The sequence below is a fragment of the Stylophora pistillata genome, chromosome 12 (assembly GCF_964205215.1).
Source record: "Stylophora pistillata chromosome 12, jaStyPist1.2, whole genome shotgun sequence".
Lineage (NCBI taxonomy): Eukaryota > Metazoa > Cnidaria > Anthozoa > Scleractinia > Pocilloporidae > Stylophora > Stylophora pistillata.
In genome coordinates this window covers 3868151-3929098 of record NC_142530.1, presented here as the reverse complement: position 1 = coordinate 3929098, position 60948 = coordinate 3868151, and the positions used below count along the sequence as shown (strand labels likewise).

Sequence of the window (60948 nt, the reverse complement as noted above, 5' to 3'; positions counted from 1 at the left end):
AAGTTTGCTTATCTAGTGCCATCGCATGATCTTGTTTTAAATCCTTCCGAATTTGTTTAGTAACAAGTGAAAACGTCAGCTATTTTATCGAAGCAATTCAGGGAGTTGCAAAGAACAAGTGTCTACAAAGGCACATTAGGTAGCCGATTGAGAAGTGTCAGGCTCCAAAGAGAGTGCACAGTTTTTTCGCAAGGTAAACCTTCCACCTTCTTGAGATCACTGATAAAGAGGACTTTCAAGGTCTTTATTTCTTGGGGGATCCAGGGCGCATACATATTAATCAGTGGGGGAAAGAGAGCAACGAGTCTGGATAATGTACTTCTCTAGACATTAAATAAATAGACAGAAACAGTTAATCTTCAGGATCGTAGCTAGGATTTTTTCTAAAGGCGGTGGATCACATCGTGTCAATCAGGGGGTAAACACCTGATTTTCATGTCGACCTCCACGCCTTGTTTTACTTGATGTGAAAAAAGGGTCACCAAGGGGGTCACGGTCACCCGAGGACTTCCCCTAGCTACGCTATTGACCTTTTTATAATGAAAAAAGTAAGGTTGCCCAAACTGCATTTTTTTCAACCCCGCTGAAAGAAAAATGGAATCTGATACACTGATTGGACACTGAAAAAAGAAAAAAAAGAGGAAGTGACTGAACTTTATTTTGAGTTACAAGCATATGAAGCTAAAAGTAAGGGTCATTTCAAGAGGGCATATCGTTTCTACAGAAACATGCTGCGTCTCGGACTTGGTCTTGGATTAATCAGGCATGATCGTTGGCTTTTCTGATATTATGGACGAAAACATTCCAGCAATAAACTGGAAAATTTAGCGGAAGGAACTGTTTTCAGCCTCCCTAAAAAGAATGTAAAATATGCTTCAAAATATCTTTCAATGTTTCACACTTTCTAATGGTCGCTTTTTGACCGACAAATTTAAGGGAATAAATGGTGATCATGAAGATGCAAGTTCAGTCGTTTTTCTGCCAATTATCGAACTTATCGATTTGTCAATTATTAAATACGAATACAATGTCAACTGCAAATTCATTTATTATTATTTTTACTTCATACTATTGTGGCTTGAAAACTTGCAACATTTCACACTAATGTCAATACCCAGTACAATTGTACATGTATCTTACTGCACAAGCACTTTAGTACGACTGTGATACCTGATCTTCCTTTGCGTTTGCACAAGCTTCTACAAAAATTAATCTTAGTCTTAAATAATAACAACAAGTTCGAGTAAATAAATGAGGCATTATCTGACCTGTGCACATAGTGTATGCGTGCAGTGGGGTAAATACGATTTATGGCTTAACACAATTGTTCCACGAAGCCACCTAATAAATAACATGCTGACATAGCATAGAATGAATAATGCGTACTATGTAATAGTCCTGATCATGAGACCATTTCGTTTCTCCAGCTACAAGTCTAAGACCGAATAAGAGCACATCAGGTAAATAAATGAGGCAGATAGACATGCATTATCTGACCTGCGCAATGGGGTAAATACGATTAAAGGCTCTATCTTCGTATACAAAGAAGCCACCTACTAAATGATGAGCAGATATAGCATCGAACTAATGGTGAGTAATAAATAATAGTTATTTAAACTTTCTCTTACCTCCAGCTAAAGTTTTAGATAAAAACAACAAATCCGAGTAAATAATGAGGCAGATACACATGCATTATCTGACCTGTGCACTTAGTATATATGTGCAATGGGGTATATACGATAGCTTAACATTGTCTTGCAACGAAGGCACCAACTGACAGCATCGAACAAGTGATGACTGAATAGATGTGTAACAATCATTTAGCTTTTCTATAATCTCCAGATATAAGAAATTTTTAGACAAATTGAACTTGTTCTTAATAAATCACTTAATATCTTACTTTACTATCTGCTCAGATGGTTTTTTAGCGCGGTAGAAATGGAGTGAACACTTCTATACACCTCGGGTCGTACTACATCTGACATAAATTGAACCGAAATGTCACCTATGTTTTCAATAATACAACAGTTAATTTCACCCATGTTTCTTAATGTCTCTATACTTTTAGTCATAATTGAAGGAAAGCTGCTTAAAGGTAATGGCTTGCTTTAAGTGGTCATCTGGAGAAGGACTCGAGAAAGCAGTGCTGCCGCTCATAAAACTGTTTCTTGCATCATATCCAGAAACTCATCAAGGTCGTGGTCATCATCAAACGTGGCTAGTGGTGCCCTTGGAGATTCTCGCCCTGTGACCTCTAGGAAATTGTCGTCCGGGTTGTCTTTTTCATTTGAATAACAACAACAAAAAAGGAAACGTTGGTCACTTTGAGCATTATAGAAAGCTCTGTTTTAAGAATAATGAAAAAAATAGCTTTTTTGCACAAGTTGTCCACACTACAAAAAAAAGATGTTTCAAAGTCCTTTCTAGACGTGACAGAGAATAAGTTAAATTACCTTTGTCAATGATAAGCTTCTCGTGTTCTGCTGGTTTATCAAGGTCGTGGTCCTCATCAAATGTTGCGAGTGGTGCCCTTGGAGATTCTCGGCCGGTGGGTTTTGGGAAATCGCCGTCACGTTCGCCCTTTTTTACTAAAAAAAAATAAAACAACAAAAGGAAACTTTGGTCACCGTGCAATATAGAAAGATAAAACTTTGTTCGACGAATAATGAAGAGAGATTGTTATATTTTTATGAAGACTTGATAAAGATTGGGTCAACTTACCTTTATCAGTGATAAGCTGCTCATGCTCTGCAGGGTCATCATCCGTGTCTTCTTCAGTTTTCTGTTCAGATTCTTCTAGGTGTTCTTCGGATTCTTTATCAACCTTAACCTGCTGCTCTCCAGCTTTTCCATGATCCTCTTTTGGTTCTTTTTCCTGTTCAGGTTCAATTTTCTGCTTTTTGCATTCTTTGGGGTCTACCTTTGGTTTTCTTTGATCAGTTTCCACGTGCTGCTGTTGACTGCCTTTATTATCTTCTTTTTGTCCTCCTTGTTCAGATTTACCTTCCATCTGTTCAGGCTGTTTGTGATCTTCTTTTGCTTCTCCTTGTCCTTCAGTTTCACCTTCCCGCTGGTCGGCGGGTTCTTTGTGATTACCACTTGGTTCTGCATGTTGCTCAAGTCCACTCCGCTCTTCTTCTGAACCTCTATCGCTGTCATCGCTCTCTGCCTCTTCCTGGTTTTGGACTATGACAGTGATAATTAAAATAATCATAATAACAATAATAATAATAATGATAATAATAATTATAATGATAATGATAATCATAATAATAATAATGATAATAATAATAATGATAATAATAATAAACTGATACAACTCGATTGGGTGGTGTTAGAAAATATGCAGATGTCCTGATTCCCTTAACTTTACTCCCATGATATAAGTTACATTCAGAGGATTTTATCACGGTATTCCATTTGTTTATTGATGTTTATCGTAAACCCAAAGAGAGAGCAAGAATAGTTTATCAATGCCGGCTAATTACACAGAACGTTCATACGACAAGTCATGGTGACGTTTCGTTTTGACCACATTGCAATCTGTCTCCACCTTATTCTATTTCTGCATATCATCGTGTCATTCATAATGCGTACCTTCTTCAATAACCCTCATTTCCATGCCCTGTTCTTGACCTTATAGAAGGAAGAAATGACACTCGTTGACTCAAACTAATAAAGAGAAAGATTTACCTTACATTCCTTAGTTTGCCAACCCCCCCCCCTCCCGGACAGATTACTTTTGCATTGCAGAGTTGCCTTCTATTGTCTCTTTGGGTAGTCCTAATAGATCAGCGGTAATCCTTTATATTTTCGGGTGGACATAGGAAAGCGAGAGTTAAAGTGTCCTGTTCGAACTACAACCCAAAATAATGACCCAGACAAGGCTTCAACCACACCCTCTCATTAAAGCTGTCGAATGCAATGGCCACAAAACTATGGTGTCCTCGACGGATATTTGAAAGCGGTTAATATAGCTCGTCGGACCTGAGGTAATGAAATTGTATCAAAAATGTTTCGCCTGGCGTTTATGTTCGATAAAACTACCTTCATTGTTTGCAGTACGTCCACACTTTGCCAACAGAAAATTCCAGAACTGTTCGAATTTCGGTTTCAGGATACCTCGAACCTACAAATAGTAGATATTCTAGTTAAGTGCTACTCTTTAAAAAAAAAATGAGCTAACTTAAAAGGTCAAAGCTGGTTAGCGCAATAGGCCATTCAAACTACTCCTCGGTATGACACAAAGACAAATGTTTGTTTTCTTGTCACCTCAGTTAATCCGGTAACAGCCGCTGGACTTTTAAGGACAAACAACGAGCCAATTTATTACCACCCAAAAACGTTATACTTACCTGTGGCGTAGAGAACGTGTACAAAATGGGATTAATGGCTGAGTTTATCGGGAGAACAAACACTGCTATCCAGACAGTCAGGTCACCAGGTGTGGAGAAGGACTTTTCCAGGAGAGACCTCATTCCAATCACCACGATAGGAAGCCAGCAGAGACAGTCGGTCAGTATGATAATGAAAACCCTTTTGGCGAGCGCGGCTTCCCTTTTTCTATGGGCTGCATTGGACCTGGCTTTTTTCTCCCTTTTGGTTCCTTGCTGAGCCATGCGCCAGCTTGAAGCGCAGGATTTATACAATATCATTGCATATGCAACAATGACAAAGAAAACCAGGAAAAAATTCAGGCTCACAAACATGGCAACCGAGTATTCCCACCCCGCCGGTTTATCTGATGAAAGCTGCAGCGGCAAACACACAACTGATCTGCCATAGAAATGATGCCCTCTCTGGGGACTACCAAAATAATCGAGGCCTACCGTGGGAAGAAATGCAATTATGCAACTGATGATCCAGATAACGGTGCACAATATGTGGGTCACCTTACATGAGAGTGACCTGCCACGATAAGGGAACACAATATTTTTAACCCGGTCAGCAGACAGCATGGCAATCAGCATCACTGACACCTCACTCGATAACACTGCAACGGCACCTGTTATCTGGCATGACAAACTTGATCGCCACTCAAAGTCATTCAAGAAATATTGCCCTGACCAAATGGCATCCATCACACCTACAATGATGAGATAGACACCCATCAGTCCATCAGACCCCGCCAAATGCATCAACATAATAGATTGAATCTTGTTTTTCTTCCTCTTCTCCTTGAATACCAGCCGCCAGACGATAACAAACACAGCTCCAACCAACGACAGAATTCCGATCACCCAAATACACTTCCTTGGAGCTGGATTACGAAACATACTTTCACAGCTTGCGAAGCTGTCAACGTAGACAAAATCGCAATCCGCGTCTTCTTTGGTCAGATGACAGCACATCAGATTGGTGTCTACAGTCCTAAGATTTGTACATAACATCAAAAACACTCATTTTATTGAAATTTCGAAATGGGAACATAGTTAATTAACTGCAATTGTTCCTTAGTATCTCCAGGCTGTCATTAGGAGTGGCACAATTATACAAGGTATCAAAAAGGAAGAGACGAAGGTTAAAGCACCGTAAAGTTGGGTAAAATCAGATAACGTTTAGCATCACTCGAAACTTTGGCAAGACGTGGCGAAACATTCTAGCTTACTTACACTGTTATCAGTTTCTCCATGTTCGCGAAGAAACCCTTAGGTAATACTCGCATTTCGTTGTAATGTAAGTACCTGAAAAATTAGGGGAGTGCAATTAAGTTAAAAATATTTATAAATTATATATATGTTTTCACTGCCTTAGATCATTTCTTCGTTTTCGCAACAACACAGTGATGAACTCAGTCTTGTGCGATTTCATTGTCGTAAAACTTAATAGGCATCTGCTGATTAGATATAACAGATACCAGGCTCTTAGAATAGTCAAAGGGACTTGTATTGTTAAAAATTGAATGTTTTCCGACACTGAGTTAATAAAACTGAAATTGAAGGAACTGCATGCTGATCCGAGCAATGATATAATGCTTTGTATACTAACATGAATCGAATACTTGGCGCGACATCTTCAAATAGAATTTTAGACACGCTAGGGATGTTGTTGAGATGAAAGCTCCTGTGAACAAGAAAATGATGAAAAAATAAACTAACACCCTAGTGTTAACAAGAACATTGCTGGGAGAGAGAGCGATGAAACACGGATGCTTCGATCATATATCTTTGATGGCAAAATACTAGTAGACTTCCTTAAAGGATTAAGGCGTAGTTCAAAACATGTCTAGGATGTATAGTCAGTATCGAGTACTGAGTATTGCCTGACAATGGCAACGTACAGTTATGAAATAAAGGAATTTTAAGGAAAAAAGGAATTTTAAATAGAATTCGTCTGAGATTGTAAACATAGTTCACTGCCTATCACATGAACTGGGATCTTTGTGCAGAATTTGTCTTGTAGCCTTACTTTAGCCATCACCCCACCCAGGTATCTTGTGCATGGATTTATAACTTTACACACGGGCCCAGAGGCCACCTGGGCATGTTTATGGAGTAGTTCAGTATAAACAAACAGTATATTATGACATCAGTACCATTTTATTTTCCCGGCGAAGTTCATACGTAATATGAGGCGTTTTTTTTTTTCAAAAAAGGACTGCGGAAGCCATTTACACCCCTTTACCAAGTTATTTCTGATAAAGATGCGTTTGAAATCGTTTAGACACCGAAAGTAAATCTCATCTAAGATTACCGGAGTTGTTCTATCACGCGGTGTGTTACTCCCATTCGCATCGGGCGTGCTGGGGAATTTTGGTTTTAGCAGTAGTGGCACGTGCCCTCACAATATTAGAGATATTCTCGTTTCACCAGAATATTTCTCTCAAGTAAAATAATGGTTAAACTACTTAAGAAGGCCTTGTCTTTGAGGATTTTCATCTGTAGTTGCACAAGACGTAGATGCTGGTATCTAGAGCAACAAAATAAAAACGTCAATTACTTACATAGACTTCAAGTTTTTGGCGCCTTCAAAAACTCTTGGTGGCAGATCCTGGATTTTGTTGTCATAAGCAGCTCTGAAACAACAAGACATTGATCATCATTAACGCATTGGAATAAAAAAAATCATTGTACTTAAACTTAAAATAGGTTTATTACCTATTTCATTCGTTCTCTGTTTGGATTTCCCTCAAAGATATTCGAGATTGAAAAAAAGAAGAAATGTATTGAAAAAAATTGAGGCTACGATTCATTATATCAAAAATGTTTATCGATAGCTGAAACAAGGTACGAAGATGAGTAGTATGAAACTAGAGGTAAGAATATCAATGTATGTACTCACAGGTCTGTTAGATTAGACAATCCCTGGAACTGATCATGTGCCAGAGTTGAGAGGCTGTTGTTACTCATGTATCTACGCAATTGACAGAATGAACTAGCTTTACTTTAAAGGATCTTAAGTACGGTTACTTTCATTAGGCGAATTTTCAGTATCATTTGACTACCTCTCCATCAAAATGGTTCGTCTGATGTGCCTTCCCCCTGAAATGCGTGTCTTGAAATAGACTTTAGCAACTAAAAAATGGGACATAAGTTTATCTGTCGACGTCAGGGCCTGAATAAGAGAGGCGATATACAGTCCAAATTAAAGGCTGCGATCCAAATCAGAATTGACTACATCTTGAGGCAAATGATAATGCTTCATTGCCAGCTGTGAGACTACTGATCCAGTCGCTGGTACTGATTGACTAAATTGGTTATCACAAACGCTACTTACAATGTTGTCAGTTGAGAAAGATTGTTGAAACTTGGCAATTGCCGAAGCTTGTTATTGGACAAAAAGCTGTAGAAAGAATTCAGGAGCAAAATTCAAATTTACAGATGACATAATGAGAGATTACAGGAGGAGGAACTTTGTTTTGTTTGAATTTGTGTTGAGACTTTTTAGAAATCAAATGGCTACCACTTACAGCTTTTTTAGCTGAGTAACATTGTTAAAAACATCTGACGGCAGACGTTGGATATCGTTATTTGACAGATCCCTAGAAATAAAATTGTAATGCAGTATGTATCAAGCGAACAGTTTTAAATCAAGAGACCTGCCCGCCCTCCCTTGCCCCCATGCATCAGGAAAGTGCTGAAATGTGCATGGTCAATGTTTCACGGATCGGTGTACAGTTTATCTATTTTGAACGATCGTGCAATTCGTCCATAAGCTCTCTCAACAATGGAGAATTATCACCAATTGGTGGTAATTAAAGATAGATGCCTCTTAACGCTGTAATGAGCACATTAATAAGACCAGGGTATCTAAAACTAACTCAAGTTGAAGCTGAAAATAATTGAGTTAGAGAGAAATAAAGGAATCTTATCTAAAAGTTTTCCTTGTGGAACTCACGGTAACTGGTGTCATGAAAATCAACAATACTGAAATTGTATTCCTACTTACAGTTCCTTCAGCTTAGTATTGTTGCTGAGAACACCCCGTGGCAGTTTTTGCAGCTGATTGAAGGACAAGTCCCTGTCGAATATAAATAAAGGTAACTAGTTTTAATTGGTTACCAGCTTGATTGGCTAATCAGCAGAGACCTGCAGTTGTACTTAAGAATACGATTACAATTCTCTGCTGACCGTTTCAAGTAGATATTTTATGTCAATCATAAAGAAAAGCTATCTTAAGAATATTCCTCAACTTCTCATTCTAAGGCAACTTCTCTGCTATTACTGTTTTTTCAAACTAGCACTCTTAATCCCCACGGTATCAACGAACGCTTTTATTCAACACTTTTTCTTTTTCTTTTTCTCTTTGCCATGTTCCCACCGATAGTGTAGCTCCACTCGCTGCCTATAAACGTATGTACACAACCTACAATACCTCAATTCGCTCTGACGAGGGGCTAACACTCGAAACGTCGGCTTAGTAACTCTTTACTTTGGTCACATTACATACTCAACTTTGTTCATAAAACCAAATTATTAATTTTTATGTAATCCTGCACCGATGCAGAACCACAGTTTCTTTAGAAACTTGCCCCCTTTAGCCATTTTATCTGCTATTGGATTGGAAATGATTCTAATAATGAATACAAAAAGGGGCCTGAAAGATAATTTACAAAATGTAACTCACAGTTTTTCTAAGTGAGACAAATCCTTAAAAATGTTTCGTGGCAGCTGTTTTAACTGATTGCCACCCAACCGCCTTTCATATGAAAAAAGAAATATTACCATTTTCCAAGTAAGCATCATGTTATTTTTAAACAAAAATAAAATTACGTGACAACCACAGGGTTACTCAACTTCAGCTAGCAATATACTTCTGTCAAATGGGACCCACCAGTCTCAATACTTTCGCATATATGAACACATGGCCACCACAAGGCAAAATACTTATCGTTGCATAATGTATTGTGGCTGTTTCAACTAACTCTTTGGTCTTCGACACTGATAATATATCAATTCAATTTCAAAAGATTTAAGCTCGGTTTTCACTCACAAGTATCTTAGTCCATCCTGCCCAACTAACAGCTCCTCAGGCAACTCTTTAAAGTTGTTATTTCCCAGCCACCTATAATCCATTTCCGAAAACTTAAATGTCAGCATTTCATAACCAATTTGAGGGTTTGAAAACCCTTTGAAAACCCTTTACAAAGTTTTGTAAAGGGTTTTCCCAAGTTTTCCATTCCAGTAGGGATGGCAAAGAACTCCCTTTTTCTCGTCGACAATATGAACATCTTCCCTTTATTCTTGATTTTAGAACTTAATTCTAGGGATTCTATTTATGCTGAGTCCAATATGGATTTCTGCCCCATAATCCCTTGGTGAAAAATCACCTTTCTAGATATTCTAAACGATAGCCATGGTAACTATGGTAACTGTAACGATAAAACCAACTGACCCTCAGACTAGTTATTCTTTAAGGTATATTCTAATTAGTAAGTCGCCATCGATCTTTGAGTTTTTTCTTTTACTTCCAAGAGACAGTAAGCCTCCGATTATCTTGTTCGTTATTTGAACTGTTTTCTTGAAAAACAAGGAAATAATAAACTTTTTAATCATGTTAAATTAATAAAAGAAGCTCGGAAGGACTCTCTGAAGATTTAAATAAACAAACAAAGTCAACAACAATAACTACAATACAAAAAAAAAGTGTCAATTCATGAAATGCGAATCAAGCCATCTTGAAAAGAAACAAGAAACCTCCTCCATTCTTATGAGACGATTATTTCCAATTTCAGATTTCGATATTATTTCTCTTATGTCGATAGAAAGCAGCTGGTTACGAAATCATAGACTGGGGAAAAAATACTTTTTGAAAGCACCATCTGTGTTTGAAATAACTACTCTAAGGAAAGCTTGTCAAAATAACAATAACTAAATTGTTAAAGAAAGAAAGAAAGAAAGAAAGAAAGAAAATAACAAGAATAACAGAAGCGCCGGTAAGTATAGTAAGCTCCAGAGCAAATAACATACAGATCATATAGTTGTTGAGACTTAAATACATCACGGGGCAGCGACTCCAGTTTGTTGAAATCCAGGGTTCTGTGGAGAGACATGCTAATTTTTTTTTTCGGCGAAATATCTTCTTTCGTGGCACATGTAACTTTCGACCTATTGTTCCACTCAGAAGAATAGTAAATATGGATTGAGGTTGTGCAGTATTTCAGTTCTGAAGTTGACATTGCAGTAAAAGTGATCATGATGTTGCAGCCTAGCCGTCTACATAACGGCGGAAATAGTTGTGACGTAATATCAGGTCTTTTCGGCCACTAAAAAGATTTAATATTTCGCCAGCCGTATCTCCCTTATCAGGCCACCTAATATGGTACAGCTGACATGATTGGTTACAGGTTCGGAAATGGAAAAATGTGGAAGATGTGGAGAGACCTAGCTAGGCCGAAACAGCTATTTATGGCTGTTTATTTGTATAAAAAAAAGATCTGGGCGTACTACAATTGTCGCCCCCAAGTTCGCATTCTGTGGCTTCAACAGTCCAACTCACATATCATCTCATCATTTTGCCATCACAGGCGAGGTCATACACTACAATTGTACCTTAGACTTCATTGGTTTTAATGACCGCGTGGGTGTTGTAACATCTCATTAATTGAATAGTGTTTGTTGGATGGAAGGAGGTCCATGTTTATAACGGAATAGTTTTCAGAAAACGACGGTAGATACCCTAGATAATCAGATACTACGGTGCTCTTAGGATATAAACATCGTGTACTGACAATTTACACAAACATTGCTATCCTAGGTCTATCCTATCTTATAACTCCACTATGTATGATATAAAACCCCTTCACTTACAAATTCCTTAGTTGACTGAAGTACTTATGTTTTTCTTTAGGTAAAAACTCAGATGTCAAGTACTTTAGGTTGTTGTTGTTCAGGAATCTGCATCGTAAAATGGAGAAATCTTGGATTTGTATTTGATATTGTATTTTCGTACGGGGAGGGGGAAACTTTTAACTTGCCATCGATATTAGCAGGGAAATATTGTTTCTCAATAACCCACGCAATTCAAAGCCAGAACATGCTCCTTTTTTCCCTAAAACGTGGACTTTACTCATTGGCACTCTGTTACTCTGATCATTTGTTCATTTTTAATATCCCTTTTATTGTTCCTTGCTCCTCAAATATTCCGGGTGCTTCAATTATCTTGATGAACGTTCACTGACGCGTGAAAAAATTGTAAAATGTATAAGACTTGGCTTTTGATAGCCTCTGACAACACAGGATTCCCAAAATATGCTTGTGAGGTTCATTTCGGATTGGAGTATCATTTTCTATTTTTGCTTTTGTGATAATATTGAGCCCTAATAAGGACAGAATATGTACGTTTTGGAGGATGTGACTTCGCTTAAACTAAGAGTTACCTGCTCGAACCAAATGTACGAGGAGTGATATTTTGAAATGAGAGGAATACTGTTGGTCGATAGGATTAAGTCCCCTCAAATGAACATAATATATTATTTAAAGTGATCATGGATGATCAGGGGAGCAGGGTTGGCGTAATAGTGAGAGCGCTCGCCTTCCATCAATGTGTCCCGGGTTCGATTCCAGGACCCGGCGTCATAAGTGGATTGAGTTTGTTGGTTCTCTACTCTGCTCCGAGACGTTTTTCTCCGGGTACTCCGGTTTTCCCCCCTCCTCAAAAACCATCATCATTTGAATCTATTTAATTTAGAGTTTATTTGCATTGATACACGACCCCACAAGCTGTTCAGCTTTAAACATTATCGTGCCTAAATAAAAGTGTTATTATGATTATTATTATCAGAATATATCGATCCTCTCTTTTAATATGAGGTTCAAATATATCAATTGAAGAGGTTTTACTCACAATTCTTTTAGGAACCTCATTGTACTAAACCCATCAGGAGGCAGCCGTTCCAAATGGTTATAGGACAAGTCGCTATCGAAAAAAGACAAAACAAACAAAAAAAAGAAAGAAAATAATAAGAAAATGGCTAGTCGTCGTTTTTAAAAAACTTTGCCTTGTCAAAATTGTACTTTTGATCGTTTGTGTCGTTGACTGTTTTTCAAGGAAAAACCCGTAAGGCTTGTCAGTTCGAGTGACAGTCAGTGTGTGTAAATTTTGAATCAGCCGCCCCATGCAGTTTGGAATATGAAAGAAAAATCCGTAGAATAAATACAACAAATTACTGGCGATCCTTGCAATCTGATTGGTTGGTGCAAATTTATTCCTGAATCGCACCATGTCCTATCTAAACCGCATCTTTTACCAAGCCAGTGAAAAGGCTTTAGTAAAATACTCGAATCAGATTTCAAGGCTTGTTTAAAGAAACCAATCAATTGCAGGAGAATAAAAAACAACTTTTACAACTTTTACAGACCAGCTCAGTACTGAATCAATTAGATATTTGTGCAGACTAAAAAATCCTGTTTTTTAGTGAACGAATTTTGCGATCTAAACTTGGATGTAATAAAGTGGCAATTGATCTTTGTGTCGTGCGACTTTGCGGATCTGAAATCATACATATGATTTCAAATCAAACTCGTGCTTTACACTCGTTTAATTTTTTAAATCACGCGCACGATCTCAGCCCAAATTGCATTCCACTCAAGTTCGATTATCATTATTTACTACAAATAGAGCAGCGCCTGCGGGCAAGATAAAGCGAATCCTGTGTTCTAGTTGGCTACCCGAGCGGGCAAGATGGGCCCAACTTGTTCGCTCGGGACTGCCCACTTTGATACTGCGCAAGAAAAAAACAGTGCACGGAGCGAACTTACAAAGTTCGTAACTTTTGGACAATGTCGGCGACGAAGTCGCAAAAAGCGGTAGGAGACAATCAAAACAGAGATGAAATTTCACGATCTTCTTAGGTTTATTGCGCTACAAACACTGTTAGCTTGCTTTCCTGATCACACAAAATTGCATTTCCACTAAGTCTTGTAAGAACGTACGGATCGAGAGAGCAGATCAGATGATCACTATGCGACTTAACAGTCAAATCGCTAGAGTATATAACAATGGATTTTGATAGTAACGGAAATGCTTTGACATTGTAGCGATCTGATATAGTAAAACCTTCGAAGCCATGGTTACGATTTTTTTTTCCAAAAAGACGTTATACAGCATAATAATCGAAAAACTCCTATGACAATAAAAAAGCTCAAAAAACGAAATCTCTACAGGCAAAAAAATTTCTTGAAAACTGGGAAGTGCGTGCGTTTTGTTTATTATTATAACAATTTCACTTCGTTCGATGCATTATGAATGTTGCTGTTCGGTTTACGAACAAATGCCGCTTTAGCTTCGCTATGATATTTTCACTTAGGAGAGTTTACCAAAATATTTCGTGAGATATGGCTCATCTAAGCTGTAGATTGTTTGGAGCAACAATTCAGTTTTGATTGATAGCTTCGGACCCGACATAGTTAAACGTTATACAGAAGTCCGAAAATTTGCCCCAGATGTGGATTTATTCAATGCTTATTCAGTGTCGAGTTTGGTGACTTTTAATAGAGGAACATTTTTTAATCTGTTTCAGCGTGCGTTTGCAGCCATTTTACGTCAACACATGAATTTTTGTAAGTTTCAATATAACTTTTCGTGATACAAGTTAAGTCGGGCGACACAAAATAATGTGAACAATGTTTTACATTACTTTTCCCCGAGAGTTGCTTTGATTTCGCAAGCTTTTCGCACGAGTAGGTTTTCCGAACGGACCCCGAAAATGTGAGGTTGTTTGTCACAAACGAGCGTGATTATGATCGAATTCAAAATTGAATATTTCGAATTGTGCTCATTAACAATGGGAAAACATCATCAATAAATGAAGCACTGCAACAGACAACATTTCTTGAGCGGCGTTATTGGGTCACTTTACCTACATTGGTGAGAAACTCTTCTTAAAAGCATGCACAGCCCTTTCACGCTGTCGCTCACACTCCTTTGTCGATAGTGGAGAGTGAGAAGTAACTGCACTGCTTCTGTGAGTCAAGGGGGATCGGCTTTTTTAACTCGGAATTCTGCTTTACATTCGGCTAAATTTATCTCATCGAGATTAAAAGGATCCTATTTCTGGTAAATCAATTCTGGACTTTTAGATTGATAGGCGTTATAAAGAAGGACAAACTTTTTATCCGAAACGACTTTGTTTAGATAAGAGATAGATAAGATAATTTATTTAATATCAAAAAATGCACAGAGGGTGGTCTTCCAATCCCCTGAGCCAGAGGCTCATGATAAAAGTGTTTGACAATATAAAAGAAAGCTAAAATTGTAATAGCACCGATTAAATTTGAAATAATAGTTAAAAGTCTCCAGAAGGATGATGCATTAGATGCATTTTTTACAGCAGATGATAACTGGTTCCAAATACGTGAGATAATATACGCGTATGAAACATGAAGGAATCTGCTATTATATGAAGTTTTTACTACGTTTAGACCACTACTTCTAAGATTATATGGTGTAACGCGGGGTTTAAATAAATCGGCTATATAGTCTGGACCATTCTCCCTAAAACATTTAAAAAATATTATCAGATTGTTCAATACGTCTACGTTCCAAAGTATTCATGTTTACCATCTTAAGGGTTGATTCATAATCAGTACTCCCAAATTTGTTATAGTTTACATAGATAAGTTAGTGAATTTCCCGAATCCTCTTAAATGAATTCATTTTTATAAACCCTTTTTCAATCACAAATTACAAGTGAAAGAGACAACGTTGCCGTTGTGAAAAGCTAAAGGTTTTTCTTTTCTGGCGGAACAAACGTAGACTCCACACCAGTCTTAATTTGTCATAGGCGTCGCCTAATAAAAATAATAATAATGGTGATAGTACTACTAATAATATTAATACTAATAATCATAATCATAATGAGTGTTTCTATAGCGCCATACTGTAGTGCTCATGGCGCTTTTCAACATTTGCGGGGGACTTTGGCCAGACTGCATTAAGCAATTTGCAAATTTTGAAGGAAATTTTTGCAGATGCCCCCAATATCTGAATCAAGGCCAGAACACAACATTGTTGAGTTCGTTAAAGTCCCCTGCCAACCAGTACAGAGAAGATGCACGAGACAGGGTCTCACAACCACCTTCAACAAATTGCCGTACGATAGTTTTATACGGATGTTGAAACATTCCCCTGTTGATTGACAGTCTTGTAATCATTTGTTATCGGACACTCGCTTTTCTGCACTGAATTAAGGCTGTTCCAATTGGGATTGTTACGTGGATCTTAAAGAATTTAGTCTGTTTGAGGCTCCTTCTTTATTGGCATCGTGTTTAGTACTTACAGTCTTTTCAGGAATCCTGTTTTGCTGAAAGTTCCCAGGGGTAAGTCTTTTAACTGGTTATTGGACAAGTCCCTATGACGAGCAAATCATCACCAAACGATATCAGCTACAGCTATTAAGAGCTGTTTGATAATGTTTGGAAACATAAATTCATTCTTCTCTACTATGGAGGATGCTTTTCGGTTTCGTTAAAAAAAAATATCTTCCTTTGGAACCAACGATATTAATATTGCTAGATCCGAACGTTGGTTTCGCAGGATATCCTATAGCTCTTGTTCTTACGAAATCGTATTGAATAACTGTTACCAGGTCGGACAGGACAAGACTTCGAACATTTGTGTCACAAGAAATATACAATGCTTAACCATAAGACATCCCCACCAAGGTACTGAGAAGGAGAGGGGTGGGTGAAGCCTGACCCTTGTCTCTCAGAATTTTGGAAATGATCTACCATCAATAGAAATTCTGTTTTGTAAAGTACAGGTTACTTTTAAAAGTATAATTTTTAATTGTTCCATACGCTAGGTGGGCCGGTGACAACATCTAATAAGATAATTTATGAAATGGTGAAATGAATGCGATATAATGAAACGTGCTTGTTCGATAATATATCAATTGTTATATCTAAACAGTTTTTTTATTTTAATATGTACATATAATATCAAATATTAAGGAACACAAATTTTCTTCTTGAAAACCTCCCGTAACAGAGCAAGCGTAAGTGTTTGGTAGATGTTCTATTAGTCACACTGTTTCAGTCTAGCTCCAATTTTGCTTGGAAATTTGCTTCGTACTTACAGTTTGTCCAGAGATTCCAACCCTATGAAAGCTTCTAAGGTTAAGTCCTTTAACTGATTATTGGATAAGTCCCTATGACGGAAAGATCATCACAACGGAACGTTAGCTTTGAGCTGTTAGTTATTATTGGAACCAGAAAATATTTTCAGCTATAACAAAGGACGGCCATGGTTCTCGTTTTAAAAGCAGGATTGGTCCGAGGAAATCTGAAAGAAGGTTAATTTCGTAGATGTCTCATAGGACTCTGAGTAGATTGATTGTAAAGATCTCACATTTGTTGAATCTCAAACAATTTGCGATATTTCAATGGGTAGGATATGCAATATTAAAGAATAAAAATATTATTCTTTAAAGTTTGGCGTGATCAATGAACGATAAACATCTCATCCCAAATTAATTAGCAGTACTCTTTCAATCTTTTCCCCCTTTTTCGAAATACATGTGTAATACGTTTTTACTGCATTGCTAAGCCTGTTTTATTCGCGAGTGTTAAGTGGATGTTGTGGTAGTCAGGCTGTTTCATTCTGGCTTCAATTTTTCTGGAAATTTGGTTCCTACTTTGGCGCGGAGAATATAGCTCCGTTGGTTAGGGTGCCGGATTGTATTGTGCGGGAGGTCGAGGGTTTGGGCCCCGGCCGGACCAATACTCATGGTCTTAAAATAAATGAGGAGAATTTGCAACCTTTCTATAACAAGAAATGGATAGCTTATCTAGTCTTCACGGATATGAACGAATAAACCGTAGGAGACGTTGATTTCCCACGCACGAGACTACTCTTTTTTGTGGATGTCCTTCCCTGGGGTGAGATGGGTGGGTGTTGGCCCTGAAAAGCCCTTATGGGGAGTGGTCAAGTAACCTATGTCACCTATGTAACCTACTTACAATTCGAATGTAAGTCCTATCCCACTGAAAACTCCTGAGGGTAGGTTCTTTAAATAATTATTGGATAAGTACCTACGACAAACAGAACATCGCAACAAAATGTTAGCTTTGAGTTCTTAGATAATGAATGGAACCTTAAAATACTTCAGCTATAACAAAAGATGCCTTTGGTTCTCGTTTTAAAAGCTGGATCAGTTAGAGGTAAACGAATATTCCTCAATCAGATCCAAAAGGAGATTAATTTTACAGTGAAATGTTCAGCAAACAACCGCGGACGATAATCCTACTCTTGTATGTTGGGTCAGCAGTGATCTAATTGGCCCAAAATAACGAATATAAATATAGAGGCAAGACCGATACAACGTAGATAAGTTTTAAAACAGAGCACTATATTTCGGCTGGCCAAACCAGCCTGGTTTGGCCAGTCGAAATATAGTGCTCAGTTTTAAAACTTATCTACGTTGTATCGGTCTTGCCTCTATATTTGTATTAATTTTACAGATGTCCCGTAGGACTCTCTGAGCAGCTTAGTTGTAAAGACACCGTATTTAAGAGCTACCACAAAACTGGAAACTTCTAGACCTCTCTCCATTTATTCCACTCAGAAAGACCGAAAAATTCAGACCTGAGTGACCTTAAGAAATTTTACTTACGTTCACATAACAGTAGACTGTTCGTGTTCAGAGTGCGTCACTAGCAGCTTTAACGTTTCGTTTTATAATTTTCAGTTTTTGCCGCGAGTTTAGCTTATGCAGTAAACCGTTCGTAATGCAACTAAAAAATTCATTTACGTAAACTCTCTCTTTGAAGTATAACCGACTTTAAAATCACTAGTTCATTCCGCCACAAAGTGATGTTAACCCAGTGATCTATAAACACTGCACACCAGTTTAATTCAATTTTTAAAACCTTTTCGTATCCAAAGTGCGCACTTTTTTGTCATCCACTTGCATGTGATAACAATAATATCCACCCAATTGGAGGAAAGGTATCTTGTCGGCGGTGAAATATTAAAGGAAAACTATTTACCTACTCAGAGTATGACGTCGATGCACAAGGTCAGAGAAAATGCTAAACTGGGAAGCCGACAAAGTCGCACATGACATTAGCAGATGGTAGAGAACACAGACGTAAATCAAATTAAAGAGAGAGACCTCACCAAATTATTTTGATTTACATAACGGTAAAGATGATTTTCAAGGCTTCAAAAAAAACTGGCATGTGTAAATCTGGTCTAAGTGGTCTGACTGAAACTTAAACTAGACACGAGCGCTGTTAATCACGATCTTTGTGGCGTGTTCTTCTAATGGAATCCCTTCAATAACTTTCGGTAAACTAGAGATCCACTTCCTGGCTTGCATGCCGGCGACTCCCCATGGTGCCTTCAATTGACGGTATAGCTCCACTCCTTCATCATCGCTTTCAAGATGGTCAATAGAATCGTCCATATAGGTACACAAGGCGAAAAAACTTATTTAAGTTGTTTTAAACGTGGATTAATCCCGTCTTAAATCTAAGTTTACTAAATTTAAGTTGACGTTTAAGCGACTTATACACCGGTTTAAGTCTGCCTTAAATCGAGCTTATACTATCTTAAGGCTAAACTCTAATGTAGGTTTAAGCTGACACTAAATGTCTGTAAACAAAAGTATTCGTTTACGTTACTTTTAATGGAACTTAAACTCGTATAAAACACGCTTCTAAGTACTGTTTAGCTGTAGTAAACCGAAAAAGCTTATTTAAGTTGTCTTAAACGTGGATTAATCCCGTCTTAAATTTAAGTTTACTAAGTTTAAGTTAAGGTTTAAGAAACTTCTACACCGGTTTTAAGTCTGCCTTAAACCGAGCTTATACTATCTTAAGGCTAAACTTTAATATAGGTTTAAGCTGACATGAAATGCCTGTAAACAAAATAACTTATTTACGTTACATTTAATGGGACTTAAACTCGCCTAATATATGCTTCATAGTGCTGTTAAGTTAAGTGAATTTAGGGTTAAGGTCAATCTGTTTAATAGTACATTGTAAGTGCAGTACGTTTATATGGCATATGGTATTTCGTGGACTGGACTGGACTGGACTAGTAAAACGTGGACTAGTAAAGTGCGGACTAGTAAAACGCGGACTAGTAAAACGCGGACTAGTAAAACGAGAACTAGTAAAACGCGGACTAGAAAAACGCGGACTAGTAAAACGCGGACTAGTAAAACGCGGACTAGTAAAACGCGGACTAGTAAAACGCGGACTAGTAAAACGCGGACTTAACAACAAAAACAACAAAAAAAAAACAATTTCATACGAAGGCGATCACAAGACTTAATGGCGAGCCAATTTAGTGAGTAACAATCCCTGTTTGACCTTTAAGCTACACATGGGTTTGACATGCACCAGATACAAACAAATTTATAAGTTTAGGCTAAGAAAGAATTTTATTCAGCACCAGTTCAAAATCCTAAAATACACTTTCGTCGTAAATTTCATGGCAGAAACGAACGAATTCGATGAAAAAAAGTCGCATTAAATCTACTTGTGTCTAGGTAGAAAGAGTCTCATTGACTTCAGCTTTTCGGTGGAAGAATAACTGATTTACACACGCCATTACAGAAAACAAACAAGCAGACTGACAACCCCAAAACACATATTCGTATTCACTTACAATTTGACTTTCAAAGACATTTTAAAACGGAACAGAGGTAAATCTTCGAAGATTAATCGTCGTTGGAAATAAAAAATACTTTCCGTAAGATCTCTGTTTTTCTCTTTACGAGAAAATCGTTGCATCATCATTTAAGGTGGCTCGTACCGGTTTTCATCTTTTTGATGGTTTGTAACTTTGAAAGAATACAACAGAAAGACTGACCAAGGCCAGTTGAACACTTTTACAGGTTGAATTACATAATCATTGGTAATCCAAAAATAAGTGTCATTTCCTCACTAGTAGTTTCCATGGCAACGCTTTCATATGCTTATTCAGACGCATTTTTTGGCTTGTGGCTTAAATAATTTGAAAACTAACCCGGTGACCCCCTGATTTTTTCCAGTGATTGCTTTTGGCACTTGAAAAGAAAAAATGCACAAAGATTTTTAAAAAATTCTACGGAGCGGAATTTCAGGAGATCTACAAAAAAGACAATTTTCACATATCACAAATTTCCTACAGTAGAATTTTCTAGTTTTTTTCTGATGATTCCGTTCGACGTTATTATCATATTGGAACAACAAAAAGAAGGGGTCACCGGACTTGTTTTCATGCAATAGCTTTCGTGAGTTTAGCAGTTTCCACGCGCGTTTTAAATATCTGGATTCTATAAGATCGACATTTGCTCATGATCTGTTTTAGCTACCGCTGACAATTGCGTGTGCTCGCGCGAGCACCTACGATCTGATGTTTACAGACGTTTACTGCTAAGAAAATCATTAAACAGCCGTCAAAGACAGCCTCCCGAGCTCATCTTAAAAATCCTGCACATGACTTCTGGCTATACCATATTATTTTCCTTTAAGTTTCAAAGTCTTCTTCCACTTCAGGTAGATTACCCTTCACTTGAGTTCTTCTTTTTTCGCCGTCGCAAGATTTCATATCGGTTGAATATTTCTTTTAAATGTGAAGTGAAGCAACCTTTACTTCTCCGAAAATCGTCTTCGTTATCTTAGTTTCTATCTCCTGCATTCATAGTGCCCACTCAACACATCAAATACATGCTCTTAGGTAAACTTCTCACAAAAGTAGAAAAAATTCCACCCGCCGCCATCTTTGTTTTGAATTTTTATCTTTTGATCTCGCGCTTCTTTCGCAAGTTTCTCTCGCGCGCGTCATGCAAGAGTGACCTATTCCCCGCGCGAGGAAACTGGTACGAGCCACCTTAACTCGTGTGTGTTTGTCACGCCAGTACTGCTGTTTAGCGTACGCTTCTTTACTCTTCAATTGACAGCTGTCACATCGTGACAGTTACTTATCAAAAAAATGTTTCAAAATTTGCTCGGAAGCCTTTAATTACCTTTACAAATAAAAATGTTTCGGCGAAAGCTTTCTCTTTAATTTGAAGAACCCGAATGATTTAGGGCTACAATTCCGAGTTTAATTACGGGAAAATCCTCCTTGAACTTAAAAATTTGATAGCGAGTGAGTTATAAAGAAAACAAACTTTATTCAAATCAAAGAGAAGGTTTTCGCCGAAACATTTTTATTTGTAAAGGCAATTAAAAAGCTTCCAAACAAATTTTCAAAAATTTTTTTGAAAAGTAACTGTCACGATGTGACACCTGTCAATTGAAGAGTAAAAAAGCATACGCTTTTGAAGAAAGCCGGCGACTCCCCATACTGCCTTCAATTGACGGTACAGCTCCACTCCTTCATCATTGCTTTAAATACGATCAATAGACCCGTCCATATAGGTGAACTTAAAGACAGTCTCAGCAGCAAGGGGAAAATAGTCTTGGTTTATTCCAGCGTTTTTCTGCGCAATAAACTCCATTGGGGCGGAATTGTTTCCAAAAAACTACACGCTTAAACTCGAAAACGTCTGGCTCTCGGTTAGGGTCAAGATCTCTCCACAGCTGAAGGGCGTGGTGTCGGTCCTGTTCCTCAATCTCTATCTGGAGATACATTTCTTTGATGTCCCAGGCGATGCCAGCCGGGTTTCGACGAAAACGGACAAGGACGTTGAAATGATCTTGTAGTAATTTCGGCCCGGGATGGATCATGTCATTAAGGAAGTACCATTACATTTAGCGGCACAATCAAATACGATTCGCACCTTTGGTGTCGATTTATCTATTCTCACGACCAGAAAATGCGGCAAATACGTTATGTTAGCTGGCATCTGTTCGTTTAATCCCAGCGGATTAAAAATCATTACTACTTTACGCAGGACGTTTCCCTTTGTTGTCTGACATTCCGGGGAAACTGGAGAAGCGGCAAAGGGCAAAGGTAAACACGTCCTCAGTACTGTTCCACGGAATTTCCAGTGTCTTCGTTATCGGGTCTTGACCGCTGTTAATCACTATCTCTGTGGCGTGCTCTTGTGATGGAATAGCTCCAATAACTTTTGGTAAATTAGAGATCCACTTCGTGGCCTGCATACTGGCGACTCCCCATAGTGCCTTCAATTGATGGTATAGCTCCACTCCATCATCATCGCTACAAAGACTGTCAATAGAATCTTCCGTATAGGTTAACTTCACTAGTTTTTTTTTTTCTTTCGCTTTCCTGTGCAACAACCTACGACCCCATAGGAGCAGAGTTCTTTCCAAAAACTACACGCGTAAACTCGAATACGTCTGGCTTTCGGTTAGCTTCAAGATCTCTCCTCAACAGACGGAAGTGGGATCGTCCCTGCTCTTTAATCTATATCTGGAGCTACATTTCTTTGATTTCACAGGCGATGCCAGCAGGGTTTCGACAAAAACGAACAAAGACGTTGAAAATATCTTGTAGTAAGCTCGGCCCGGGATGAATCATGTCATTTAAGGAAGTACCATTACATTTACCGGCACAGTCAAACACCACTCGCACTTTGTTGTCCATTTTTCTTTTGTCGCCACCGAAAAATGCGGCAAACATCAGACGTAAGCTGGCAGCTATTCGTTTAAAGGAGCTTTTCGTAAATATCCTTTATCAACATTGGCCTGGATGGTTGCTTGATATTCTTCGGCGACGTGGCTTTTCTTCTTCAAATTTCTTTTGGTGCTTCGTATGCAAGAAAGTACCATAGGTTTAGTGTCAGGGATGTCGGGTTTATTTCTTTCCAAGGAACGGCTAAAAGATATCTTCCATTTTTGTATTTGAGGGAATCTTTCCCTTTGCTTTCTCCTTTGGTGAGTACCAGTCTCTCATCGCGGTCTGTGCCAGACTTCTCAATTTCCCAGAACATCTTGAAGTTGTTGTCGACATCACAACAGGATTCTTTTCTCTCGCTCCAATTAGGCTCTTGGTAAACAAGGAACGAATAACTTAACGTGAGATCATGTTCTCGCGGTTTCGCTTTCATCAGCTGCACCAATACTACTCCAGTCAAATGGTCCGAGATGGGCGATAGGTCCACCATGTTTCTATCGGAATTCAACGTGCGAATAATGGAGTTGAGCGTTATCAATGCCAATCCAAAGATCAACAAGTCCATCCATCATTTGCCGGCTTGGGAAAACTGCATTGGGTCAGGTGAGGCCGTTTATTCTGAGGTTTGTTCTAGTTCACAGCTCTGTAACTGCTTGCAACTTTCTGAGTATATGTTTCTACCCTCATTTCCTTTGAAAACGTGCCATCTACTCTTTAAATTTGAATTTTTAATGGCATGGACTGAAACGTTTTGAGGATGTCGTTGAGAACATAAACTTGACATTTTTCGAAAGGCTCTGCCAGTCCCAGTACCCCAGTAACATCTTCAGTTAGGAAAGTTTTGGTCAACGCGTCCTCTAGGATTGCGTTTAGTATTATTTTTCTACCATTGGCCTTCATCCACGCAGGGACAGCTCGTAACGAATAAGGTTAACTCGGCGTTCCCTCATTACTGCTGGTCGGGGTGACAGCGGGCGCCCCCTCCTGTGGAACATCTTGCGTCTCTCATCGTCAACATAAGGAACGTTGTCTTCAGTCCAGTTTCTGACAAAACTTCACCTCCACGAAGAAGACTTGAGGGCCATTTGGGCAATCTTTCCCCCATGATCAGAGGGTAAGCAACGGAAACACAGCTTTCTTTCTTTTGCGATCTTCCAGCGCTCATCCACTCCTCCGTCGCCAAACTCCTTGCAATATCACACCCCGTGATCAAAATTGTGACAGAAATTGTGATATAATTAAAAATAAATCACGAACCTACCGACACCATAACATGGTGCCTACAGCCTATCTAGAAGGAAGGCAGTATTCAAAAAAAAGGAAAGGCATTGAATGTTAAAAACACTTTTTTAGGGTGTCTCTCTCGAAAATGTGAATTGTTATCATCGATGTTTGGTTTTAAATACTTATAGCATTTTGACGAAGTATTCAAGAAGCGGCTAAATCTTAAGTGTTCATCTCTTCTTTAAGGTTTTGATCAACGGCCGCCAATTCTCTAGCTTCTATTTTCTTTTACGACATTAAAAAACCTGAATGAATTGCTAAACAAAACAGGCTCGTCATTTGTAATAAACACCCCGGCCGGTCAAGTTTTGCTAATCGATTCATCTTTTTCCGACAAGTCAACTATGAAAGAGAACTTTTCAAAGTTTGTCATATTTATTGCTATATTAACGCTGCATTTATGGGAAAGCGGTTTCTTAGACCTACAACTTTGTAAGTGGATCCTCATTTCACACTATTCATACACCAGTTTTAATTGGTTCTCTCTAGATTTTCAAATTATTGAAAGTTTTCACAAATTAAAGATATTTGCCTGATATTTGCGTAAAGCTTTTGATGTAATTAACCACGAGATATTACTCTAAAAGCTAAAAAATGCTGGTGTAACTGAAATTACACATAAGTGGTTTGAAAGTTATCTAGGACACCGTAAACAGTATCTTGTCTGTAAGGGCTCGAGCTCAGATATTCTGAACTTATGTTATGGAGTGCCGCAGGGTTCTGTATTGGGACCATCCCTTTTCTCAATTCATTATGACGGTGTGAAATCAGCTGTAGAATTTTCTAATTGTACGCTTTACGCTGACGACACAGAAATTCACTCGAATGACCCAAGCGCTATTCACGCCGCAAGTTGTGTTAATAAAAACCTGCAGAATGTTAGTAATTGGCTGACACAGAACCCGACGGTACCACATGCTGGCAAATCTGTGGCAATGAAGATTGGTTCACGTCCAGCTTTACGACGATCCGATGACATCGACATCCGCTTTGACGATCACCATCTTAAGGAAGTTAGCACAGTTAAGTACTTGGGTATCCACATGGATATTGCACACACATGGATGCAACATCAGGATTATATCTGTAAAAAGATATATCCAAAGCTTAACAGACGAACGGGAGTGGGGCAATAATTTGTTTTGTCTTCACTTACATTCATTACATTCGTGATCCCACTCGTGAATCTCTTCGCGTGCGACGATGATCCAGTCTCGCTGGCAAAGAATGAAGTTTACTCCAGGAACATGATTTCCTCTCTCATTATAATGCTTAATTATAAGTTTCGTCAGCCAGTGTCCACTTGCCAGAATGAGTCGAAATCTGGTATCATATGATAGAAAACCTGCGAACTTTAATCGACCATCACTGTGAATAACTCCACAGTCGTCGATGCATGGGTTGAGCTTTGTCAACTGGCTTTTCTTTGATATCGACTTCCCTTAGCTCAAAGCTGTGTATTCGTTACAGAGAGCTTCGCGTTGGGCAAAATCCACTATTTCTCCCTCAGAATCCTTTATTTCTTCGGGCAACAGTTCCATACTTTCATTCCTGTTGTCTCTGTAACCCATGTTTTGTAATACTCTTCTCACTTTCACGTGCACTCGAACCAAACGCGTCCAACTGCAAAACCGTTTCGGATCTAGTCTCCACTCTTCTAGTGTGTTGTTGTGTTTCGGTGCGGTTCCTTTCTGGAGATTACACGCTAGGGTTGCATAGGCATTTATATCTTCTTTCTTCTTCGATTTCTCATCTCTGGCATTTCACTGGGTTTATCAAGGACTTTCATCTTTGACCATTACTGAAATCATCTGTCAGCCAGCTAGAGCCATTCCACCACAAGGAACATTCGGCTAACTCTGAGGGCGTGGCCCTCTTCTGCATAAATCGGCTGGATTCTCTTCAGTAGAGACATCCTACCACTGCGACGGTTCAGTGAAAATCTGTATTTCACCAATTCGGTTGGCTTCGAACGGTCGGTCGGAAGTCTTTGCCGCGTCCTCGAATCCACCATAAAACATCTCTACTGTCAGAGTAAAATGTCTTAATCGGTTCTTCTAAGGCCGTCAGCAACGACTCTGTTAAGCGCAGGCCCAAAGTCGCATCATGAGTTCCAGTCTGGGTACTGTCACCGGGTTCAGTGGTGCCACTTCACTCTTTGCAGCAATCAGACGAAAGATTACATAATCGTTATCATGTCGGATATAGACTGCTGCACCATAGGCCTCTCGAGAGGCATCGACAAAAGTCACAATGTGTTTTGACTTGACAGGCTCTAGACATCCCAGACACCGGGGAATCTTCACCTCGTGAAGACTTTTCAATTGCTCGAACCAAACCCCGATTTAGTTTGCTATTTCATATTGAACTTCGTCGTCTCAGTCCTAGCCTCGCAACCACAGTTCCTGAAGTAGAATTTTCGCCACAATAACGTAAGGGCGTACGAATCTCAGCGAATCAAAAATCGTTGCTACTTTACCCTGGACGTTTCGCTTTGTTGTCTGAAATTACGGGCAAACTGGAGAAGCGGCAACGATAAACAAGTCTTCAGTACTGTTCCATGAAATTCCCAATGTGTTCGTTATCAGGTCTTGACCGCTGTTAATCACGATCTTTTTGGCGTGTTCTTCTGATGGAATACCTTCAATAACTTTCGGTAAATTAGAGACCCACTTCCTGGCTTGCATGGCGGCGACTCCCCATAGTGCCTTCAATTGACGGTAAAGCTCCACTCCTTCATCATCGCTTTCAAGACGGTCAATAAAATCGTCTATATGGTGAACTTAAAGACGGTCTCGACTGCAAGTGGATAACAGTCTTGGTTTCTTCGATCATTTTCCTGCTCAACAAACTCCATAGGGGCGGAATTATTTCCAAAACCACACGCTTAAACTCGAATACGTCTGGCCCTCGATTAGGGTCAGGATCTCTCCATAACAGTCGGAAGTGGGATCGGTCCGGCTCCTCAATCTCTATCTGGAGGTACATCTCTTTGAGTTCACAGGCGATGCTAACAGGGTTTCGAAAAAAACGGACAAGGACGTTGATAAGATCTTGTAGTAATTTCGGCCCGGGATGACTCGTGTCACTTAAGAAAGTACCATCACATTTAGCGGCACAATCAAATACGATTCGCACTTTTGTTGTCGATTTATCCATTATCACGACCGGATAATACGGCCAATATCATACGTTAGCTGGCAGCTGTTCGTTTGAGGGAACCTTTCGTAAATATCCTTTATCAACATAGGCCTGGAAGGTTGCTTGATATTCTTCGGCGACGCAGCTGTTCTTCTTCAAATTTCTTTTGGTGCTTTGTAAGCGAGACATTGCATAGGTTTGGCGTCAGGGAGATCGGGTTTGTTTTCTTTCCAAGGAACGGCTACACGATATCTTCCATTTTGTACTTGAGGGAATCTTTCACTTTGCTTAAAGCTAGTCTTTCTTCTTCGGTGTGTACGAGTTTGTCATCGCCGTCTGTGCTGGACTTCTCAATTGTGCGGAACTTCTTTAAGCTGTTGTCGATATCGCAACAGGATTCTTTTCTCTCACTCCAATTAGGCTCTCTAGTGTATAAGAAACTAATAACAGGATCCACCCAAGTGGACAGAGGCGGTCGATGAGTCCACCATGTTTCCCTTGAAGATCAGCATGTAAATAATGGAGTTCAGCGTTATCATTGCCAATCAAAAGATCGACAAGTGCATCATTTGTCGGCTTGGGAAAACTGCATTAATATTGGGTCAGGTGAGGCCTTTTGTCCTGATGTTTGTAGTAGTTCACAGCTCTGTAACTGCTTGCGACTTTCTGAGGACATGTTTTACCCTGATTTCCTTCAAAAACCTGCCATCCTCATTTTCAGTTTCAAAGGTGTCCTTGAGAACATGAACTTCAAATTTTTCGAAAGGCTCTCACAGTCCCAATACCCCAGCATCCCCTTCAGTTATAAAAGTTTCGTTCGATGCGTCGTCTAGAATGACGTTTATTTTATTTTTCTACCATGGCCTTAATCCACACAGGGACAGTTCGTAACGAATAAGGTTCAGTCTGCATTCCTTCATTACAGCTGGTCAGGGTCAAAGCGGGCGCCCCCTCCCATGGAACACCTGTGCCTCTCTCATCTGGCGCGTTCGTTTAACCAGCGACTAAGATTCTCTAGCTGACGATCAGGTAAATTTTTTTATCAGCAGGCTGTGAATAGTTCCATCTAGCAACTCACCGCCTCTTCCTTCGGCTTGTAACTCTACCACTAATTCTAACAAGGTCAGCAAACTTCTCAAGCGCGTGGATGTCGTTGCTTCTTATCAACGGCACCTGCTCTTGTTGATCCATATAAGATCTTAGAAGCCGGTGCGTACCTCCATATTTCATCTTTAATATTTCTTTTTCCTCTTCGTATTCGCACGCGGTGACTGCAAGACCACAAATGGCTTCCAAAGCATGCCCTGTAAGGCATTGTCGTAGCCTTACCATTTTCAATTGCACCGGCTCCGTTGACTCGTCTACGAGACTTGTAAAAAGGGCCCAAACATCTTCAAACTTCCTTTTGTCACCATTAAACGTCGGAACTGTTAACGGCTTCAAATATCAGTTTCGGTCGTCCTGGCTGCCGTGACTTTCTTTCAGCTGATCTTCTCGGCCGATTACTCGTAGTTCTGTTCTGCTGTGTTCTCGCTTAACGGCCGGTTCATATTTACGGTTTTGAACGCGCGGACTTCGTTCGCATTTTGTGCCTCTTCAATCGTTCTTTGTACGTCTCTTTCGAAAGTTTCGGACTCTTCAAACGGTTTTTTTTTTCCCAGCTTCTTCTTCGACCTCGACTTAGAACGCGGTCAGTTCCTCTTAAATTTCTTGTGCGTCCTCTTTGGCTGCCCACAGCTGTTGAATCACACTTTATATCTTCGTTATTTCGGAATGTTTTTACGCATAGTCTTTCCAACTCATGTCTGAGTTTTGTCACTTTTGTCTTTGCGGCACGTTTCCTTCTTTTAATCTGTATCAACAGAAGGTCCTTTTGCTTCTGTTTGTCGACTCCAATCGCTCCAGTTTTGTCGTTTTTCTTGGTAACTTCGGTAACATCGCTCTCCTCGGCTTAAGAAGCCATAGCGCTCAACTCCAAAACTTAACTCATGTAACGAAACCTCAATAAAACAACAGCTCATAATTTTCTCCCATCGTGTCGCAAAAATGTTAGGAGGGGAAACGAAAATAAAGAAATCAATCAAACACGTATATTCGTGGAAGGCAATAGGCTAAAAAATGTAAAGGCATTGACTGTTACTAAAACTTTCTTAGGGTGCTTTTTTTTTAGCAAATGTTATTTGTTACATCGGTGTTTGGTTTTAAATACTTTTAGCAATTTGACGAAGTATTCAAGAAGCGGCTAAATCTTAAATGTTCATCTCTTCTTCAAGGTTTTGATCAACGGCCGTTAATTGTCTAGCTTCTATTATCTTTTTCGGTATAAAAAATCCTGAATGTATAGTAAAAGAAAACAGGCTCATTATTTGTAATAAACACCACGGCCGGTCAAGTTTTGCTAATAAATACATCTTTTTCTGACAAGTTAGCTGTGAAAGAGAACTTTTCAGAGTCTGTTATATCTATTGCTGTATTGACGCTGCATTTATGGGGAGCAGTGTTTTTGGCCGATAACTTTGTCAGTGGATCCCATTTCACACTATTCATATATCGGTTTTTAACTGGTTTTCTCTAGATTCTCAAATTATGGAAAATTTTCACAGATGAAACATATTTGCCTGATAATATACCTCACAATTGTTAAATCTAAACAGTTTGCAAAATTTCAATATGTGATAGGCAAAGTGAAGGAACACAAAACTCTTCACGAAAAAAAGCAAACACCTCTTACAAGTGAACAATAAACAACTTTTCCCAAACTTAGAAGCAGTACTTTTTCAAATGTTTCCCCATTTTGAGAAATACGTGTAAGAAAACTTTGTTAAAATACACTGCCATTGTAGGTGTGTTCCAAGCGCGAGTGTTAGGTAGATGATTTGCTAGTCAGGCTGCCTCATTCTGGCTTTAATTTTGCTCCAGCGATCTCAACCAACTGAAAGCTACTGAAGGTAAAGTCCACTAGATGATTATTGGACAATCGCCTATGACGAACAGATTATCACAACAAAATGGCAGCTTTGAGCTGTTAGATAATGTTTCGAATAATTAAATATTTTCAGCTATAATAGAATATGCCTTTAGTTCTCGTTTTAAAAGCTTGACTGGCTTGAGGCAAACGATATTTCTTTGATCGAATCCAAAAACCGGTTACTAGTATAGATGTCTCATAGAAATCTCTGTGCAGATTGATCGTAAAACCATCGTATTGAAAAGCTGTCACCAAACCAGACATCACAAGACTTCCAGCAATTTTCTTGACGCACGAGACCGAAAGAGACAACCACAGTCTTTCCTGTATAGAAATTCCCCTCCATCCTTAAAGAAATCTGGTAGGAGGGATTGTTAATGGTGTTAATGCAATAAACGTACCGTTTCAAATGCGACTCAAAAAGTCATACATATAAACTGTCATGTCCTTAAAGTATGACCTCCCTTAAACTGGTTAGTTCATTCCTGCTTAAAGTGTTGTTGACCCAGTCATCTATTAATAGTGCAGACTAGTCAAATTCAATTTTAAAAACTTTTCGTATCCAAATTGCTCAATTTTGTGTCATCCGCTTGCATGTGTTTACAATAAGATCCACACCATTTGCGGGAAGGTATCTTCCCAGCCGTAAAATATCAAAGGAAAAACTATTTACTCAGAATATGAAACACTCTAAAAAAGTTCAATATTTCACCATAAAATGAAGTTAACCCAGTTATGATTCTACAATTTGCCCCATTAAAGTGCTCGAGATTTTGTTATCCGGTTTCTTATATATAAAGTTAACACATAAGCTAAGAAGCCGACAGAGTCTAAAATAAGTTATTGATTTCTTAAATGATCATCTTTTCTTCAATTTATTTAACAGATGTCTCGTGGAACTCTCCGTGCAGCTTCAACGTAAAGAAATAATATTGGAAAGCTATCAAAAAATCCGAGCATCACATGACTTCTATCAATTTTCCCGACGCACGAGACCAAAAAAGCCAATCACAGTCTTTTCCTTAGGCCGCCTGTCAACCCACTTAATGACACACTTGTTATCACACACTTAATTTCCAAATCAATTATTTTTCCTTCGACCAAAGTGGTTTGAAAGGGAGAGAAAAGATTGGATGAAGAAGTTATCTATCGTCTTGAGGTCGTTACCGACATCTTTGCTTAAAAACAATGCCCAGATTTTCTAAATATTTATTTTTACCTCACGATTGTTTTTTCTTTTTCATAAACTTTAGCCCTCGACAAAAGTAGAAATTGGAACGATTTGATAGTTTTTTCAAGAAAAGGCTGAATCTTAAATGTTCATCTCTTCTCCACCGTTTTGATCGAGGACTGTGAATTTTCCGACTTTCATTTTTTTTTTCAGCATAAAAAATCCTTAATATATTTTAAAACAAAGCAGGCTTATTATTTGTAATAAACACCGCGGCTGGTCAAGATTTGCTAATCAATACATTACTACTGTATTGACGCTGCATTGATGGGGAGCCAGTGTTTTAGAACGAAACTTGGTAAGTGGATCCTCATTTCACACTATTCTTATATAAGTTTTTATTGATCCTCTCTAGACTATCAAGTTGTAATAATTTTATTTAAAAAAAAAAAATTTGCCTGATAATATATTTCGAAAATTGTTAAACCTAAACAGTTTGCAATATTTCCATTTGTAAAATGCAATGTTAAGGAAGACAAATGTTCTTGTGGAACCTTACGAAAAAGCAAACGCGTCCTAAAGGTGAACATTAAGTAACAACAAACAATTTATCCCAAACTTATAAGCAGTATTCTTTCAAATTTTCCCCATTGTGAGATATATGTGTGAGAAGATTTAGCTGAGATACACTGCATTGCTGGGTCTGTTTCAAGCGTGAGTGTTAGGCGGATGTTTTGATAGTCAGACTGTCTCCGTCTGGCTCTAATTTGTTGGCATAATTGGTTCTGAGGTTAAGTTCTTTAATTGATTATTGGACAAGTACTTACGACGAACATATCATCAAACCAAATGTTAGCTTTGAGCTGTAAGATAATCTTTCGAATAATAAGATATTACCAGCTATGATAAAAATACCTTGGCTTCTCGTTTTTATAGCATGATTGGCTTAACGCAAAAGATATTCCTCGATCAGATCCGAAAAGAGGTTAAGTTCATGAATGTCTTATAGAATTCTCTGTGCAGCTTGAACGCAAAGATATCATATTGAAGAGCTATCACTAAACTTGACATCACAAGACCTCTATCAATTTTCCTGACGCACGAGACCGAAATAGCAAACCACAGTTATTCCCGGATACAAATCTTTCTCCATCCCCAGAGAGATATCGTAGGAGGAGCTGCTAATGGTGTTAGTGCAGTAAACCGTTCGTAACGCGACTCAAGAAGTCATAAATGTAAACTGTCATGTCCGTATGAGCTAGATTAAAAATCATTCGTTCATTGCACCATAGAGTGATCCAATGATCTATAAACTCTGTACACCAGTCTAATTGAGTTTTTAAATGCTTTCCGTACCCAAAATACTCAATTTTGTTACTTAAAACGGGTCAATATTTTACAGTATAATGAAGTTAACCCAATTACGATTATACAGTTTACAGTTTCCTCAAGGATTTTCGTTATCCGGTTTCCTTTATGTAAAGTGCATCAAGAAGACTATTCTGGTAACCTCTCTGTTAATGAAGATGATATTCTGGTCTCTTATGATGTTACAGCTCTCTTCACCAATGTGCCGTTGGATGAGACTATTAACATCTTGGTCAACAAAGCCTTCGCGGATGACTGGTTTAATAAAACCCATGGGCTTAACCTCCTAAAAGATCCGCTTGTTAAGTTGTATGAGCAGACGGATGGAGTAGCTATGGGCTCCCCCCTGGGCCCCCTAATGGCGAACGTCTTCATGCGCCACCTCGAGGAGAAACTCGCACGCGATGGCTTGATGCCTCATTGGTACAGAAGATACGTTGATGATACTCTTGCAAGAATGTCAAATACTGATGCTGCCACTAAGTTTCTTACTACCCTGAATGGCCTACATCCCAGTTTACTGTTCACGATGGAACCTCCTGTTGATGACAGCATTCCTTTCATCGGCATTGATATCATCAAGAATGGAACAAAACTTGAAACTCAAGTCTATAGAAACCCAACTAATATTGGCTTGCTTTTACATTTCCAAAGTCATACTGACAAACGCTATAAAGACTCTTTCTTAAAGACAATGTTACATCGCGCTTATGCGCTATCCTCCACAATAGAGGCTTTTAATGAAGAATGCGCCAAATTGCGCTCCATTTTTAGCCGTCTTGGTTACCCTTCTAGTCTTATAGATTCTGTTATTTCTAATTTTTTTCTCGTAAACCTTCTGTAGGCACAGCGGAGAGAAATGCTGACCAGAGCAACATAGTCAGAATTAACCTACCATTCAAAGATCAGGTTTCAGCTAATTCTGTTCGGAGACAGCTGTGTGATCACAGTAATATGATTGGCCTCGTTTTGTAGCCAGGTTTTGTAAGCAAGAAATTAGAACAAGACCTAAAACCTAAAGAACCCAAGCCGTCAATTGTTAATCAGCGATGCGTTGTTTATCATTTTGTATGTCATCTGTGCGATGCAGATTATGTCGGCTATACTGCCCGACACCTTTTTCAAAGTGTCGCTGAACACAAAAAGTCGGCAATTGGCAAGCATATTCATGAAGCGCATGGTAGGAGGGATCGTTTGAATGATAGTCATTTTAAGATTCTGAGAAAGTTTCTAAGTAAATTTGATTGTTTAGTGTTTGAAATGCTTTATATTAAGAAATTCAAACCTAATCTGAACGTGCAAACGGACTCCATACATGCTAAACTTTTTGTTTAACCCGCAAATTATTTTCTCTTATTGTTCGTTTTTAGTATTTATAGAACTTATTTTTATACATTCTTGACTTGATAATGACGTTATGTTAACCTCGAAAAGTCGTCGATTTTAGCTTTCTATAGCTTTTTATCGTTTTTAAATTTTACAATGTTATCAAGCAACGTTTTGTCGCAAGTTTTTATTGTCAAATGTTATTCCAAGTCACTTCTTCTATGTATACATCAAGAAGGTCAGGGAAAATACTAACTTAGAAGCCGACAAAGTCTCTTACGAGTTCCTGTTTTCTCCTGCACATATTTCACTCTTTTCAATTTCTCATGATAAATGTAACAAGTAGATAACGAAATATGAGAATCAAGGCTTCTTTCAAAACCGACGTACATAACGTTATTCAGCATAGGTCGGTCCATATTAGGAAAAACTGTGCACGAGGTCTTGAGTACCGCCCGAGGGTATAGGCCTTTGTTCTAAACTTAATTGATTTAGGGCTGTAATAACGGCAAGATCCTCCATAAATTTAACAGTACTTAACGAGTAGATGGTAGAGAAAACAGAGGTAATTCAAATTAAACAGAGAGGATTCACAGAAACAATTTATTTGCGTAATGATAAGAATGATTTAAAAGGCTTCCAAACAAACTGGTGCGTATATCCAGCCTTGTTTCTTTAAAAAAACTTAAGTGACAAAAGAAATTTAAACTAGACACAAGTTAATTTAATGCAGCTTTTTCTCATTGAATTTCTTCACTTTCTACTGTGTCATTTCCGGTAGAAATGTCCAAATTATACGGATGTAAAACGTAAAAACTTACCTAAAGGGCATTTGTAGTAGAACTTAATACTTCGCTTACCGTTTTACAATGAACAAATTCTTTTGGAGAATTCATATTCTCGTGAAACGAAAGTCCCATTGATCAACTCAATTGTAAACAAATACTTCATGTCTTAACTTTCTGAGCTACCTTTTGGGATGGATTCAAATTTATTACGAAAAAGTTTTTAGGCCTCGTGTCAACCCTCTTAATGACACACTTGCTATCACAAAATCCATTTCCAAACCAATGTCTTTTTCTTGCAACCAAAGTGGTTTGAAAGGAAGAGAAAAGATAGGATAAAGAAGTTTACTATCAGCTTGAGGTCTTTGCTTAAAAATACTGCCCAGATTTTCTACATAAGCTAAGGTCAAAGAAAATACTAAACTTAAAAGCCGATAAAGTCTCATGAGTTACTGATGTCTGCTACAGATATTTCACTCTTTCTTTGGAAGCGAAACGGAAACCAAACAAACACGTTTATTTGTAACACGGTAAACGGTTAACTCACGGTAAACACGGTAAATACCAACAACTGCCAAACAAATTGCCACTCGAAAAACTCAAAACTTTCAACTCCTTTAAAAGAAACTTGCACACGTCAAAAAATAATTAATAGCTTGAACCTTTCGCCATCGTTGACGCGGATGCGAAGTAGTTGTTTCAACGGCCTCGGAAGCGAAGTGTCCCCCCATTTCGCCGAGCAAGAAATGGTTAAGTGTCAATGGAACATCGTCTCGTGGACTTGAACTCTGATTAGTCAACTGACAGGTATTAAGAAGGGACTCCAGCGAACACGGCGATCAGCTCTTCATCGTTTATGTCTCGTTTTCCCACAACGGCGCAACTGTCTTTCTTAGCAGCTTTCCCCATTACTTCATGGGCTCCTCCAAAATGTGGGGCAGCTGGTAGATTGAATCTCCACGTTACTCCAAGTTCGACTGTCACAATGTACTTTTGACTTGACAGACTCTGGAGTTCGTAGACACCGGGGGAATCTTCACCTTCTGCAGACTTTTCAATGGCTCAAACCAAACCACGATTTGGTTTGCCATTCATCTTGAACTTCGTCATCCCAGTTGTAGCCTCACATCCACAGCCCCTGAAGTAGAATTCTCGCCACAATAACGTATGGGCAAACGAATCCCAGCGGTTCAAGAACCGTTGCTACTTTACGCAGGACGTTTCCCTTTGTTGTCTGAAATTCCAAGGAAACTGGAGAAGCGGCAAAGGTAAACACGTCTTCGGTACTGTTCCACGGAATTCCCAGTGTCTTCGTTATCGGGTCTTGACCGCTGTTAATCACTATCTTTGTGGTGTGTTCTTCTGATGAAATCGCTCCAATAACTTTCGATGAATTAGAGATCTCCTTCCTGGTTTGCATGCTGGCGACTGCCCATAGCTCCTTCAATTGATGGTATAGCTCCACTCCTTCATCATCGCTATCAAGACTGCCAATAGAATCTTCCATATGAGTTTATTTAACTGGTTTGGCTTCCTTGAACGTTATCTTGCGCAACAAACTGCGACCCCATAGCAGCAGAGTTCTTTCCAAAAACTACACGCTTAAACTCGAACACGTCTGGCTCTCGGTTAGCGTCAAGATCTCTCCGCAACAGACGGAAGTAGGATCGGTCGGGCTCCTTAAGCTCTATCTGGAGACAATTTGGATATATCAACAAAGTTGAAATGGTAAATTGGCCACCGTAACGATTACAAATGCTGACGCTTCGAGCGTTAGCCCTTCGCCGGAGATACATTCCTTTGATGTCGCAAGCGATGCCAGCAGGGTTTCGACGAAAACGGACGAGGACGTTAAAAAGATCTTGTAGCTATTTCGGCCCGGGATGAATTATGTCATTCAAGGAAGTGCCATTACATTCAGCGGCACAGCCAAATACGACTCGCACTTTTGTTGTCCATACGTTAGCTGGCAGCTGCTCGTTTGAGAGAACCTTTCCTAAATATCCTTTAGCAACATAGGCCTGGATGGTTACTTGATATTCTTCGGCGACGTGGCTTTTCTTCTTCAAATTTCTTTTGGTGCTTCGTATGGAAAACAGTACCATAGGTTTAGTGTCAGGTAGATCGGGTTTGTTTTCTTTCCAAGGAACGGCCACAAGATATCTTTCATTTTTGTACTTGAGGGAATCTTTCCTTTTGCTTTCTTCTTCAGTGAATACGAATCTGTCATCGCGGTCTGTGTCAGACTTCTCAATTTCTCAGAACATCTTTAGGCTGTTGTCGACATCACAACAGGATTCTTTTCTCTCGCTCCAATTAGGCTCTTGGTGAACAAGGAGCGAATAACATTAACGTGAGATCATGTTCTCGCGGTTTTGTTTTTATCAGCTGCGCCAATACTACTCAACCCAAGTGGTCCGAGGCGGGCGATAGGTCAACTATGTTTCCCTCGGATATCAACATGTGAATAATGGAGTTCAGCGTTATCAATGCCAATCAAAAGATCGACAAGTCCATCCATCATTGGCCGGCTTGGGAAAACTGCATTGGGTCAAGTGAGGGTGTTCATTCTGATGTTTGTTCTAGTTCACAGCTCTGTAACTGCTTGCGACTTTCTGAGTATATGTTTTTACCCTGATTTCCTTTGAAAACCCGCCATCAACCTTTAAATTTGAAATTTTAATGGTATGGACTGAAACGTTTCGAGGATGTCGTTGAGAACATAAACTTGAAATTTTTGGAAAGGCTCTACCAATCTCAGTGCCCCAGTAACCTTATTCATTTAGGAAAGTTTCGTTCAACGCGTCGTCTAGGATGGCGTTTATTTTTATTTTTCTAGCATTGGCCTTCATCCACAGTGGGACAACTCGTCACGAATAAGGTTCAGTAGGCGTTCCTTCATTATAGCTGGTCGGGGTCACAGCGGGCGCCCCCTCCCGGGCCTTTTGGGCAATCTTTCCCCCGTGATCAGAGGCTAGGCAACGGAAACACAGCTTTCTTCTTTCTCGATCTTCCAGCGGTCATCCACTCCTCCGTCGCCAAACTCCTTGCAATACTACACCCCGTGATCGAAACTGTGACAGAAAGATCACTGAGTCTTCACACTACGCGACTCTTTTCCTATTGCAACAGTATGTAAATTTCGCATCCTGCTGCGATCCTTGTATCTCGGTACTCTCGGTAGTCTGACGTACTGGACAGGTTTCGAGTTATTCCTGTTCACCGCTGCTTCTATTCCGAATCTGACTTCGACTTTCAACTTCTCTTTGAAACCTATGAATGATCTTTGTCTGGGGCATTCCTTTAACCAGCGACTGCAATTCTCTAGCTGACGATCAGACAACTTTTTTTTACCAGCAGACTGTGAAGAGTTCCATCTCGTAACACACCTTGTCTTCATTCGGCCTGCAACTTTACCACTGATTCTAACAAGGTCAGCAAACTTCTCAAGCGCGTAGATATCGTTTCTTCTAATGAACAGTGCCTGTTCTAGTTGATCCAATTAGGCTCGCAGAAGCCGGCGCGTACCTTCATACTTTGTCTTTAATATTTTTTCTGCCTCCTGGTATTCGTGGGCGGTGACTCCAAGACCACGGATGGACCTGTAAGGCTTTGTCGTAGCCTTGCCATTTTCAAATGTACTGGCTCCGTTGACTCGTCTACGAGACTTGTAAAAAGAGCCCAAACATCTTCAAACTTTCGTTTGTCACCATTAAACTTCGGAACTGCTAACGGCTTCAAATATCTGTTTCTGTCGTGGCTGCCGTGACTTTCGTTCAGCTGATCTTCTCTGGCCGATTGCTGGTAGCGATCTGCTGTGTTCTTGCTTAAGGGCTTGTTCATATTTACGGCTTTAAACGCGCGGACTTTGATCGCATTTTGTCCCGCTTCAGTCGTTCTTCGTACGTCTCTCTCGATCGCTTCGGACTCTTCAAACGGTTCTCTTTTCCCAGCTTGTTCTTCGACTTCGACTTCGACATAGAAGGCAATGATTTCCTCTAAAATTTCTTGTGCGTCCTCTAGGGCTGCCCATAGCGGTTCAATCACACTTTTTATGTCCGTTATTTCATGTCTGAGATTTGTGACTTTTGTCTTTGCAGTACGTTTCCTTCTCTTAATCTGTATCAACAGAATGTCCTTTTGCTTCTGTTTGTGGACTCCACTCGGTCCAGTTCTGTCGTTTTTCTCGGTTGTTTCGGTAACATCGCTGTCCTCGGATTTGGAAGTCATAGCGCTCAAACTCAACTCGCAAACGAAACCTCAAAGATAACAGCTTATACCTTTCTCGCATCGTGGTCGCCGAAAACATTAGGAAACGAAACGGAAATCAAACAAAAGCGTCTATTCGTAACACGGTAAATTCACGGTACACTTGGTAAATACCAAAGACCGCCAAACAAATTGCTGCTCGTATAACTCAAAACTTTCCACTCCTCTAAAGAAACTTGCACACGTCCAAAAAAAAGTCCACGTGATTTGTTGACGACATTTCAACTTACATAATCTCGAAACATGCGCGCGCACTAATACAGGCACTTCAACGTATCCTCAGAGAAATTACCTCGTCGCCCCTATCCCATGACTAAGAACTAGTGATGGTACAAAGCTTTAGAAGGATTCTACTTACAGGTGCCGTAGTTCTCTGTTGCTCTTGAACATTCCTGAAGATAAGTTCTGCAAATTGTTCTTGGACAGATCCCTGAAGAGTAAATCAAAATATGAGAAGGAAGGAAGGCAGTAGCACAAAATAATGGAAAGGCACTGACTGTTACTGAAACTTTTTAGGCTGTTTTTCTAGCAAATGTGATTTGGTGTCATCGATGTTTGGTTTTGAATACTTGTAACAATTTGACGAAGTATTCAATAATCGGCTAAATCTTAAATGTTCATCTCTTCTTCAAGGTTTGTTCAACGCCCGTAAAATTTCTAGCTTCCAAAATCCCGAGTACATTGTGAAACGAAGGAAGCTCATTGTTTGTAGTAAACACCACGGCCGGTCAAGTTTTGCTAATCAATACATCTTTTTCTGGTAAGTCTGCGCTGAAAGAGAACTTTTCAAAGTTTGTCATATTTATTGATGTATTGACGCTACATTTATGGGGACACAGTGCCTTAAACCTACAACTTTGTAAGTGGATCCTCATTTCACACTATTCATATAGCAGTTTTGATTGGTTCTCTTTATCCTCTCAAATTATGGAAAATTTTCACTAATGAAACATATTTGCCTAATAATATATCTCACAATTGTTAAATCCAAACAGTTTGCAAAATTTTAACATGTAACATGTGGCAATATGAAGGAATACAAATGCCCTTCCTAAAAACTTCACGAAAAAATAAAAGAAATAAAGGAAGAAAGAAAGAAAAGATGGATTTAAAGAAGTTATCTATCGGCTTGAGGACCGACCTCTTTTCCTAAAAATTTATCTCACAATTGGTTTTTTTTTTCATGAAACCTTATCTATCCCTTTAAGAAAAAAAACGGCATACAATTTTGTACGCTGGATAGCGCTTTCATTGAACAAAAGTAAATCAATTTTCCATCTAATGCGAAGAGTGCAAAACTCCTAGCTCGTCTGTAAATTCACCGTTCAAAGCTTGGAAACTGAGACTCGCGAACCTTTAGTGCTTATTTAGAGCGCTACTTGACAACAACGAGACAAAGATAATTCACTCGTATAGAATGTAATGACAGAGTCCCGGACTCAAGGCTTTCCTTAACCTGTTTTTGAAATAAGAGCCTTTCTTGGTTTCAGAAGCAAAATTGTACAACAACATGGTAAAAAAGAGATTTCAAACGTACCAAGAAATGTCGCTTACTTGAAAATACATGAATGATAAAGTGCGTTTTACTTTCAAATCGATAACAAGTCGAAATGCAGAGGTTAACGTTAAGTTGATTCGCGCTATCTACTGCGAGGATCGTGCATCATACGTATCTAATACCGCAGTTCAAAATATGTGAACTTCATATATTCATTGTATATCATTTATCACTTTCACGGGTTTATTACGAATCAACTTAACGGCCTGCTCCCAGTTGGCTTGTTAGCTCAATTGGTAGAGCGCTGCACTAGTATCGCAGAGGTCTGTGGTTCAAGTCCCGTACAGCCCTGATTTTTTTCAGGTCTGATTTTCGCTATTGCATAAATAGCGCTATCTACTGCGAGGATCGTGCATCATACGTATCTAATACCGCAGTTCAAAATATATGAACTTCATATATTCATTGTATCTCATTACTTAAAATGTTTGGTTTTAAATACTTGTAACAATTTGAGGAGTTTTTTCAAGAACCAGCTGAATCTTAAATGTTCATCTCTTCTCCAAGGATTTCATCGAGGGCTGTCAATTTTCAACCTTTTACTTTTTTTTCAGCATAGAAAATCTTGAATTTATTCTTAAACAAAGCAGTCACATTATTTGTAATACACATCACGGCCGGTCAAGATTTGCTAATTAATATATCTTTATCCAATAAACAGTCAGCCATAAAAGAAAGCCTTTCAACGTTCATAATATTTCTTGCTGTATTGACGCTGCATTTATGGGGAAGCATATTTTTAGACTGATAACTTTCTAAGTGGTTCCTCGTTTTACACTATTCATATATCAGTTTTAGATGATCCTCTCTGGATTATCAAGTTATAATCAAATTTTTTGATGAAACATATTTCTTTGATAATATATCTCACATTTGTTAAATCTAAACAGTTTGTAACATTTCAATTTATAATATGCAATGTTAAGGAACACAAATGTTGTTCTTGCAAAGCCTCACGAAAAAGCAAACACGTCCTACAGGTGAACATTAAACAACAATAAACAATTTATCCCAGACTTATAAGCAGTACTCTTTTAAAATTTTCCCCATTATGAGATACATGTAAGAGAAGATTTAGTTGAAATACACTGCATTGCTGGCTCTGTTTCAAGCGTGAGTGTCAGGCGGATGTTTTGACAGTCAGACTGTCTCAGTCTGGCATTAAATTGTTGGCACAATTGGTTCTTACTTACAGTTTGTACAACCGTCCCAACCCACTGAACACACCTGGGGTCAAGTCCTTTAATTCATTATTGGACAAGTACTTATGACAAATATATCATCAAACAAAATGTTAGCTTTGAGCTGTAAGATAATGTACGTTTCGAATAATAACATATCACCAGCTATGGCAAAAAATGCCCTTGGTTCTCGTTTTTAAAGTTTGATTGGCTTGATACAAAAGATATTCCTCGATCAGATTCAAATGTCTTATAAAATTCTCTGTGCAGCTTGAACGTAAAGACATCATATTGAAGAGCTATCACTTAACTGGAGATCACAAGACCTCTATCAATTTTCCCGACGCACGAGACCGAAAAAGCGAACGACAGTTTTTCCCCAAAGAGATCTAGTAGAAGGAGCTACTAATGGCGTTAGTACAGTAAATCGTTCGTAATGCGACTCAAAAAGTCATACATGTAAATTGTCACGTCCTTAAAGTATGAGCTACATTAAAAATCATTAGTTCATTCCACCGTAGAGTGATCCAATGATATATAAACTCTGTGCACCAGTCAAATTTTAAATGCTTTCCGTACCCAAAATGCTCAATTTTGTGACATCCACTAGCATATGTTGACATTAAGTTGAAGGTATCTTTCCGCTGGAGAAATATCAAAAGAAATCTATTTACTAAGAGTATAACCCACTTTAAAAAGTTTAATATTTCACAGGATAATGAAGTTAGCCCAGTGACAATTATACAGTCTACAGTTTGCTTCAGGCTTTTTGTTATCCGGTTTCCTGTATATAAAGTTCATCAAGATAGTCAGAGAAAATACTTAACTTAGAATTCTCGCACGAGTTACTGATTCCCTCTTGCATATGTTTCATTTCTTTCAATTTCTCATGATAAATGTAACAAGTAGATAACGAAATGTGAATCAAGGCTTCTTTCCAAACCGACGTACATAACGTTATTCGGCATAGGTCAGTCCTTATTGGGACAAACTGTGCACGAAGTCTTGAGTAACACCCGAGGGAAAAGGCCTTTTTTCTAAAACTTAATGAAATGCTTGTCAAAAGAACCCGATTCATTTAGGCTGTAATAACGACAAGATCCTCTATAAGTTGAACAATAATTAATGAGTAGATCGTAGAGAAAAACAGAGGTAATTCAAATCAAACAGAGAGGCTTCACAGAAACATTCTATTTGCGTAAAGATAAGAATGATTTAAAAGGCTTCCAAACAAACTGGTATGGCGTGCGTATATCTGGTCTTTTTTCTTCGAAAAAAATTAGGTGAAAAGAGAAATTTAAACAGCTTTTACACATTCAATTTCTTCACTTTCTACTGTGCAATTTACGGTAGAAATGTTTAAATTGAACGGAAGTAAAACGTAGAAACTTACTTAAGGAACATTTGTAGTACAACTCAATACTTCGCCTACCTTTTACAATAAACAAATTCTTTTGGAGAATTCAGATTTTCCTGGAGCGAAAGTCCCATCAATCAACTCAATTGTAAACAAGTACCTCCTGTCTTAACTTTCTGGGTTACCTTTTGGGATGGATTCAAATTTATTACGAAAAAGCTTTTAGGCTGAGCGTCAACCCTTTTAATGACACACTTGTTATCAAAAAGTCCATTTCAAAACCATTTTTTTTTCTTGTAACAAAGTGGTTTGAAATGGAGAGAAAAGACAGGATAAAGAAGTTATTTATCAACTTGAGGTCGCTACCGACGTCCTTGCTTAAAAGTACCGCCCAGACTTTCTACATAAGCTAAGGTAAAAAAAGCCAACAAAGTCTCATGAGTTACTGATTTCTACTGTAGATATTTCACTCTTTGTTAGGAAGCGATACGGAAATCGAATAAACACGTTTATTCGTAACACGGTAAACGCTAAACTCACGGTAAACACGCTACATCGGGCAGAATTATATGACACATCCGGGATATTTACTTGTGCGAGGGCGCTAAATTTCAAAGACCGAGACGACAAATGGCATGACACAATAAAGAAAAATGGCCGCAAAAGACAAAGGTCCTGCTGCGTTTAGTGTTTTCACAGCTATATAAAATATCAAAACCACCTTCCGGTTAGCCCAATGGATAGAGCGCTGGACTGTTGTGCGGGAGGTCGAGGGTTCGAGCCCCGGCCGGACCAACACTCAAGGTCTTAAAATAATTGAGAAGAATATGCTGCCTTTCTATAACATCAAGAAATGGTTTAGATGTTCTAGTCTTCTCGGATAGGGACGAATAAATGGTGGTCCCGTCTCCTACAGGGTTGGGGTAGGAGACGTTAATTTCCTACACACGAGATTACTGTGTGATGGATGTCCTCCCCGGGGTGGAATGGGTGGGTAAAAAAGGGGTTAGGTGTCAATTGGAACGAAAGTTCTGTTCCTTTCTCCTGCCATTCCCGTGGCGAATTACTTAAACTTAAACTTGAACTTAAACTATATGATTTTCAAAGAAAAGATTTTCGTAATAAAATAACAACCATTCTTGGCTCGGTACTACCTCTGTAACCTTTATCAATTATCTCTTCAACTTGCTTTGGGTAAATTTCAGTATGGGAAATAGCTGTATGATAACTTCGAGGCCGAGTTTCTTCTAAACGAAGATATCAGCGCGTTGGGTTGCATATGGATATGTTTTCTTAAAAAGTATCAAGGACTCATGTAACATATGAAGGGAATCCGATGCCTGGAAATAGTATCGAATCTAACATTTCTGGAACATATATTTCCTCTCTTCAAATCTTCCCCGTCCTAAGGGCCTTGGGGAGTTGAACGGATTCATTTTCAACTTCGCGCGTGTATATTAATAACTCTAAGCTCTGCCTTTATGAACAATACCAATGACCGCCAAACAAATTTCCGCTCAAAAAACTCAAAACTTTCAACTCCACTAAAAGAAACTCGCACACGTAAAACAAAAGTCCCCATGACTTGTTGCCGCCATTTTAAATTACATAATCTCAAAGCGCACGCGCGCCAGCCGCGCCCGCAGAAGTTCGGTAACGTCTTCTTAATATTTTCTCCTCGCCGCACTGAGAGGTAGTTCTAGTTTGTTTCTAATTTAATAATTATCAATTTATTCCAAGCGAAATCAGTTTCCTAATCGGTTTCATGACAGCCTTGACACCACACGCAACTTTAGCTACACGGGTGTGGCCATCTCGTCCAGGATACACTTCAACAATCCCTCCTAATGGCCAACGTCCTCTTGGAGTATCGGGCTGAGTCACAAGATCCACATCCTCAACTTTTAGGTCTCGGCAATCTGAACTCCACTTTGGTCGACAGTTGAGGGCTGGAAAAAATTCATTAAGCCAGCTCCTCCGCACTCGTCAAATAATTAATGTCTTGAACCTTTCGCCATCGTTGACACGGATACATAGCAGTGGTTTCAACCGCCTCAGGAGCGAAGTGTCCCCCCATTTAGCCAAGCAAGAAAAGGTTGTGTCAATAGAACATCAACCTGAACTCTGATAAGTCAACGGACTGGAATTAAGGAGGGACTCCACCCTAGCGACCACGGTGATCATCTCCTAGTCATTCACGTCTCCTTCTCCCTCAACGACGTAAGTAGCTTTCTTAGCAGTTTTCACCATTACTTTATGGGCTCCTCAAAAGTGTGGAGCAGCTGTTGGATTGAATCTCCATTTCACTCCAAGCTCTACTGTCTTCCTATGAAGATGTTTTCCGTTTAACTAACTGCCAATTTTTTTAAACTTACCCACTGCGCCTACGAAATTTGTATCTCTATCGCTTGTCACTTGCCTAAAAACTCCACGACGACTGGTTAAACGAGCGAAGGTGTTTAAGAACGTGTCGGCGTCTAGTCCCCCAGGCCATCTCTAAATGCACTGCTCGTCTTTCCAAGCAAGTAAAAAGGCACAGCCACCTTTTCTGTCGTGGTTGTCTGCGTCCTTGAACAGTATAGAAAGAACCTGCAAAGTCTACGGCTGTTTGGGCAAAGGTTCTGAAGCTGAAACGGAGCCTCTTTTGCAGGAGTGGGGACATAATCTGACAAGCTGACTTGTTTCGTCTTCTCTTACATTCATTACATTCATGATCCCACACGCGAATCTCCTCGCGTGGCAAAGAGTGAAGTGTACTCCAGCTACATGATTCCCTCTCTCATGACAATGCTTCACAATAAGTTTCGTCACCTAGTGTCAAAGAGGCAGAATAATTGGAAATCTGGTATCATATGGAAGAAAACCTGCGAACTTTAATTGACCAGCACTGCGGATAACTCCATCGTCATGATGCACGGATTACGCTTTATTAACTGGCTTTTCTCTGATTTCGACTTCCCTGAGCTAAGAGCTGTGTACTCGTCACGGAAAGCTTCGCCGTGTTCCAGACGTACATTTCTCTTTCAGCATCCTTTATTTCTTCGGGCAACAGTTCCATACTTTCATTCCTGGGGTCCCTGTAACGCATGTTTTGTGGCACTCTTCTCACTCCCACGTGTACTTGAACCAAATGCGTCTAACTGGAAAACCGTTTCGGATCTAGTCTTCACTCTTCTAGTGTGTTGTTGTGTTTCGGTGCGGTTCCTTTCTGGAAGTTACACGTCATTAGGGTTCCATAGGCATTCATGTCTTCTTTAGTCTTCGAGTTTCTCATCTCTTGCATTTCACTAGGTCTCTCCTGGACTTTCATCTTTGACTACCTGTCGGAAGTCTTTGCCGCGTCCTCGAATCCCCCATAGAACATCTCTACCGTCAGAGTAAAACGTCACGCTCTGCATAGGTACATCTAAGGCCGTCAGTAACGACTGTGTTAAGCGCGGGCCAAAAATCGCATCATGAGTTCCAGTTTGGGTATTGTAGCCGGGTTCAATGGCGCCACTTTACTTTTTGCTGCAATCAGGCGACTTGTTACATTATCGTTATCGTATCGGATATAGACTGCTGCACCGTAGGCTTCTTGAGAGGCATCGATAATAGTTGCCATGTGCTTTGACTTGACAGACTCTGCAGGGGCGTAGCCAGGATTTTTCAAAGGGGGATCACAGAGGCTACTCACCACTTACACCGCTGCTCTCCCGCGTATATCGGCGGGCTAAGTCGTATTCTCGCGGCATGAAGGTCTATATTAACTAAATACAAGAGCCGTTGACGAAAATACTTTACAAAAAAACAATTTTAAAAAAAGTGTGCTTTTCAACAATGGCTTTTACGGCCAAGATATTGTCATGGCGTTTTCTCCACCTGAATATTGTAGGTTTTTTGCTCTAAAGAAGGCCTATCAAGGAGGGGTCACGGGTACCCCAGGACCCCTCCTGGCTACGCCCTTGCTCTGGACATAGCAGACACCGGGAAATCTTCACCTCGTGCGGAATTTCCAATTGCTCAAACCAAGCCCCGATATGGTTTGCTCTTTCATCTTGAACTTCATCGTCCCAGTCGTAGCCTAGCATCCACAACTCCTGAAGTAGAATTTTCGTCACTATAACGTACGAGCATACGAATCCCAGCGGGTCAAAAATCGTTGCTACTTTACGCAGGACGTTTCGCTTTGTTGTCTGAAATTCTAGGGAACCTGGAGAAGCGGCAACAGTAAACACGTCTTCAGTAATGTTAATAACGATCTCTGTGGCGCGTTCTTCTGATAGAATCGCTTCAACAACTACCGATGAATTAGAGATCCACTTCCTTGCTTGTACGCCGGCGACTCCCCATAGTGCCCTCAATTGATGGTATAGCTCCAATCCTTCATCATTGCTTTAAAGATGGTCAATAGAACCGTCCATATAGGTGAACTTAAAGACAGTCTCAGCGGCAAGGGGATAACAGTCTTGGTTTTTTCGAGCGTTTTCGTGCGCAACAAACTCCATAGGGGCTGAATTATTTCCATAAACTACACGCTTAAACTCGAATACGTCTGGCTCTCGATTAGGTTCAAGATCTCTCCACAACAGTCGGAAGTGGTATCGGTCCTGCTCCTTAATCTCTATCTGGAGATACATTTCTTTGATGTCGCAGGCGATGCCAATCGGGTTTCGACGAAAACGGACAATGACATTGAAATGATCTTGTAGTAATTTCGGCCCGGGATGGATCATGTCATTTAATTAAGGAAGTACCATTACATTTAGCGGCACAATCAACTACGACTCGCACCTCTTGTTGTCGATTTATCCATTCTCACGACCGGAAAATGCGGCAAATACGCTATGTTAGCTGGCAGCTGTTCGTTTAATCCCAGCGGGTTAAAAATCATTACTACTTTACGCAGGACGTTTCCCTTTGTTGTCTGAAATTCCGGGGAAACTGGAGAAGCGGCAAAGGTAAACACGTCTTCGGTACTGTTCCACGGAATTCCCAGTGTCTTCGTTATCGGGTCTTGACCGCTATTAATCACTATCTCCGTGGCGTGTTCTTGTGATGGAATCGCTCCAATAACTTTCGGTGAATTAGAGATCCACTTCGTGGCTTGCATACTGGCGACTCCTCATAGTGCCTTCAATTGATGGTATAGCTCCACTCCTTCATCATCGCTACCAAGACTGTCAAAAGAATCTTCCGTATAGGTTAACTTAACTGTTGTTTTTTTTCTTCGAGCGCTATCCTGTGCAACAACCTACGACCCCATAGGAGCAGAGTTCTTTCCAAAAACTACACCCGTAAACTCGAATACATCTGGCTCTCGGTTAGCGTTAAGATCTCTCCTCAACAGACGGAAGTGGGATCGTTCCTGCTCTTTAATCCATATCTGGAGGTACATTTCTTTGATTTCCCAGGCGATGCCAGCAGGGTTTCGAGGAAAACGAACAAGGACGTTGAAAAGATCTTGTAGTAATTTCGACCCGGGATGAATCATGTCATTTAAGGAAGTACCATTACATTTACCGGCACAGTCAACCACCACTCGCACTTTGTTGTCGATTTATCTTTTCTCACGACCGAAAAATGCGGCAAACACCATACGTATGCTGGCAGCTGTTCGTTTAAGGGAACCTTTCGTAAATATCCTTTAGCAACATGGGCCTGGATGGTTGCTTGATATTCTTCGGCGACGTGGCTGTTCTTCTTCAAATTTCTTTTGGTGCTTCGTATGCGAGAAAGTATCATAGGTTTAGTGTAAGGGATATCGTGTTTATTTCTTTCCAACGAACGGCTACAAGATATCTTCCATTTTTGTACTTGAGGGAATCTTTCCCTTTGCTTTCTTCTTCGGTGAGTACCAGTCTCTCATCGCGGTCTGTGCCAGACTTCTCAATTTCCCAGAACATCTTTAAGCTGTTGTCGACATCACAACACGATTCTTTTCTCTTGCTCCAATTAGGCTCTTGGTGAACAAGGAACGAATAACTTAAAGTGTGATCATGTTTTCGCGGTTTCGCTTTCATCAGCTGCATCAATACTACTCCAGTCAAGTGGTCCGAGGCGGGCGATAGGTCCACCATGTTTCTATCGGAGATCAACATGCGAATAATGGGGTTCAGCGTTATCAATGCCAATCAAAAGATTAACAAGTCCATCCATCATTTGCCGGCTTGGGAAAACTGCATTGGGTCACGTGAGGCCGTTTATTCTGCGGTTTGTTCTAGTTCACAGCTCTGTAACTGCTTGCAACTTTCTGAGTATATGTTTTTACTCTCATTTCCTTTGAAAACTTGCCATCTACTCTTTAAATTTGAATTTTCAATGGCATGGACTAAAACGTTTCGAAGATGTCGTTGAGAACATGAACTTGAAATTTTTCGAATGGCTCTGCCAGTTCCAGTACCCCAGTAACATCTTCAGTAAGGAAAGTTTTGGTCAACGCATCCTCTAGGATTGCTTTAGTTTTATTTTTCTACCATTTGCCTTCATCCCCGCAGGGACAGCTCGTAACGAATAAGGTTAACTCGGCGTTTCCTCATTACTGCTAGTCGGGGTGACCGCGGGCGCCCCCTCCTGTGAAACATCTGGCGTCTCTCATCGTCAACATAAGGAAACGTTGTCTTCGGTCCAGTTTCTGACAAACCTTCACCTCTATGAAGAAGACTTGAGGGCCATTTAAGCAATCTTTCCCCCATGATCAGAGGCTAGGCAACGGAAACACAGCTTTCTTTCTTTTGCGATCTTCCAGCGGTCATCCACTCCTCCGTCGCCAAACTCCTTGCAATATCACACCCCGTGATCGAAATTGTGACAGAGCGAACATGGAGGCTTCACACCACGTGTCTCTTTCCCTATTGCAACAGTATGTAAATTTCGCATCCTGCTCCGATCCTGGTATTTCGGTACTTTCGGTAGTTTGACGCACTCGACAGGTTTCGACTTAATCCCGTTCACCCCTGCTTCTATTCCGAATCTGACTTCGACAGTCACCCATTATTTAAAAGCTATGAATGATCTTTGTCTGGCGTATTCCTTTAAACAGCGACTGTAATTCTCTAGCTGACGATCAGGCAAATCTTTCACCAGCAGGCCGTGAAGAGTTCCCTCTCGTAACTCATCGTCTCTTCCTTCGGCTTGTAACTTTACCAGTAATTCTAACAAGGTCAGAAAATTTTTCAAACGCGTGGATGTCGTTGCTTCTTATCAACGGCGCCTGTTCTAGTGTATCCAAGTAGGCTCGTAAAAGCAGGCGCGTATCTCCACAAGTCGTCTTTAATACTTCTTTTGGCTCCTCGTATTCGTGGGCGGTGACTGCAAGACCATGGATGGCTTCCAAAGCGTTCCCAGTAAGGCATTGTCATAGCCTTACTATATTCAAATGTACTGCCTCCGTTAACTCGCCTACGAGACTTGTAAAAAGGGCCCAAACATCTTCAAACTTTCTTTTGTCACCATCGAACGTCGGAACTGTTAACGGCTTCAAACATCGATTTCGGTCGTCGTGGCTGTCGTGACTTTCGTTCAGCTGATCTTCTCGGGCCGACTGCTTGTAGCGATCCGCTGCGTTCTCGCCTAACGGCCTGTTCATATTTACGGTTTTGGACGCGCGGACTTTGATCGCATTTTTTCCCGCTTCAATCGTTCTTTGTAGGTCTCTTTTGATCGTTTCAGACTCTTTAAATGTTTCTTTTTTCCCAGCTTCTTCTTCGACTTCGACAGAGAACGCGGTCAGTTCCTCTGACATTTCCTGTGCGTCCTCTAGGGTTGCCCACATCTGTTCAATCGCACTTTCTATGTCCGTTATTTCGGAGTCTTTTACGCATAGTCTTTCCAACTCATGTCTGAGTTCTGTCAGTTTTGTATTTACGCTACGTCTCCTTCTCTTAATCTCTCGACTCCATTCGGTCCAGTTTTGTCGTTTTCCTCCGCGGTAACCTCGATAACATCGCTATCCTCGGATTCGGAAGCCACATCGCTCAACTCCAAAACTCAACTCGCAAACGAGACCTCAAAAAAAAAAAAACAGCTCATACCTTTCTCCCATGGTGTTCGCCAAAAGTGTTAGGAGGCCAAACAGAAATCAAACAAACGCCTCTATTCGTAAAACGGTAAACGGTAGTGACGGTAAACACGGTAAATATCAACGACCGCCAAACAAAGTGCCACTCGAAAAACTTAAAACTTTCAACTCCTCTAAAAGAAAGTTGCACTCGTCAAAAAAAAAATACTCCGCATGATTTGTTCGTGACATTTTAGCTTACATTATCTTAAAGCACGCGCGCGCACAAGCTCAGTAACCTCTTCCTAACCCTGTTTTCAATTTCTCATGCCACAGGAGGGTTAACCTGCACTCATCATAACTGCAATACAGGCAGTTATGATGAGTGCAAAGTATCCTAAGTGAAATTACTTCGTCGCCCCTATCCCATGACTAAGAACTAGTGAAAGTATAAACTTTTAGAAGGATTCTACTTACAGGTAGAGTAGTCTACTGTTCTTCTGGAACATTCCTGAGGATAATTTTTGCAACTTGTTCTTGGACAGGTCCCTGAAGAGTGAATCAAAATACAAGGCTGTTAGAAAATAGAAAATCTTGTCCCCTCACAATCTAAATCTGAAACAGACATGGAGCAATAAAAAAAAAACAATCAGATGTTCGGACGTTAGAGGGGAAAGTAGCTTGCCGGAGAAAACTCCCCAAGGGAAAGGTGCCAAGAGTCTTGGATCACAATGCTTTCTTCTTTAATGTACCATGCCCTGGTGTTACAAAGTCTTCAGTATTATCCCTCTGATTAGCTCCAAATCTTACTCTAACTCCAACTAGCTTCAAAACATTTCGGCCACAAATCCGATAGCAAGTAATGAATATTATCAAAAAGCTGCGCGCTCATATTCTCCTCTGATTGTATTTTCTTTATCTTGAAAGTAGGCCAAAACGTGCTTGAATGATAAACTTCGAATTACGTTTAAATCGATTATGAGGCATAACGAGTGTCTTACGATAGTCCGCCAATTTGAAAGCTGTAAAGGGCTTGGTTAGGTTTACAATAAGTCTGTTGATAACCCTAATGACATTGCTAATATCTTTAACAACTTCTTTGCTAATATTGGTAAGACTACGGAGAAGGGAACCCCTCGGGGAAGTTATAGCCCTTATTCTACCTTAGGGTAACTACTCAGGATCAATTTTTTTATCCCCTGTCACTTCAAATGAAATTTGGACTTTTATTGGCAAGATGGATGCTAGCAAGTCTTCTGGCCCATACAGTGTACCTGTTACTATTTTGAAAACTATTAGGGACTATATATCCGAGCCTCTTGCATTTTTAGTCAATGATTCCTTTGTTAGTGGTATTTTTCCTCAGAAATTAAAATTAGCGAGGATTACACCTGTTTTTTAAGAAGGGCTCAAGATTTAACATGGACAATTGTAGACCAATTTCTGTTATTTCTAACTTTAGTAAATTATTTGAAAAAAGCTATGTACCATCGCCTCTACAGTTATTTGGAAAAATTAAAAATACTTTATCCACTTCAGTTTGGTTTCCGAGAAAAATGTTCGACTACCCATGCTCTTATTTCTATCACTGAATGTATTCGGCAGTCCATTGATAATAACGGATTTGGTTGTGGTATATTTATAGACCTGAAAAAAGCATTTGATACTGTTAATCATACAATCCTATTAACTAAGCTTAACCACTATGGAATAAGAAGTGTCGTGCTTCATTGGTTTAAATCTTACTTATCCCAAAGAGAACAATTTGTAAATGTCAATGGTCATAATTCACCTTCATTACCTGTGACTTGTGGTGTCCCACAAGGAGTCTATTTTAGGACCCCTTTCATTCTTATTACATGTTAATGATTTGCCCAATACTTCTAGCTTACTAACATCTCCATCTATTTGCTGATGATACTACCATTTATTTCTCAAGCAAAAACCCTAGTCACCTTGAAATGACTCTAAATCGTGAACAAAAATCTGTTGCTGAATGGATGAAATCTAATCGATTAGCACTTAGTATTTCTAAAACTAACTTTATTCTTTTTCATTCCAGTAAAATTAAACCTAATCAGTCATTGAGAATTAAAATTGATGATGTACTTGTTAAACAAGTTGACTCCACTAAGTACCTGGGCATAACATTTGATTCTAACTTAACATGGAAAAGTCATATTAATGAGCTTTGTTTGAAACTATCCAAAACTGTAGGTATATTGTCAAAAGTGAGACACTGTCAACCATGACATTCTTGCTATGCTCTATTACTCCCTTATCTATCCATTCCTCACTTATGGCGTCCATGTCTGGGGTTTAACCTTTCCCTTATTTCTAACACAATTATTTGTTATCCAAAAAAAGCAATCAGAATATCTCTTTCTCTGAACCAAATCCCATTCTGAGCCTCTGTTTAAATCTTTCGATCTCCTTAAACTCAGTGATGTTACTGAAGTACAAATTCTCTCTTTTGTTTATTAGTGGTCACATAGACTGTTACCCCCTTGTTTCAGTAAATATTTCAAATCTACATCTTCTCTTCATTGCTATTCAACGAGGCAATCATGGAACAGAAACCTTTATGTAGCCTCAGTTAATACTCCTCAATATGACCTACGGTCCCTAAAATTCACTTACCTACAAGTATAACTAATATAATTCAAATTTTCTTAGAATGTTTCGTAAAACCTTAAAGAACTCTATACTTAATTGTTATTCTTTTTAATTATCTACCTTAGTGCATGAAGTAATGCTTTTTAAATAAAAAAAATCTATTCTTAATTTTTCTTTTAACTGTATCTTATAATTAGGGGTCATCCACTAGATTAGCCTTTGCTATTTGGATGATCCTAATTCTTCCTATTTTATTGCTAAAATTTTTTCCTTATTCCTTTGCTGTACTTTGTTTAGTTCCTATGTAAATTTAACCTACAAATCTTGTAAAACTGAGCTGAGTTAATTAAAACTAAATCACGAACCTACCGACACCATAACATGGTGTCTACAGCCTATCTAGAAGGAAGGCGGTATTTTGAAGAAATGGAAAGGCATTCACTGTTACTGACAATTTTTTAGGGTGTATTTCTCGCAAATGTGATTTGTTATCATCGATGTTTGGTTTTAAATACTTGTAGCAATTTGACGAAGTATTCAAGAAGCGGCTAAATCTTAAATGTTCATCTCTTCTTCATGGTTTTGATCAACGGCCGCCAATTTTCTAGCATCTATTTTCTTTTACGACATTAAAAAACCTGAATGTATAGGTAAACAAAACATGCTCGTCGTTTGTAATAAACACCACGGCCGGTCTAGTTTTGCTAATCGATTCATCTTTCTCTGACAAGTCGCCTAGGAAAGAGAACTTTTCAAAGTTTGTCATATTTATCGCTGAATTGACGCTGCATTTATGGGGAAGCGGTTTCTTAGACCTATAACTTTGTAAGTGGATCCTCATTTCACACTATTCATACACCAGTTTTAATTGGTTCTCTCTAGATTCTCAAATTTTTAAAAGTTTTCACAAATTAAAGATATTTGCCTGATATTTGCGCAAAGCGTTTGATGTAATTAACCACGAGATATTACTCTCAAAGCTAAAAAATGCTGGTGTAACTGAATTACACATAAGTGGTTTGAGAGTTATCTAGAACACCGTAAACAGTATGTTGTCTGTAAGGGCTCGAGCTCAGATATTCTGAACTTATGTTATGGAGTGCCGCAGGGTTCTGTATTGGGACCATCCCTTTTCTTAATTCATTTTGCCGGTGTGAAATCAGCTGTAGAATTTTCTAATTGTACGCTTTACGCTGACGACACAGAAATTCACTCAAGTGACCCAAGCGCTATTCACGCCGCAAATTGTGTTAACAAAAACCTTAAGAATGTTAGTAATTGGCTGACACAGAACCAAATGGTACCACATCCTGGCAAACCTGTGGCAATGAAGATTGGTTCACGTCCTGCTTTACGACGATCAGATGACATCGACATCCGCTTTGACGATCTCCATCTTAAGGAAGTTAGCACAGTAAAGTACTTGGGTATCCACATGGATATTGCACTCACATGGATGCAACATCAGGATTATATCTGTAAAAAGATATATCCAAAGCTTCGCCTGCTTAACAGACGAACGGGACTGGGGCAATAATTTGTTTTGTCTTCACTTACATTCATTACATTCGTGATCCCACTCGCGAATCTCTTCGCGCGCGACGATGATCCAGTCTCGCTGGCAAAGAGTGAAGTTTACTCCAGCAACATGATTTCCTCTCTCATTATAATGCTTAATTATAAGTTTCGTCAGCCAGTGTCCACTAGGCAGAATGAGTCGAAATCTGGGATCATATGATAGAAAACCTGCGAACTTTAATCGACCATCACTGTGAATAACTCTATAGTCGTCGATGCATGGGTTGAGCTTTATCAACTGGCTTTTCTTTGATATCTACTTCCCTTAGCTCAAGGCTGTGTATTCGTTACAGGGAGCTTCGCGGTGGGCCAAATCCACTATTTCTCCTTCAGGATCCTTTATTTCTTCGGGCAACAGTTCCATACTTTCATTCCTGTTGTCTCTGTAACGCATGTTTTGTAATACTCTTCTCACTTTCACGTGTACTGGAACCAAACGCGTCCAACTGCAAAACCGTTTCGGATTTAGTCTCCACTCTTCTAGTGTGATGTTGTGTTTCGGTGCGGTTCCTTTCTGGAGATTACACGTCATAAGGGTTGCATAGGCATATATATCTTCTTTCTTCTTCGACTTTCTCATCCCTGGCATTTCACTGGGTTTATCCAGGACTTTCATCTTTGACCACTTACTGAAATCATCTGTCAGCCAGCTAGGGCCATTCCACCACAAGGAACACTCGGCTAACTCTGAGGGCGTGGCCCCTCTTGTGCATAAATCGGCTGGATTCTCTTCAGTAGAGACATGCTACCACTGCGACGGTTCAGTGAACATCTGTATTTCACCAATTCGGTTGGCTTCGAACGGTCGGAAGTCTTTGCCGCGTCCTCGAATCCACCATAAAACATCTTTACTGTCAGAGTAAAACGTCTTCATCGGTACTTCTAAGGCCGTCAGCAACGACTGTGTTAAGCGCAGGCCCAAAGTCGCATCATGAGTTCCAGTCTGGGTACTGTCACCGGGTTCAATGGTGCCACTTTACTCTTTACTGCAATAAGACGAATGATCACATAATCGTTATCATATCGGATGTAGACCGCTGCAGCATAGGCTTGTTGAGAGGCATCGACAAAAGTCACAATGTGTTTTGACTTGACAGGCTCTAGACATCCCAGACACCGGGGAATCTTTACCTCGTGAAGACTTTTCAATTGCTCGAACCAAACCCCGATTTAGTTTGCTATTTCATCTTGAACTTCGTCGTCCCAGTCCTAGCCTTTCAACCACAGTTCCTGAAGTAGAATTTTCGCCACAATAACGTAAGGGCGTACGAATCCCAGCGAATCAAAAATCGTTGCTACTTTACCCAGGACGTTTCGCTTTGTTGTCTGAAATTACGGGGAAACTGGAGAAGCGGCAACGATAAACAAGTCTTCAGTACTGTTCCATGAAATTCCCATTGTGTTCGTTATCAGATCTTGACCGCTGTTAATCACGATCTTTGTGGCGTGTTCTTCTGATGGAACCCCTTCAATAACTTTCGGTAAATTAGAGATCCACTTCCTGGCTTGCATGCCGGCGACTCTCCATAGTGCCTTCAATTGACGGTATAGCTCCACTCCTTCATCATCGCTTTCAAGACGTTCAATAGAATCGTCTATATAGTGAACTTAATGACGGTCTCAACTGCAAGTGGATAACAGTCTTGGTTTCTTCGATTATTTCCTGCCCAACGAACTCCATAGGGGCGGAATTATTTCCAAAACTACACGCTTAAACTCGAATACGTCTGGCTCTCGATTAGGGTCAAGATCTCTCCATAACAGTCGGATGTGGGATCGGTCCGGCTCCTCAATCTCTATCTGGAGGTACATTTCTTTGAGTTCGCAGGCGATGCCAACAAGGTTTCGAAAATAACGGACAAGGACATTGAAAAGATCTTGTAGTAATTTCGGCCCGGGATGACTCGTGTCACTTAAGAAAGTACCATTGCATTCAGCCGCACCATCAAATACGACTCGCACTTTTGTTGTCGATTTATCCATTCTCACGACCGGAGAATGCGGCCAATACTATACGTTAGCTGGCAGCTGTTCGATTGAGGGAACCTTACGTAAATATCCTTTATCAACATAGGCCTGGAAGGTTGCTTGATATTCTTCGGCGACACGGCTGTTCTTCTTCAAATCTATTTTGGTGCTTCGTAAGCGAGACATTGCATAGGTTTGGCGTCAGGGAGATCGTGTTTGTTTTCTTTCCAAGGAACGGCGACACGATATCTTCCATTTTGTACTTAAGGGAATCTTTCACTTTGCTTAAAGCTAGTCTTCTTCGGTGAGTACGAGTCTGTCATCGCGGTCTGTGCCAGACTTCTCAATTGTGCGGAACTTCTTTAAGCTGTTGTCGATATCGCAACAGGATTCTTTTCTCTCACTCCAATTAGGCTCTCTAGTGTATAAGAAACTAATAACGGGATCCACCCAAGTGGACAGAGGTGGTCGATAGGTCCACCATGTTTCCCTCCCAAGTGCATCCATAACTCAATAGTGTACGGTGTAGTGTTTACCATTTGTTTTATAACATAACATTGATACATTGTAGCTAAAGAGTTCCCTTTTATTTAACAAATCTTACGTGACCAGAAAAAACAAGCGCGCGCGGAAAAATAGTCTTTGCATTTGCTCACGTCAGCAGCGTACACCCATGGGCAAATGGGGGACGCTAAATTGACCAATCAGAGCGCGCGCTTTACTTTGGTTATGTTATAATTTCCTTCAAAAACCTGACATCTTCATTTTCAGTTTCGAAGGTGTCGTTGAGAACATGAACTTCAAATTTTTCGAAAGGCTCTCGCAGTCCCAATACCCCAGCATCCCCTTCAGTTATAAAAGTTTCGTTCGATCCGTCGTCTAGAATGGCGTTTATTTTATTTTTCTACCATTGACCTTAATCCTCACAGGGACCGTTCCTAACGAATAAGGTTCAGTCGGCGTTCCTTCATTACAGCTGGTCAGGGTCAGAGCGCGCGCCCCCTCCCATGGAACACCTGTGCCTCTCACATCTGGCGCGTTCGTTTAACCAGCGACTGTAATTTTCTAACTGACGATCAGGTAAATTTTTTTATCAGCAGGCTGCGAAGAGTTCCATCTCGCAACTCACCGCCTCTTCCTTCGGCCTGTAACTCTACCACTAATTCTAACAAGGTCAGCAAACTTCTCAAGCGCGTGGTTGCTTCTAATCAACGGCACCTGTTCTAGTTGATTTATATAAGCGCGTAGAAGCCGGCGCGTACCTCCATATTTCATCTTTAATATTTCTTTTTCCTCCTCGTATTCGTGGGCGGTGACCGCAAGACCACAAATGGCTTCCAAAGCGTTCCCTGTAAGGCATTGTCGTAACCTTGCCATTTTTAATTGTACTGGCTCCGTTGACTCGTCTACGAGACTCGTAAAAAGGGCCCAAACATCTTCAAACTTTCTTTTGTCACCATTCAACGTCGGAACTGTTAACGGCTTCAAATATCAGTTTCGGTCGTCCTGGCTGCCGTGACTTTCTTTCAGCTGATCTTCTCGGCCGATTACTCGTAGTTCTGTTCTGCTGTGTTCTCGCTTAACGGCCGGTTCATATTTACGGTTTTGAACGCGTGGACTTTGATCACATTTTGTCCCTCTTCAATCGTTCTTTGTACGTCTCTTTCGATCGTTTCGGACTCTTCAAACGGTTCTTTTTTCCCAGCTTCTTCTTCGACTTCGACTTAGAACGCGGTCAGTTCCTCTTAAATTTCTTGTGCGTCCTCTTGGGCTGCCCACAGCTGTTCAATCACACTTTACATGTCCGTTATTTCGGAATCTTTTTACACATAGTCTTTGCAACTCATGTCTGAGTTTTGTCACTTTTCTCTTTGCGGTACGTTTCCTTCTTTTAATCTGTATCAACAGAACGTCCTTTTGCTTCTGTTTTTCGACTCCAATCGGTCCAGTTCTTTCGTTTTTCTTGGTCGCTATTCTCGGATTCAAAAGCCATAGCGCTCAACTCCAAAACTAAACTCATGCAACGAAACCTCAAAAAAACAACAGCTCATAATTTTCTCCCATCGTGTCACCAAAAAAGTTAGGAGGCGAAACGGAAAACAGGAAATCAAACAAACACGTATATTCGTGGAAGGCAGTAGGCGAAAAAATGGAAAGGCATTGACTGTTACCAAAACTTTCTTAGGGTGTTTTTCTACCAAATGTTATTTGTTACATCGATGTTTGGTTTTAAACTGCACCTAAACCCAAAAAATGTTTTCCCTTAACGAAATGAGTTTTTTTTTGGAGTATTTCTGTGCAAAAATTTTTTTTATTTGCTCAAATCTTTAATTTTCTGTGCCCAGTCAAAATACGAAAACTCGGCCGCCATCTTGCCCCACGACCGAGTTTAAAGAGGAATGGCTGTAACCGGTAATGTGACGTCAAATCGAGAACACGAAAGTCTGCATTTCACACATTTTCACTCGTTTGGGAAGGTTGTGTCCGTATTGTCCGAAAATGTGCCGACTAAGTGTGTTGTAGGAGGAAGTAGCAACGTGCGAAATTTGCAAGAGGGTATCGCGCTTCATACATTCTTCGCACAACACACCTAGTCGGCATATTTCGGACAATATCGACGACAACCTTCCCAAACAAGTGAAAATTTGTGAAATGCAGACTTTCGTGTTCTCGATTTGACGTCACATTACCCGCTAGATCCATTCCTCTTTAAACTGGTACGAGCCACCTTAACTAACATGATCTCAAAGCACGCGCGCGCGAGTCGCGCCCGCACAAGTTCGGTAACGTTTTCTTAAGGTGGCTCGTACCAGTTTCCTCGCGCGGGGAACAGGTCACTCTTGCGTGACACGCGCGAGAGAAACGTGCGAAAGAAGCACGAGATAAAAAGATGAACATTCAAAACAAAGATGGCGGCGCATGGAATTTTTTCTACTTTTGTGAGAAGTGTACCTAAGAGCTTGTATTTGATGTGTTGAGCGGCTACTGTGAATGCAGGAGATAGTTCTAAGATAAAGAAGACGAGTTTTGGAGAAGTAAAGGTTGCTTCACTTCACATTTAAAAGAAATATTCAACCGATATGAAATCTTGCGACGGCGAAAAAAGAAGAGCTCAAGTGAAGGATAATCTACCTGAAGTGGAAGAAGACTTTGAAACTTAAAGGAAAATAATATGATATAGCCAGAAGTCGTGTGTAGGATTTTTAAGATGAGCCCAGGAGGCTATCTTTGACAGCTGTTTAATGATTTTTTTAATTAACTCTCAAAAAAGAAACAACAACTTTGAGTTTAAATTTACAAGACATGTTTCGACATTCTCATGTCATCTTCAGTTGCAAATGAGCATTTAACTGTTGTACATTTGAATTTATAACATAGCGCGCGCTAGTCCTATCTAATTCCTATTGCGTCAACATGAACAAAATCTTTATGTACGCACGGCCG

General features: G+C 39.8%; 3 protein-coding genes across 3 annotated transcripts in view; all 3 read right to left on the bottom strand.

Annotated features, from left to right (window-relative positions):
- Window positions 1–1030: 1030 nt before the first annotated feature.
- On the bottom strand, window positions 1031–15784 carry LOC111343756 (uncharacterized). Its single transcript, XM_088741614.1, has 19 exons — window positions 15719–15784; window positions 12286–12357; window positions 11250–11336; window positions 10410–10478; window positions 9433–9504; window positions 9067–9138; window positions 8389–8460; window positions 7910–7981; window positions 7717–7782; window positions 7282–7353; window positions 6944–7015; window positions 5989–6063; window positions 5613–5684; window positions 4356–5370; window positions 4048–4129; window positions 3598–3636; window positions 2722–3186; window positions 2454–2588; window positions 1031–2278 (listed from the first exon to the last, which is right to left on the bottom strand). Exons 2-19 carry the CDS (start codon window positions 12303–12305, stop codon window positions 2154–2156), a joined length of 2682 nt encoding a protein of 893 aa, XP_088597740.1. The 5' UTR covers window positions 12306–12357; window positions 15719–15784; the 3' UTR covers window positions 1031–2153.
- Window positions 15785–16512: 728 nt separating this feature from the next.
- On the bottom strand, window positions 16513–39699 carry LOC148718452 (leucine-rich repeat-containing protein 3C-like). Its single transcript, XM_088741552.1, has 3 exons — window positions 39627–39699; window positions 17400–17471; window positions 16513–16588 (listed from the first exon to the last, which is right to left on the bottom strand). Exons 1-3 carry the CDS (start codon window positions 39656–39658, stop codon window positions 16513–16515), a joined length of 180 nt encoding a protein of 59 aa, XP_088597678.1. The 5' UTR covers window positions 39659–39699.
- Window positions 39700–50700: 11001 nt separating this feature from the next.
- LOC148718451 (uncharacterized) overlaps window positions 50701–60948 on the bottom strand; it is an 18862-nt gene continuing 8614 nt past the window's right edge. Inside the window, exons 7-9 of the mRNA XM_088741550.1 lie at window positions 51820–51891; window positions 51377–51437; window positions 50701–51291 (exon numbers count right to left, since the gene is read on the bottom strand). Coding sequence (XP_088597676.1) covers window positions 50701–51291; window positions 51377–51437; window positions 51820–51891 — 724 coding nt within the window. The remainder of the gene's footprint in view (window positions 51292–51376; window positions 51438–51819; window positions 51892–60948) is intronic.

Excerpts from the sequence above, each read along its gene's own strand:
- LOC111343756 (XM_088741614.1), bottom strand. The coding sequence starts at position 12,305 with ATGAGGTTCCTAAAAGAATT. Across the intron at positions 7,982-8,388 it reads AATACTAAGCTGAAGGAACT|GGATCTGTCAAATAACGATA; the intron begins GTAAGTAGGAAT and ends TTTTATTTCTAG. Across the intron at positions 7,016-7,281 it reads TTGTCTAATCTAACAGACCT|AGCTGCTTATGACAACAAAA; the intron begins GTGAGTACATAC and ends TTGTTGTTTCAG.
- LOC148718452 (XM_088741552.1), bottom strand. The coding sequence starts at position 39,658 with ATGTTCAAGAGCAACAGAGAACTACGGCACCT. Across the intron at positions 17,472-39,626 it reads AACAGAGAACTACGGCACCT|GTACTTATCCAATAATTATT; the intron begins GTAAGTAGAATC and ends TGTTTGTCGTAG. Across the intron at positions 16,589-17,399 it reads ATAGGACTTACATTCGAATT|GGACTTATCCAATAATCAGT; the intron begins GTAAGTAGGTTA and ends TTTCCGTCATAG.